The following is a 54,393-nucleotide window of genomic DNA, read 5'->3' on the forward strand; positions in this document are numbered from 1 at the left end:
CAAATGCCTCCTCTAGGAGCCTCTTGGGTGGGGTGGGAGGTTTTCAACTGTCAGCAATCTTTTAGTTAAAAAAAAAAGAAAAAAGAAAAAAAGAGCAAACTTTCCAGTCCTGTTCTACCTGGAACACATTTTCTCCTCTGGGGCCCCTCCCCAGGCCTCTCAGTTCTCTGTCAACACCGCGAAAGCCACCCCCTCCCTAGCCGCAGGCAGTTGAATGGAGCAGTTCTTTGCTCCACCGAAGGAAATATTTCCATGGAGTTGGGCCAAGAAAACCCCTTGCTTGAATCTGGGGCTGGCCCACACCCAAAGCCAGGGGGCCCCGGGTGGGGGTGGGGTGGGGCAATGTGGCTATCTTTTCCTAGTGTCAAGATGTGACTTCTAAAATCCCAACCCATGGCAGTGGTCTGCTTTACCAAGACCCCGTTCTTGGCCTGCTTTGTCTTCTCGTAAATGGATTTCTCTAGGTCACTCCAGTAGGAATGAAATCATTGAGGTGCACTTTTTTTGCTTTTACCAGCTTGGAATTTGTTCACCTCTGTGACAGGTTCAGGAGAGTCCTTCCAAAAATTGGGCACAGCTAGGTGACTGCCACTGGCACCCACCTCTGTGCCCACCCCACAGCTACCACCCATGCATGAATGCCTCTATTCAGGAACTGGGCCTTATGCTATGCAGGACATGAATCCTGGGTCTCTTGAGTTTTATTTACTTAATAAAAAAAGATTTTTTAATTGAGGTCAATAAAGAAGAGGCTAAAATGGTCACTTTTCTTGTACTGTTACATTAAAATGATTTTTTAAAAACAGTTATGTCACCCAGGCTGGCCTTGAACTCCTAGGCTCAAATGATCCTCCCCACTTCAGCCTCCTGAGTAGCTAGGACTATAGGCACATGCCACTATGCCTGGCTTTGAACTGCAGCATTAAAACATACACATACTCTCTCTCTCTCTCTCTCTTTCTCTCTCTCTCTCCGAGGAACACATGCCAGTAAAGGAATTCGTAAAAGCAGAAAGGAAGAAGAAAAATCACTCAGAATCTATTCATCCAGCACAACTAATGGTACCATCTGGGGGCATTGCCTTCCAGCTCTTTTTCATTGGCACTAGTTATACAAAGTAGTCCCAAAGAGCAACGTCCCCTGCTTGTCCACATACCACGCTCCTCCAGAGGCTGATGAGGAAAAGGGCAACTCTGTTGTTGAACATTTACTCTTGGGTTACTGTTGGTCAATGGGGAACGGCTGGAAGTCTAGCTAGCTCAAACACACAGATGTGCTGCCTTGAAACCCAGCAGTCTACCTGGAATTAAACTTCATCCTTGGCCTTCTGTGAGAGGCGTTGAACTTTATTTGTCTTTTAGTATCTACGATTTGGCAAACTGTTCTATGCAAGGTTGGGGCTGAGCCCAGAACTCTGGTTTTAAGGGGAGCAGAGTGTTCCCGGCACTGGGAGCTGGGGTCGGTGTGTTTTCTAGAAGAGCCGCTGTCAATTTCAAGGTCCCAGAAGATAGGCCTGGTGTGTTTGATCATTTCCTCCAAATCCTTGACTACTTGATGTCAAGCCTCACCTCTTATGAGAGGCAGAAGTTGTACTTGACAATGACAGGCTTCCCCTTGTCCCACAGGAAGGAAAAACTCAGCCCTATGGAAGACTGCCCAAGTGCTCAACTGCTTCTCTGACTTGCGCTGAGGTCAATGGCAGAGTGGGAGGGGGTTCAGCAATGTTCAGGGGTTTTGAATGACCAGTGGCTGGCACTAGAACTGGGGATTGGGACTGCAGTTGTAGCTTACAAGCAGCCTCCCTATCCCTGCAGCCCCCTGGGGGGAGTGCGGAAGAGGGGCTCAAGAGATCTCTGGTGCATGCTAAATTTCAGGGGTACGCAGAAAACTGGGACATTGACTTAGAGGGGGAGGCACTTGGGGTTTGCTGTTTGTAAACGTTCGGAGTATGCTTTTTGAGAAGAGAGTGCATTTAACCATGCCTGGGAGATGGGTATAGGAGGACCTTGTCTTCATTTCCTGGCCGGCTCTTAGGAGGTTTGTCCCCTTGCCCATAAGTATGTACATGTGGATAGGAGGCTGCTCACACGGCTTTTGAGGGTTCTCAAGTATGAATTAAAAAAAGAAGAAAAATGTGTGCTTTGAATTAGATCTATGTGAAAAAGAAAAAAAAAGGCAGCAAGCTAAGCCATGCGTCTGGGACACTGGCTGGCCTCCAGGATTTCAGGAGAGTTGGGTTTCAGCATGCACAGAGAGAAAGTGCTCCATTTCTCAAACCTGGATTTCCTTGTCTGTTTTCCCCTATAGATACAAATCTGAGCCCTTGAATGGCCTTTCTGAGCGAGGAAAGCATGTATAGCATTGCTCAGATTGAGAAATAGTTCAGATCCAAATATTACCATAGGTTTGGCTCCTTCAAGAATTCTTCCATTGCTTTGGACCAATAAATATTTAAAAAGTTAGGTTCTGAGCTCCAGAAAAGCCAACAAAAACATTTAAACATATGGATGTTTTTTAAAAATTGTGGTGAAACCACGTTCAGAGGAGATTAGTTTGCAGCAGTCTTTTCTTTCTTTGTCTCCCATTCCCGCCCCCCACCCCCCCATCATTTTCTTTCTTTTAGGAAGCCAGAAGGGTAAACATGTTGCCATGGAGTTCTGTTTAAAATAAAATACAATGGAAAGAAAAGCAGCATGATGAAGTAACCACATGGACTGCAGGATACACCTGATACTAATTACTGTCATGCAGAATGTTCTGGAAGACATTTGACTCGCCTGATGTATACATTCAAATCAAGCAAAGTAGGACTGGAAGACTCCTTGGGGACCATCTTGTCCAAGTCTTTCCTTTTTCCAGATGAGGAAGTAGGGGCCCAGCGAGAGGGAGGGCCTGGACCTCAGCCTTCCAGCGCGGAAGGAGAAGAGCCGGGATTCAAACCCGTGGTGCTTTGTAGGAAACCCATAATTTCCACGGTCTTTTTCCTTCAGCTGTCAGTAAGGCCCTGAAATAGAAGAGAGGGGTTTACTGTGAACCTCGAAGGAGCAGGCTCAAGAGCCAGAGGGCCCAGAATAGGGCAGGGCTGGCTTCTCACTGGGAGGCTCAACATCCCGCAGGGGCGCCAGGCCTCGAGGGGAGAGACTGGATATTGGGCGTCTGGAAGTTTCTCCTTCTAGGGGCTCCAGGAGCAATCCAACAGAGGCCTGGGGCTCCCACCAGAACGTCAACTCATGTCCTTTTGGGGCTGCAGGGCTGACGCAGGCTGGCACTGTGTCTACGACAGCCCTCCGGGCCCCCGGGTGCGTGACTGCGGATGCTCTCTGGCGGCCACCACAGTTCCCACGCGCGGAGGGTGAATGCGAGCCCCTTGTCAATACGCGCCCCTCGCCTCTGCCCCCGAGAGGCTAGCAACCGGGCCTGCCGGCGTTTGATTGGCCGTGGGGGCTTGACGACAGGGGCTCCTGGCTGCTGATTGGCCCCGGCCAGCTCTGGCTGTTTCCTAGCTATTAATACTGTGGCTAATAAACGTTCTCCTGTTGACGCGGGTGCTCGGAGCCATGATTTTTTGAAGCGTTCTTGACGTCTGTGGCTGATGCGGGCGTTTCTGCTGTGCAAGGCCTGCTTCCGGCGCTCTAGTCCCTGGGGTTCCTGGCAAGCTCCACAGGCTGAAAAGGGGGTGTTTTCTTTCTCCCTCTTGTTACCTGACATATTAAAGCAGCGCCCCACGAGGACCCCAACGTCCCACGTCTCTATCTCCCCAACAGTGCGCCTGTTTGTGCAAAAACGAACCCCCTGATCGCCCTCCCAAGGCTCAGCGTCTCTAGTGACCTGATGGTCAATGTTCACTTCCCTAGTCATTAACTGTGGACGTAGAAATAGCCTTTCTCCCTTCTGTTCAGCCCCGGAAGCTCCCGTCTGATTTACAGTCACCTCGTGGGATCGTTGGGCATGGGGGGCTCCCTCTGACGCCACTTGAGCCCCCCAAAGAAGTGCGGGGGAGCGGTTCTGACTTGATGCCCTCTGTGGGGCCTCTCTGCTGTCCTCTTTGGGGCCCCTTGCTCATCCTCACCCGCTTTCTGTCACCGGGCACTCCATCCTTGTCCTCCCGGCTGCCACCCACCTGTCACCCTAAGATAGATCCTCGGTCCTTTTCAACAGCATTTTGACCTTTGCTAGAGGACATTTGATTGACGGCCCTGCACGCTCTGCCACTCAGAGCCGGGCAGAGCTGCCGAGGGCTCCCACCTGTTAGAGATTAACTCTCATGTGCCAGCCCCGGAGCCGAGGCCGCGGCGGGGCTCGGCGCAACATGTGTCGCTGCCTGTTTTTCGGGGCGGTGGTGGCGGTGGGGCTCTTCCAAAGGGCATGTGTGTGGGGATCACCCCAACTTTGAGGAGTAGCCCAGGCATCTCCACATGGGACACAGTCCGCCCTCTAAAAGTACTTTCCTTAGAGGGCACGACTCCTGTCTGGATTCTCATTACAACCCTGGTGTGTGTGTAGGGGGGTACCCCTCGTCAAGGTGGAGGAAACGGACCCCGTGGAAGAGGAAGGGGCATAGCGGGTTCCGTGAACATGAGTTGTAAGCGGCAGAGCCGGGGACTCACAGCCAGGTTTTTCTGACTCGGAGACGCGGAGCTCTGTCTCCGGTGTCAAAGAGAACCAGTCAGAAACGCACGGGTGGGCTGGGAGGGGGTGACAGCCTCCGGCTTACATCTGGAAACCAGTTATGTCGCCCGGGCGTTTTATTTTCCTGAACAATAAGAGAAAGCATAATTTTCTTTCGCTAAGCCCGCATCCTCCGATGGATGTTCCGAAACCGCCAGGTGTGGAATCTGCGCCCCGACAGCCCCACCTTGGCCCTCGGCCGCCTGAGGACGGCCAGCTCTCGGGACCATTCCCCCCACACTTTGTGCCCGAATTCACCCTGCCTGGCGAGTCGAGCTCACGCAGGGAAAAAGCACCCGTGACCACAGGGTGTTGGTCATGGCGGCCAGGGGCACTGCGGCAGAATTTTTTCCTCCCTTCTTTGCTGCAATCTGGGTGCGGCTAGAGCAATTTGTCATAGAATCTGGGGGGCTCATTTTTCCGGCCAATCACTTTTAGAGAAATGAGCGCATTGCAGCAGAATGCGCTGACGTCAGAGACCACCCCTTCTGCGCCTCCATATAAACCCCACCCAGCCAGCCCCTAGCGCAGACGGCGGAGAGCGGACAGGGAGCGCGCCTTGGCTTGCTGGCCTTGGCTGCGGCTCCTCGGGAGAGCTGGGGCGCCCACGAGAGGATCCCTCACCTGGTGAGTGGTTGGCCATCCTTGCCGCAAAGGATGTGCCAAAGGAAGACGGCATCCCCTTCTGGGATGGGCTCTGTCCTCCTGGACACGCCGAGAGCCTGATCCCGGGTCTTACTGCTGGAGGCGGCCACTTCGCCTGGTCCCCGAGTGTCCGCAACAAAATTTTCAGAAGGAAAATCTTGAGGCACATTTCCCTGGGGGGAAGTCAGGGCTCCTCTCTGGGGGGTCTAGTCCTTGAGGGTGGGCTGGGTGGCAGGGACTTCAGAGGAGCGGGAGGAATCAGACGGAACCCCTCTTGGATTCGGGTGTGTGGCAGTCACTGGGGGGCGAACCCCGGATTTCCTGTATTGGAAGCCGCCTCTAGAATCGCGTTAATAGTGGGAGATATGGCGGCGATGCCTTCTGCATGCCCCATGAATTAGGGGGGGCAGCACCCGAATAGAAGGGTCTCCCGGGCATATTTGCCTTGCCAGCTGTTGGCCAGGTTTTTGGTGGATCGTGGGCGGGAGGAGTGGAGGTTCCTCTTCACGAGATTTTCCGAATCCAAATACACAGGTTTAGTGCAGTGTGGACCCCAGGCAAAATGTAGAGTAAAATTTCCACCCGATATCATCTGGTTCTGTCCTGATCAGCCACTTTCACAGTGGAGAGAGATGGCGCCCAAGTGCAAACCTGCCAGTAGCCCCCTAGGATCAGTCCCTGCGGAAGGGGGTCGTGGGATTGGGGACAGAGGCAGAATAGATGCAGGGGGTGGGTTGGGGCAGAGAGACGGCCGTATCCTTGGGTCTGGGAAGAGGGAGGAGAGAAATGAAGAAAAGAGGTGTGTTGCTGGGGTCTGGATGCTGGGAGCTGGGGATGGGGGGCCGCGGGGGTCTTCAGAGCGTTGCATGGTGGTCACTCGAAAATCCTGACATGTTGCAGGCTTGGACTTTTGGTCAAGTTGCCTTTTGCCATTTCCTTTGTCCGAGTCGAGCCCCCCCAGGCCGCCCCCTCCCACCCTGGGCCGGCGGGCCTGGTGGGGGCGCAGGCGGGTGGCTACGTGGCAGGTTTCTGGAAGGTTTCCTGGCTGGCCGCGAGAGGGCGCTGGCGGCACTGCGGAATTTTGGGGGGCGGGGTGGGGAGGGGAGGTGGCCTTTGTTCTCCTGATGGAGGGGGTCGGGCGCGGGATCCACTGGAGGATCCTGGATTCATTTACCCAAGAGGGAACAGTTTCGAGACCCCTGGATTCACTGCGGAGCGGCCGCAGAGGCTGGGGTCGGCCTTGGCGCCGTGGCTTCGGGTGTCGTGGAGGCGCACAGAGGCACGTTAGTTGATTTCCAGTGGTTTTTTATTTCGGGGGTCTTAGGAAAGTGTGGCTTATTTGAGCAGGATGGAGAGAGAGGCAGTGACAAGGTCAGTGAGGCGCCATCAGCGGGGTCTGGAAATTGTTGCTGTGGCGAAGGAGGGAGGCACGACTTTTAGGGGCGCGATGTCGACGCCTGGGGGCGAAGGCGGGGAGCGGCAGGGTGGCCCCCTTTGCGTTACTTTCCAGCGATGTCACAGGTTCTGTCTCTCGTTCCGAGACCACCCACATGCGTGACAGCGGTGTCTGGAGGACTGGGTCTTTCTGACTTTAGTGAACGTGTGTTTAATTAATTGGATTGCCGAAGGTGGGAGTTGGGATTTCTGCGTTTCCCTGTAGCAGGCGGAGCGGCGCTCCAGAGGGGCCTGGCGCGGGTCTGCTGGGTGGCCCACGTTCCTCCGGGGCTGGGGCCGGGTGACTGGGGGCGCAGGAGGCTCCTGGTGCGGGCGGGAGGCGCTGCGCCGCGGCCACAGGTGGGCTCTGGCTGGTGGTGACTGGAGAGGTGTCGAGGGGGCGTAGCGACCTGGCGTGGTGGCCTGGGGTGGGCTGTGGAGCCTTTCCTAGCCTGAGACCTGCTGGGCACCCACTGTCCATCCAGGCCCGCTGGCGCGGGCGGGGGCGCCGCAGGTGGCTGCGCTCCTGGGTTACTGGTGCGGGCCGCGCGCCCCCTAGCGGTGTGTGCCTGCCACGCTAACTTGGGTTTTGAGTTGCGCACGCGCACACAGCTAACACTTGTGACTTGTCAATCAAATCATCCTTACCCCCTCCCACTCCTCTCCTCCACCTCCCATTTCTCCTCTACCTCCACCCTTTCTCATTTCCTCATCCCTCCTCCCCCTCCTATTTTTCCTCTCCCTCCTCCCTCTTTCATCGTTCCTCTTCCCTCCTCCCCCTTCCCCCCTCATTTTCCTTATCTCTCATTTCCCCTCCCCTTCCCTCCTCCCCTCTCCCTGACCCCCCTGCTTCCTCCCTCCATACCCCTCCCTCTTCCCTCCCAGCCCCTCCGTAAGCCTTTCTCACTCCTCCCCTTTGCCACTCCTCCCTGCCTTTCCCTCCGCCTGCCCCCTTTGGCTCTCTGCTGTTCCGGTGCTGGCCATTAGAGGTCACGAAGATGGTTTCTAACCTGCCGCCCTCCCATGCCATAGGGTCTCTCCTCAGGGATGACATCATACGTCCACCTCCTTGTCTTCAAGGACCACCTCCTCTTCCTGCCGAGCTGCTACCAAGGGGCCTGCTGCCCATCTACGCCTTACGGTACCTCAACCCTCCTGCTATCGTTTCATATTCAACATGCCGGGTAGAATCTCCCAACCCCACCACTGTCCTTGCACCACCCCCAGACCCACTAGCAATTAAAAGACAATTTTAAATTTTTAACTAATCAGCTTTAATTGTAATTAATTAACTTAAACTGTAATTATGATCGAGGCTTGGGCTTTTAAGCAGGTTCTCTAACCTTTGATCAATTGCAGAGGGCACTAGGAGCACGCATTCCTGGATCCCACCAGCATACAAAGCAGCCACTGACTGACCCCCAGGACCAGGATGGCAAAGGATGAAGAGGACCGGAACTGACCAGCCAGCTGTCCCTCTTGCCTAAAGACTTAAACCAATGCCCTAGTGAGGGGGCATTGGGCATTAAGCCTTGACCTTTGCTATGCTCATGCTGTGACTCTATGAGTACTTTCTTATAAGTCTTTGTGTTCACCTGCTAGCAAACTGGAGTGTTTCCCTCCCCAAGGGGGTGTCAGTCTTTGTTGACTGACTCTGTCATCACCCTTACGATGTCTTGAATGGAAGGATCCCTTTGGGAACTTCTCAGGAGGGGGACCTGGGCCAAGGGCTTGACCAGCATCCTGCTGGCAACTCCAAGGCCCTGGGTGGGCTTCTGGAATGAGCATGCTACTGAATCACCAAAGGCATGTCCCACCTCTCTGGAGATCTTTCTGTCCTTTTCTGGGGGAATGGGGTCGATGGGAGCAACCTCCTAGGGTTGTTGTGAGAATTAAATGAGATAAAAGAGGCCTCAGGCAGGATCTGGCATAGAGGAGGTGATCAGCAAATGTTTGTTGAAAAGGTTTGGCAGGTCAGTCCCTTCCCACCCCTCTTGCTTGTCTTACTCGTCTTATTTATTCTCCAACAGCACTCCAGGCAGCCCTTGTCCACGGGCTCTCCTTGCATCAGGTAGGGGCTTTGCAGAGACCATCGACGGGCTGACTTGAGTAAGAACACGAATTATGCATGTGGCCATTTCCAGAGCACTTTCTGTGTGACATGAACATGTGATTTTTATGTAATATGTGTATGTAAATGAGGCAGCCTCATTTCCAGGTGAGGATGAATTTGTTAGTGTTGATTTGTGTAATTTAAAAAAGCTGAAAGGAAGAGAGGACCCGTGAGGACTGAACTCCCTGTCCCGTGGGGCAGGACTTACATTTACATTAAAGAAACTGAAACTTGGGGGGAGGTGTAAGTATTTGGTCACATAGCTGGCAAGAGAAGGGGTTGGAGTTGGACCCAGGGTGCCACGCTAGCTGCCCTCACCCCTGTTTCCCCTCTGGCCCAGCATTATACTAAGAGTCCTTTTATTTCAAACCAAATGTTTGACAATGGGACAGACTGTTTGAAATCCCAGCTGCCTGGGGTGGTCTTGGGGGTCGGGGTGGCCCCAGTGCTGGTACCATGTGCTGACTTCACCTTTTAATAATGATGTGACCTTAAACAAGTCGCTTAACTTCTCTGAGTTTCAGTTTCTTTCATGGTCTAAATGGAGATTAAAACACACACACACACTCACACACACACACACACACACACACACACACACCCCCTCGTGTATCTACCCCACAGGGCGCTTTTGAAGACCAAATGCTGTAACTACTATGAAAGTGCTTTGTAAATTGCTGTGGAAATTGCAAGCTACTTAACCACCCGAGGCTGTCCCTCCTCACTCACATGTCCAGCCCTATTCTCCCTTAGTGAGAACAGCACTGAGTAGGTGCTGTGTGTGTTTGTGTTCAATTAAGAAATTCCAGAATAAATAAAAATGAATTAATTCAACAAACATTTTCTGGAGCACCGACAATCTGCCCAGTGCACCAGGCTAGGTATCTGGTACAAAGATAATGAAAACAGTCTCTTGGAACCTAATTGGGGTCCTCATTTGATCAGGACCTTCTTTCGTCCCCTTTTAAGCCAACCAGTTTTGTCCGGACAAGACAAAACCAACTTGGGCTGCTTTAGAGAAGCCCAGCTCTGTGTAGACAATAGCTGCCCAGCCTCTGAAAGGGACTGATTGGATTATGTGGCAAATGGAGGTGCAAGGATGACTTGGACGGTGACAAACGAAGTGGGCGGAGACCTGCTTTGAGTTAATCCAGGCTATTAGGAGGGGACCTTTTGTCTTCCAGAGACTGGCAGCTTTTACCAGTGGTTTTTACATCCTTAATGTTCAGGACGAATAATTTATGGTCAGTGAAAATCCGGGCCCCAGTGAGATTCGAGTGGGCTGTAAAATCGGGAGTCCTGCTCCCAGTGAGTAATGGTAGTGAATGTTTCTGTCACTTTTTGCAACCGTCCATTCATTTGATCCTCACAACTCCCTGTCCTGAGTCAGGGCCGGCCACTGCCACTCCCAGGGAAACAGAGGCTGTCAAGAGGCTCTGTAGTTTGGGCCCCACTGGATCATTGAACTCCTGTTCCCTGAGTTCTAGAGGAAGAATTGTACCTGTCTCAGTCCCGGCCTCCTTCAGAAGGCCTCCCTCTGCATTTCTGACTTTGCTCTGCCTGCAGCCTGGAGCCTCCCAGGTCCCTGCTGTCATCTTTTCTAGCCACTACAGCCTCTGTCTTTCCTTTCACAGCCAAGCTTCTTGAAAGGCCTGTCTACACTTGCTGTCTTCCTTCCTCACCTCCAATTTCCTCTTCAACCCACTGCTTCCTGACTCGCTCTACTCCGTGGAAGGGCTCTCACAAAGGTAAAGATTTTTCTGTAGCTTAATCCTTGTCATGTTTTCAGCTCATGGACACGACGACACATTTTCATGCCTTCTCTCACAGGGCTCTGCGGCCCCGGTTCACTTCTGTGTCCTTACACTCCCCTTCACAGAGACACCTCCTCCCCCTTCTCTCGTTCTTAGCGTCCCCTAGGAACTTGCATACCCAGGTCTCTCGACTTCTGGACCTGCTTCTTACCACGCTGTCTTAAGCAGTCAGGAGTCGCTGACCTGGGTTTGAGTCCTAGTTAAATTACTTAGTGCTGAGACCTTGGGGTAGGTAAACTTTTCCAAGCCAGGTTTATCTCAGTTTCAAAATAGGGTTAATCATCTTTATCTGGCAGGTCAGGTGGGATGTCTCACAGGTAAGCACCAGATGCTACTTGAAGGGCTTGAAGCAAAGTCAATAAAGCATTCATGAGAAAAATACAACTGGAGGCACCACTAGATTTTCGTATACATTAGGTTCCCATGGGGAGGACTAAAGAGAAGAAAGAAGTGGAAAAGGGAGGGGCGTGGAGGAGAGACAGGAGAAGAGAATAACTAAACAAAGGCATTAAAGACAAAAAACAAGTAGGAAAGGGAGACTTGGAAAATATTAAAAGCCAAAAACACATCCAAAGACGGTTTCCCCTTACGTTAGGTTGGGCTAAAAGAAAGCAAACGGGAAGAAGGTTTTAAATTGATTATCCCAATGACAAATCCCAGGAAGCTTTCACATCAAATCACCCTAGTTTGGGTTTTTAACTCCTTCCACTGAGTTTAACCTCTTTACCTCCCACATCCTGGTAAAACCTGCCCCCTCCCCACCGCCCCCTTCGCTGGTGATTAAATCCTGAAGGTACACGAAGTATTTCAGTGAATGAATGGCTAACAGAAGAGGGCCTCCCCTCCCCCTTACCCCGGCGGTGTTTTTCAGTTTTATTCCACTTTCCGTCCTTTTCCCTTAATGAACACAGGGCTAATCTTGGGCCTTGTCGAAGGAAGAGGCTGCAGACGTTAATGAGGTTAGCTGCTGGATTCCAATATTCGTCGCATAAGGAGCCTTCTTTGTCTGCGAAGGAAAAACACACTGATTATCATAATGAGGTGAACTGGCCACTGCCGGGCCGGGGCGATGTGGCTTCTTAAGCCACACTTCTAATTTTTGGTGATGGAGTCGACGTTTCTTTTGCTCCTCATTTAAGTCTTTGCCTCTGTCCCAGCGCGAAGTCCATTCAGTGGGGTTGAAAGTTGCAGGCAGCTTTGAGAAGGGGGGCTTTGGACAGGGTTGCGTTGTAGAAAATGGCTTTGTTCGATCCTTTGCGCAGATGGAACTGGCCAGAGCATTCATTCCCTCTCTCCAAGAGCTGAGGACCAGGGGGACCACTGGTGATCAGTTCCCTACTCTAGCTCTCCTCTGACTTGTCTCAGGACCCACTGAGGACATCCAAAACTCACTCAAGATTAACAAGTGATAGGGAAGTAGTGACTCCTAGGCGTGGCCCTAGGGGAGTGACTGCAAAGTGAGTACCCGTGGAATGCCTAGCCAGGTGAAGAAGTGAATGTATGTTGGCATCCCAGAGGGCCCCCCATAAGAGGGCATAGTTTGGGGTTCAGATTTGACTCCAGCAGACTGTTGAAACTGGGGCACAGTGGCTATTGATTAGTCAGGATCAATCAGTGGAGAGGAGATTAAAACTCACATCTGGGAATGTAGCATCAGAACTTGTAGTTCTTTTTTTTTTTTTTTTTTGAAACGGAGTCTCTGTCGCCCAGGCTGGAGTGCAGTGGCGTGATCTCAGCTCACTGCAACCTCTGCCTCCCAGGTTCAACCAATTCTCCCACCTCAGCCTCCTGAGTAGCTGGGATTACAGGCACCCACCACCACAGCTGGCTACTGTTTGTATTTTTAGTAGAGACGGGGCTTCACCATGTTGGTCAGGCTGGTCTCGAACTCCTGACCTCGTGATCTACCTGCCTCGGCCTCCCAAAGTGCTGGGATTACAGGTGTGAACCACCGCGCCCGGCCTGTAGTAGTTCTTTTGCCCCTTAATATCCTCACCCTCATGTCCTGTACCCTAACTGAGCCCTCATCCTCTTTTCTGATCTTTGAGCTCCCTAGAGCCCATAATTCTTTAGAGCAGGTATGTCCTGAGTCTGAAACATGCCCTTATTTGTCCCAAGCTCTGGACATTTCTCACCCCAAGGCAGATCATTCATGATTAGATCACTCCAATTAACCTTAGGCTCCAGTTGGACCTTTAGCCAAATGGGAAAAAACTAGGGGATAAGGGGGGTAGTTGGAGCAAGAAAATGTTATTAGTTGAAACCTTATGGGGCCTTCCTTCCTTGATGAGTCTGTTGGCTAACGGTTCTCTGACATCGTGAATTAGAATTGGATACTGTTTCCAAATTAGCAAAACCAACTCTACCCCAGTGCCCCATGAGAAAGAACGTGGAAGGATCTTCCATTGGCAGGTTGGGGCAAAAGCCTGAGGCAATCTTTCATCCCCTTTTGCCAAGGTGAGACTTTCCCAGTGATGTAGTTGGCCACTCTGTCTAGGGGAGTGTTGAGACTACGGGTGGACTGGGGTATAGACCTCTGAAGCTGAGATCACACGAAAACCTGGCCTCCCTGCCATGTAGCTGTTGGCGAGTAGAAAAATAGAGCACGCCTGATTCTAAATGAGAAGACTTTCTTCGATAGTAACGAAGAATCGATGGCACCCTCCTCACCCTCAGATACATGGCGATCATTAACACACAGGCCCCAAAGCCACTGTTAGTACTACAGTAGCTCCTGTGGACAGTCAAAAGCCTGGAGAGGGCATGGAAGAAATCAGTTAGCCCCGGGCAGGTTCTCTGGGGTTTTGTGCCCAAAGCTCCTGTAGCCTTAACAAACTTTTAAAAGTTAACTCCCCACGTCCCCATCCTGCTTGGGTTTCTGGACTTTTCTGAGGCGCTGGCAGAGGGATCTCATTGCTTCCTTGAGTGTAGGGGCAGCCCCTTTAACCTGGCTCCTTGAGTCACTGCTTTTTTCTGCTTCTGTTGCCTTCTTCCTCGCCTGTCCTCTCTCTCAATGTCTCCCTCTTTTTGTCCCTCCCCAATCCCTGACCTGGCCCTCCTGTGGTGCCCTTGGCCAGCCCCGTGCTTCCTCAGGGTGTCCCAGCACCAGCCTGGCACAGAGTGGGGCTCTGTTAGAGTATGTGGGATGTAGGGTTTTGCCAGGTGAGTGGATGGAAGGACTCGACCACCACAGCTGAGCCACCAGGTGGGCCACGCGAAGAGTTCTAGGTGCAAAGGCTGGAGGGTGGAATTCATTTTTGAGAAGGGTGTGAGCAGTTTCTGACCCTGGCCCCACTTGAACGGGGGCCTTGCTGGTTGCGTCCTTGCATTCACCTGCGCGGCCATCCATCATCCAACAGTTGATCCTAACTGAGCACATCCACAGCCCTGGCTCTGGCCTGGGCACCTGCCACCGTAGCCCATCCCTTGATGGCCTCTGTGTCCCCAGGAGGGCGGGCCGGGGGGTTGCCCCAGGGGCTGGAGCAGTGGACTCCGGCTCCATAGAGGTCAGGCTGGAGGGTGTGAGGGCAGATTCAAGCTATCCCCAGGGCTCTGCTCTGGTCGGAGCCAGCACCTTCTCCCTCTCTGCCTTCCCTGCCCCATCCCTGATGCTGAGCTGTTCTGGACCCCTGGCCCTGAGTCTCTCAGGACCAAAGTGGGCATGGGAACAGCTGTAGTGTGTGCCCCCGGGCTTTGGCCACAGGTCTCCCTCTTGAGGTGTGGTTGTGACTGCGACCCTTCCCTTGCCACGATGCCTTCCTCCCCCGGGGCTTGGTCCAGCTCCTTAACCCTCTAGCAGCTGCTGGGGCCCGTGTCCCATGCAGAGGACCAGCAGGGGAAACCTCCAGGGAGCATCTGCAGGCTCTGCCTCTGCCCAGCTGCTGACTTGGCTCTCCCTGGTGGCTCTCCAACGGCCAGGTTCCTCACCCACCCGGCGCTCCGCTTGCTCTGTCTCCTGAGGTGGGCCTGACCCACCTCCCCTTCTCTGCCTCAATCCCTGGGCTCCGGGGCTCAGCTCCACAGTCCTCTGCCTAGCAGTCTGGTTCTCCCTGCCAACCCCATACCCGTGGTCACCTGGCCCTCCTGAGGTCTGAGTATCACTGCCCTGACCCAGGAGCCACTCCCACTCCAGCTGCCTGTTTCCAGCAGGTTCCCAGTGCCCCCGACAAGCCCCGGCTGGTGTCTCCATCTCCTGCCAAGCGTCCTCCAATGCCTCCTCCTGTGGGCCTGGCCTCAGGGCTATCAGACGCCTCTCCCTTCCCAGAGACCCCTCGTGATCGTGCCCTGGTGGGTGTTGCCCCTGCCTGCCCTTGTCTTCGCCATGGCCCTGAGAGTCCTGGGCTCTGCCCTGCCTGGTCCCTTGCTCCCCACTTGGTTCTGGGTTTGGGGCTGCCTCTAACCCAGCCCGTTGCTTCTTTGCACCTTTTCCTATCATTGGGCATCCCCCACTAGTCACCCCACTCCACTGAAAAGCAAAAAACTGCAGGTGAGGCCAAGCCCCGTGTCTTTCTTGGGCGTGTTTGGCTTTTCCAGGATGCTTGCCTTGCCGTGATTCTAACTCTCTGCCCTTCCCCAAGGCACGTGGGCCGTGGCCTGGCTGGGTCAGCTGAAGAACTGCTGATGGACGCCGCGGAAGAGGCCCCGATGGGGCCCATCACCCTGGACCCAAGTCTTCTTCCTGGCGGGCCTCTCATCTCCTTCGTGGTTTGGGGTGAGTTTCTTGCTTTCTTGAGACACCAGGATTTTATTAGCTCAGCTCATGTCTCTCCTCTCTGATCAAGAGTGTCAGCATTTAATCTGGGGAGGAGGCACACTCTTCACATCAGCCCGAGGGGTCTAGGGGCCGGAGAGCTGCCCGGAGTGGAGACCCTTGCTATATCCAGCAAGCAGGTGTGGGGGTCCAGCCTGGCTGATGGATGCTGTGGGCCGGCGATGGTAAGTGGGGAGTGTCCACCTCCATTCTAGACCCCCGAGAACGGCTCGGGCCAGACACACAGGAACCCTCAGTACGGTTTTGCTGAACACACTGTCAGAAGGGTTCCAGGGGGCACTTGCCCTGCCCACACCCGGCCCAAGGACCCATTGAGAGAGGAGGAAATGGGAATGCTTGCCTGCGCCTCAGCCAGGAAGACACTTCTTTCCACCAGCCGTGGTAGCGTCCCGCTCTGTGAGAACCGTGGTTTCTCACACATGAGGCTTTGATAATGTCCTTTAATCAAATAGTGGTTTTTGAGCAAGTTCTTCTCTTTCCTCCTTTCCTCACCCCTGACGTTGCAATGAGATGGGAATGTTTTGTTTGTTTAAATAAAATCAGCAATGGTAGAGAAGAAGAAAGCAGGGGATTGGAGCCACACAATTCTCGAGGACTCATCATTTGTTTATTTGTGTTTTACTAATTCAAGATGCATCCGGGAGCCGCCCAGGGCTCGGGCTTGGGGTTATTCTGGGGTGCCTAAGGTTGGGCTTTGCACTAAGGACCAGAGGGTCTAGTTGGGTGCCCTGGGAGCATCCATGCAGCAAGGTGGCTTGCACGGCAACCAAGCAAGGTGTCGTGGAGGGCAGGGGGCTCAGGGTTGCGTGTTGGACGGCCACGCCAGGGGGAAGGCTGGGCTGGCAGGAGGAGAGGAGGCTCAGCTCAGCTCAGGCCACTTTCCTTTCTGCTTCCCAGGGACTGATCCTGTGGCTCACTCAGGGCGACGGGGTGTTTTTAGAGCCAGCCGCCCTGGGAGGCAGTGTCAGGATCCTGGCATCCCTCATATCTGACGCCCCTGGGGTGGCCATTGGGGTGAATGAGTGCAGTTAGACTTCCAGAGAATCTGGGTGGGCGCTGAGAAAGTTCTGAACCATGGGGTGAGGCTGGCTCCATTCCCCTAGACATTTATGGAGCCTTGAGGGGGCTCTAGCACTGTCCTTGGCCCAGGTGACAATACTCCTCACTGGAGACCCACACATGGGGTCTCTGAGAAGGAAGTGGATGAACAGAGCTGCACACCGAGTGGGGCCCAGCCTCTAGTCCTCAGCCGTGTGTGTGCATTAGCCCGTGTGCAGTTCCCCGCCCCCCGTCCCCCGCCCTCCACCCCCCCACCCCCACCGCCACCCCCACCCCCAGAGTATCTCTGGTTTCCAGCGCAGCCTCCGTAATGCTCTTTAATCAAACAGAGGATTTGGAGACAGCTCTTCTGCAGCCCTGCCCTTCTCCCCTGAAATTGAAATGGGATGGGGATATTATTTTTAAACAAAATCTGGCAGCGTAGGCAGAGGGGGCAGAGGCGCTCTAACCTGGGGCTGTTGCCTTTGTCTGCTTGTTTCTGCTCTCTGGAGAGCCCCACAGCCTGGAGAGATGGGGGGAGTGTGTGCCCAGGGCTAAACCCAGGGAGGGGGCCCAGGAAGGCTCTGCCCTGTGACATTTACTCCAAGGCTAGCATTTGCTGAGCCACCTGCAAACACAGTGATGTGGAGAAGAGGCCTGGGAGGGGAGGTTTGCACAGGGGCAGGATGCTGGGGTCCTGGGGGCATCGTGTCCCAAGCTTACTAGAATGCATTTGAGTAGCTGGTCTGAGCCACATGCCATCAGCTCCTGGACTGGTTTCTCAGGGACATCTCAGGACTTTCCCAAGGTGGACTAAGCCCAGGGGCAAAGTCAAAGTGAAGGCCAGGGGCACACAGGTGAGGCCCAGACAGGATCAAGCTTTGGCAGCCCCTGGCTCTCAGGGGTTGAAATGGAACCCTCTTTGCACTGAGTTCTGTTTCAGGTGCTCATGAGTATTTCGGTCTCAGGCAAACATGTATTTGGGGTTTTGTGTGTCACTAGGTAGAAAATAGGTAAAAATATACCATGTTCTCAATTCAAGAAGTTGAAACGTGACTTACTACGTCAGCCTTGCTGATGATCTTCTCGGGAACTGTTGAAAGGCCATTATTATTTTTTTTTGAGACGGAGTCTTGCTCTGTCGCCCAGGCTGGAGTGCAGTGGCGCGATCTCGGCTCACTGCAAGCTCCGCCTCCTGGGTTCACGCCATTCTCCTGCCTCAGCCTCCCGAGTAGCTGGGACTACAGGCGCCCGCCACCACGCCCGGCTAATTTTTGTATTTTTTTTTTAGTAGAGACAAGGTTTCACCGTGTTAGCCAGGATGGTCTCTATCTCCTGACCTCGTGATCCGCCCGTCTTGGCCTCCCAAAGTGCTGGGATTACAGGCTTGAGCCACCGCGCCCGGCCTGAAAGGCCATTATTAAGTGCTGAAAGATATGATCATTTTCAGGAAAATTCTATTTTGATGGATTGGCCAATGCCTGAGCCATAGTGAGTGGAGATGAGACCCCGTCTGACCAGGCAGTGAGCCATAGAGGACCCTGTCACATCGGCGGAGGGCGGTGAGGGGTCTCTGGCCATTTGTCATCGTGCTGAGTGGTTCCTGGGTCCGCCTCTAGTAGGACTCTTCTGGGTGGGTGCAAGTGTCTGGGTAAAGATGGTGGTCTGGTCTGGAAACTGGCTCTCCTCTCGCACCTGCCCACTCTGGGTGGCTGGGAAAGGACACCAAGAGGGTAGCTCAGGCCTGAGCTCGTGGAAAGGAAGAAAACGCCCCCACATTCTGTCACCTGCGAGTTGCTCATTGCTGCTTCCAGGCCCCTGACCTCATGCCTCCTGCGTTGTGATTCAAACCCCAAATGTATTTCCAAGTACGTTTCTCCAAATAATGTCAAAACCTGGCAAGACTTAAGGGCAACAGGATGCATGTGTTTCTTATTCTTTCATTTACATGAAATAACTTAAATGTGTTTTTTATGAGCAATCTGACTTCCAGAAAGAATGAAAAGGAATATCTACCCATCTTTAATGAGCTTGCTAATGAATTATTCCTTGCAAAGAAGAAGGGAGCTTTCCACAGAAGGGGGTGTGGAAGGAGACAGATTCAGGTCCCAAAGGGTTAAAGGGCAGTGGACAATGTGGAAGCCAGCATTGTGAGCTGCAGTGGAAAAGCCCTGGGTTGCTGGGAGCGGCTTCTTTTTAGGAGACTGGAGTTAATAAGTTGTGAATTGTCCCCTAGGACTGGTTCCCCCTCCCGGCTGTTTCTCTGAGCCCTGTCCCCTCTTCCCAAGGAGGAATAAGGAAGTCTAGCCTGGTCTCCCATCCCCGATTTGAGCGGATGGAAACGTCTAGAAAAGAGGTGTACCTTTCGAAACGAGGCCTCTCAAGTGTGGGGTTCCTGGTCTGGAAAGGAGAAGGATGAGTCTGCGGTAGGAGAGGGTCTTGTATGGAGCCCATTCAGAAAGGGTGGTCCCACACCTGGGCTGCCCACAGCTTCTTGGGGGAGGCTAAGGAAAGAGGAGCCACAGAACAGGCTTCCCTCCTTGGCATGGATGGGTCAGTGTTTCAGAGCCAGGAACGGTGGGAGTGCAGAGGGCCCCTCCCCTCCCACCTTCCCTCCCAGGAGCCCTGCAGGCACCGCAGCAGGACGGCACATTGGCAGAACAGGGGTCCCAGCTCCAGCCAGATCCAGTGGACATGGAGAGACCCCTTATCTGTGCCAAGACGAGCTCTGCGGTGCCTGAGAGGCCCGTAGATCTGGAATTCCTAGGGCCTTCTGGGTTTAAGTCAGGTCCTGAGGCCAGGGGCTGGGCCCCAATCCTCACCGTGGAAAACTGTGGTCACTTTACTCAGGACAAACTGTGATGAGGACTTGGGACATATCTCTGTCTGTCCTCTCAGCTCCTGTCACCCCCGAGCCCCTGGCGATCGTGGGCGGCCCGTGTACAGAGCAGGTGCTGGGTTGCTGGGGCCACCGTGGGCCTCCCGACATGAGGGACTGTGTGTGAGAGAGGAGTTCATTAAGGGAGAGGATGGTGGTGGAGGGTGTAGCCATGACTTTCTTAATTGCTCTCCAATTTCTTTGAGCTTAAAAATAAATCCAGATGGAGAGTTCTTAAGTCCCCTGCCCTGGGAGAAAGGAAGGCTGCCCACCACCTTCGGCTTGCCTCTACTCTGAGCAGTGAATAGGGTCTTTGGCAGGGGCTTAAGGAGGAGACTCTTAGCCTGGGAGCTCCCAGGGCCGTTTCAGATGGAAACAAAGGCTCGGGCCGAGAGGAATGTGGGGGAGCCCCCCGTGGGGAACAGCCACCTGGGGATCCTTGGGAGGGCTGAGCGTAGATGAGTTTTCCCAGGTCCTGTGAATGCGCCTTTTCAATGGAAGGTGCCTTTTCTTCAGATGAAAAGAAGAAAACGTCAATTACCTTCCCCTGAAACGGAGTGTGTGTGTGTTCCCTCCCAGGGCTTGCGTGGGGCCCCTTGCCCTTGTGTGTGTGTCAGGAGCTCCAAGGCTGCACAATGATGCACTTAACCAGCCACCGGGTTCGCGCGACCCTGGGATGCTCACGCGCTCAGATTCTAGGGATTGCTTTTGAAAGTTTCTTAGCAAAGGGGAATCAGAGTGGTTGTGCCTGTAAACAAAAATTTGATCAACTGGGGCCTGATGCCCGACATATAGCCAAAGAGACAGAATGGGGCTGCGGGGAGAGAGGTCCGGGATGGAAAGTTGGGGAAGGAGGACAGTTGGGGGCCAAAGGTTGACCGCGTGTCTGCTCCAGCCTCCTCGCTCACAGCTGGGCTGTTCCTTCTGCCACTCCAGCCCTTACTCTGGACCCTCCTGGGAGTGGACACAGAATGATTCTGTACTCAGGAAGTTGGGGGTAGGGGGCTCAGAAATCCACAGGGCTGCTGTTTCATGGTTAGGGAGGAGAGGAGGGTGTCATCACGGCCCGGAGGGTTGGTGGGCAGCTGCGAGAGAGGGGACCCTTTGGGTTACAGTGAAACTGTTTGCACCACCACTGCCCCAGACTGCCGTAAGGGTGAGGCCACTCCGGAGGCACCAGGGGCAAAGTCCCTGCCATGACAGGAGTGGGGCCCGGTCTCGGTCTTGGCTGGTCACAGACTTTGCTGCTGCTGGCTTCCGAGCCTCATTTGTTAAACTGGGTACTAGCCTGTCAGTTCTCCATATTCTCCAAGTCAGAAGGAGCCTGGGAGGTCAGTGCTGGAAAGCAAGGCCCCTGTTTCACCAGAGTGGGTCTCCACTCACCTCCTGGCTGGTCACACTGTCGCTACTCGGGACTTGCCAGGTGGACAGAGGAGAGAGTTCTCAGCTCTCTCCCGCAACTCGGGAGCAGTCTTCCAGACACCTGGTTACAGCCTGTGCTCAGCCCTGACTGTGGGTGTGACCTTGGCCTCTGTCTCCAGTCCCCTAGGCCTCAGTTTTCCCATCTACAAAATGGGCGAGTACAGACCCGTGGTCATCCAAGTGGCCTTGGCGCTCCTGCAGTCTCGGGGTTTCTTCGGGCCTTCCTGGAGGTCATTTGTGGTTTGTTTGCTGGGTCTTTGGAGTTGTTGGGACTTTGGGCGTCACTGGTCCACTGCCCCCTCTGCTTTAGAGATGGGGAAACCAGAGATCCCAGAGGCCCAGAGCCTTGCCCAAGGTTGCACAGTGAGCTGGCAGCAGGCCCTGGAGGTGAAACTCCTGCCAGTTGCCAGCTCCTGTGTGACCTGTGTGGTCAGGGGGTCACAGTCACCGGTCATTAGTGTGAGTCAGAGCCTGAAGAAGGTTCCCAGGGGCTGCCGCATGAGCTGGGGTGCAGGGATCCTGTTTTATGGGGTATTATTCCAAACAGGAAGGCTACTGGGCTGGTCTGGAACACCTTTTTGGTCTGTAGAGTGACTCTTGTGTAATGAGACTGGACTTGTGGCTTCAGAAGCAGGAGATGTTTGTTCCCCCCACCCCCGTGGCTCACCTTGTGCCTTTTGGGTCCTGAGACCCTCGCCAACGCCTCTGTTGGCACTATGGCCCAGTCAGCTGAGAACTTCCTGAAAAAGCCTACAGGATGACAACTTCTGGAAAAGTGATCATCACCCGCCTGCACTGGCTGCCCATCTTAGACTCAGCTTTGCAAACATTTCCAGCTATCTCTTTGTGCTGCAGTGTGTGGTAATGAACAGCTCACAAAACCTCGGGTCGGGCCTGCACCTGGTTATTACCATGGTGGGCTGCAGCTTTTGTTTTGTGACCTTGGTTGCTACAATACCTGCGAGCTGAAATGAGGAATCGAAAAATTGCCAGCTTCAATTAGACGGGCAGACTGCTTTCCCAAGGCTGCCTCCGCCACTCCAGCCATTAACGGTAAACAGGCACCAAAGAGGCCCTAATTCTCTCTAATTGCCCACTCCTGAAGCAAAGAGGTGAAATTCCAGGAAGAGGCATATGTAAACATCCTCTGTAACCTGACCAAGTAAAATTAGAGGGCTGATGGGGGCCTGCAAGAGAGAGAGGGGACATGATTTCAAAAGATGTCCCAATTACCTCTCCTGTTTTTATAAATGGGTCCGTAATGTCCGGGGCCCCAGCCTCACAAAGGTACAGGAAATTAGCTCTGCGAAGAGCTTGCATTTGTCCGGGGAAGTTGTAAGGAGGTGGTATTTACTCAACAGGTAGGAATTATGAGATCTGAGGCAAGACTGATTATTTGTTAACGACAGGCTCTATTTCTTGAGATCAACATTTTAATAAAAATCATCCTTTTAGGTCTTTTTCTGTTTGAAACAGCCATAAGTTATTTATAACAAAGACATGCCAGATCAATTAGGTGCTGTTTGCCTTCAGAAAAGAGTAACTTTTAAAATCCTAAGATGCAGAACTGGAGTTTTCTAATCCCGTTAAGCTGTGGAGGATGGTTTTGGAGTGTTCACCAACGCTTTCTGCGTGGGTCATGAGCTCACTGCACGCACTTATGAGGTCTTTGATCAAATGCTTGTGGCAATTACTCCTCTGGACTCTATAAGGAGGCCTCGTGTTTTTCTTTGGTTCCAGACAGTGACTCATCTCTGCAGCTTTTCTGACATTTGTTAAGATTCTAGCCCAGCACTGCGTTATTAACACATCATGGCAAGCCCAGAGCTGGCACACGCAGCTTTTAAACCAAGGCACGAATTTGTCGGGACTTCACTGTAGCAGAGAAGCCCGGGGTCTGCACACAGAGTTAATTAAGGACAGTCAGGGACTCTGAGGGTTCATGGGGTCCCTGGAGCAGAAGCTGGAAAAAACCCAGATGCTCCTTCCTGCTTCTGATTTCCCCGCTCCTATTAAAAACACAAAAAAGAACAAAGCAAGAACAGCGAAACAAAGCGCTGGGCTCCGATTCCTGCGGGAAATGGCAGTGCCTTTGGTCTCGCTGTGTGTTCTTGGCCTGAGTCTCGTTGCCACCTTAAGACGTGGTGATGGTGAGAGGCCACCCCAGCCACGCGCAGTCTCAGAAGGAGGGTGGGAAACGGTCTCGAGTGGTGGTCAGTAGATAATGGGTGGTCTGGCAGCCTTTAGGTAACCGAAGCCTGCCCCTCAGTCACCCATGCACTGATCGCTGCTTCCCTAACACTTATTTTAAGACTTCTTGTTTCTTGGTTATCAAATTAACCAGTTATGGCAAAACAGGGTTTATGAAGGGCAAGGCCAGGGAAGTAGAGTTTAGGAGGATTTGGAGGCAAGAAGTGTCCCCATTGCCCTGGCTGGGTCTTGGACATCCTGGCTGGAGACATGACTGACTGGGAATAGAGAGGCAGAGGCAGCAGGGGTGGCCCAGATGGCAGGGGTGGGTTGGAAAGATCGCTGAGAGGCCTGGGGACAGGTGGTCTTGGGAGTCCCTAAAGACCTGCAGTGGGGCAGGCAGCTGGGGTCAGGTATCTCCCGAAACCGTTTATTTGTTTGTTTGTTTGTTTTGAGACAGAGTCGTGCTCTGTCATCTAGGCTAGAGGGTAGTGGCGCAATCTTGCCTCACTGTAACCTCCGCCTCCTGCGTTCAAGTGATTCTCCTGTCTCAGCCTCCCGAGTAGCTGAGACTACGGGCACGCACCACCACGCCCAGCTAGTTTTTAGTAGAGATGGGGTTTCACCATGTTGGTCAGGCTGATCTCGAACTCCTGACTTCAGGTGATCCACCCGCCTTGGCCTCCCAAAGCCCTGGGATGACAGGCATGAGCCACCCCCCTGGGGCCGGGACCTGTGGTCTGTGGTTTCTGCCTTCCCCAGTTTCCCCACATCCCTCTCATGGCCTTTCTGTTTCCTGGGTGGCTTTGTGGTGGCATCCCATGGTCTCCCCCTGGCTTCCTATCTCCACCTGTGCCTAACCCAGGAAACAGTCCCTATAGAGGGTGTTTTCAAACAGACCTTGGCCCTGTCCTCCTCCTGGTTCAACCCCTGGCTGCCCCATCACCCAGCTTGCCGCGCTGGTGGGATCTCAGCCATGTCAGGCTACCTTTCTATGACACCTCCTCACCTTAAGTAGACTCTGTGAACAGATTTTAAAAGCTATTCATTCAACACATTTTTTAAATGAATAAACTTTTTTTTTTTCTGTGTAGTTTTCAGTTTACAGAAACATTGGTGGGAAAGTACAGAGAATTCGTAGACCCTGTCCCCACCATCTCGCCTCTCACTCACGCGTTGCCTCCGTGTGGTGCGGTCTGTTTGTTCCAATCGATGGAACAACTCTGATACATGATTAACTAAAGGCCTTGGTTCGCATCATTAGGGCTCACTCTGGCACACATCCTGTGGGTCTGGACAAATGTGTCATGATACGTGTCTGACATTGCTGAAGTCAGCTTTTCTTGAAGCTTAAAAGTTTGGGAGTATTCTGAACCACGTTTGGCCCAGCCTGCTGCCGGATTAAAAAAGAAAAAACAAACAAACAAAAAAAACAAGTTAAAACGTAAGGCAAATCTTGACACTGAAGACTCAATGTGCCTGGCCATGGTGTTTCCCAGTACCTACCGCAATGTGAACAAAATTGCCGCAGTGGAGTTGTCTGTCCAAGCATAAGACGTGTGTGCCATGATTTTGGGAAACCCTGCCCGTTAATAGCCCTGCAGCCCTCTGTGGGTTGCCCTCCCGGCTATACCCCGCTTCTCTGGTCTCCTCCAGGGCCTGCCATCCTGCTAACCAACCTGGGCACCTTGCTTCTTCCAGAGCACAGGTTCATGCCGTGTCTTCAGGGCCTGGGTCACTCCCCTTTCTCATCTATGCAGTGCCCTGAGCCTTTGGGTCCCACAGAACACAACTTAGGTCCATGGATGGCACCAACCCAAGTCTGTTCCATACTTCCACTCCTGCCCCTTCTGCTCCACAGGCAGCTGGTGGGCAAGGGGAGTGAGGAGAGAAATGCATGGCCTCTCCAATTCCACACTTGCTGGAGGTTGGGGAGTCCCTGCTCCAGGCCACCCCTGCCCCCCCCACCCCGAGCTGTTATCCTTATCCACCCTCTTCCTCCTCGCCAGCCTGAGTGAGGTTCCACTCTGTGACCTAATGCCTTCTCCTTACAGCCGAAGCCATCACCTGGATTCCTACGTGGGAACGGACCTCGGACGTGGGACCCCAGCCCCCCTCCAGCTCGAAATCGTAAGTGGCTGGAGCGTAAAGAGCACACACACGTGGCCTTGCTGCTGAGGGTGGGGCCTGCCTTCTGGAGCACACTGCTAGGCGGACCGCGTGGAGGGGCTGGTGGGCGCTGGCCGGGGGGTCTGTGCACGGGGAGGTGGGTGCCCATCGAGTCAAGCCAAGTGCAGACCTGGGGGCTCCTGTTTTCTAAGACAGGAACCCCCAGCCTCCTTGTGTTGTCTCTGTGGCAAAGGAATTCTATAGGCGGCTTCAAATGTTGGACCCCAAAAGAATTTCTTCTTTTTCACTCTTCTAAATGAATGGCTCTTTCATTATTGAGTCTCCCTTTGGCTCTTGTGCCGCAGGGCAGACTAGGATGGAAGTGCCCTGTGAGCTGGGGGGCCTTCAAAGGGCCAAGGAGAAAACGCAGGCCGAGGGACCAGCCTTCCAAATGGGCTTCGAGCTCCAATGACCTCCGCTCACCCCCTCGAAATGTCTGGAAAACATAATGGGCAGATTTTCTGTCTTCAAAGTTTCCGGCTAAACCTCTTCAAGTTCTTTATTGTTCGGGACTGAGACACTCAGCCATGGTAATGGGTAGTTTCTTTTGTATTTGCCTTGAAAGGCCAAAATATTTTTATATTGCCACAGACAAAGCCACCTATTTAAAAATGAACTCCATGTCCGTCGTTTCCCACCAGGAGACTATGTACCATGTGTGTGTCTCTATGTATTCTGGGGTCTTGAAACAGGTTTCTCATGGGGATGGTCATTCACCATGGTCCAGAGGGGCAGAATGGGGGGTGCTTGCCCTGCCCAGGGGGCCTGGGGAATGTGGGCCCTCATCTCAGATCTGCCCCCAGTATGTCTAGGACGTGAGCCCCAGAAGGATCTGGGAGTAAACTTAACATTCACTGTGTCTCTGCTCTGCATCCGCCATTGGTGTGTGTTTCCGGACTGTGGGCTGTGTGTACCTTGGTGGGTGACTCAGTGAGAAGAAGCAGGAATGCCAAAGAGACTGTGAATGTTCTGGGTTTTGTTGTTGTTGTCGAGAGGTTGTTTCACTGGTATCTATTCCATTACATAGTAAATGACTGGATGAATGAATGAGTGAAGAAGAGGGAATGGATAAACAAGTAAATAGGTAAAGAAGTAAGCAAGCCAGGAGGAGAGTGTGTGTACCCAAGACCATGGTTCATCCACTTTGATGCCTGGGCAATCAATATATAAATAGAAAAAACCCACTGAATCACTAAGTGATAGGGCAACACACAAAGCAATATCAGGTGATTACGGACTAAGGGATATGTGTAATTCAAATATATGCCTCTGACATTTGACAATGAAAAAAGAACCTAAATAAAAGAAAGAATGGATGCTTGAGTAGTGAAGTGCAGAATGACACATAGATTTGGAGGCCTGTCAAAATGAAAGGATGCAAGTTGGGGAACAAGTGATCAAAAGGGAGAAGGGAAGGATTTTTAAAACAAACCAAAACAACAAATAAAAGATAGAAAGTTAAAAAAAAAAAAAAAACCAAAACAAAACTAGAGGATGAGTAACTCTATAAGGAGGACCATGTCAGGCTATTGTGAGCTAAACATTAGGACTAATACAAATAGTATATGCTCCTGGCGTAGAAAAATAAAGAAACCACAGAGAAAGAGTTCAAAGAATAGCAAAGAAAGAAAGAGGATCCAGTGGGCGAAATATGAGAGTGTACTTTTACCAAAAGTTATCTAAGCCTGAGCACTTGAAGTCTGCACAGAAATAAATCAATGACAAAAGAAAGAAAAAAGCCAAAAAGTCTATATTGCATGTGTGGATGAACGAATGAGCAGTGAGAATGCAGTGCCAGGCGACACGGTGTCGTGAGGGGTTTTGAGTCATCCAGTCCTGGGCACTGAGGTCTGTTAGATGAAAGGATATGAGAAAGATAGTGTTGATAAATAAAGAAATAGGAAAAAATGTAACAAATGTTAAGTACAGAAATACATTAATGGGTGATAAATAAAGATGTAAAAGAAGGCAGTGTGATAGGTGGTGGCAAAAGATCATCACAATTAAGGGCTATGGCTGGTCCACTTCTAGAAAACCACAGGCTATCCATTAAATAATAAACATCTAAGTGAACAAGTCAGTGAGTATCTAAACAGACAAGGATGAGGCAAATGAGAAGACGTGGCCCCATGGGTCCTCCTGATGAGGGTGTTGGGGTCCCCCCTGGGCACCCCAGCTGCATGAGAATGAAGGACAGGAGGTATGGAAAGCTGTGACAGAAGAGAGAAAGGAACAGTAAAAAGAAATAACAGCCAAACAGAAAAATGGGTAAATCCACGAGAAGAGTTAGGCTAGGACTTGTCATAAGGGCACCTGATTCTACTAATAGAGGAATAAATGTCAAACAGAAAGAGAGAAAGCAGGAAAGAAGGATGCTATGAATGCAGGAAGGAAGGAATGAGTGAGACATGGAACCGCACGGCCAAGGATGGGCATTTGCGGGTGGCTTTATGATGTGTACAGCCACTCCATGGCACTGAGCTCTGAAGACAGAGTGCAAGAGAGAACGAGTGAGAGAGTGAGAGAGAGAGAGACACAATAAAAAACGGGAAGAAATGTGAAAAGGGAGAAAGGAAGAGAGAGGTAACATATTAAGAAATAAATACATGCATGCAAATTTAAGACAGAGCCATGCCAGAACAGGAATGAAAGGCAGTGTGAACCAAGCAGGCCACTTAATTGGCATTGTTGCTGCTGGTATAGTCTGCCACCTACTCAGCTAAGGAACGGCTCAAAGCATACACATGGGAGGGAGGAGTGGGGCCACAGAGAGAGGGCCCATTAGTTGCAGATTATGATGTATCCAGTTAGATGCACCTGCCATCTAGAAGTGTAAAAATAAGTATTTACATAGAAAGAAAGACTGAATGGATGCATGGCGAATGCATGAATGAATGAATGACAGAAAAGATTCGCATTGACCGATGAGGAGGGCGTTGTAGACAAGGGTGGGGGTCATTGATCCTGGGTGCAGCTCTCCAAAAGAATGACAGAAAGAAAGAGGGAGTGGTGGAAAGAAACAATAGGATGGGAAAAAATGAAAATGGAATAAAAGGAAGTGAAAGAGATAATAAATAAGTAGATGGAACAAGTTGATCAAAGGGGGCTGGTTTAGCACAAGCCATCCACATTAATTCAGATCTGTGGCTCTGAAGTTTGTTTTAAAAATTACCACAAGTGAAAGACTGAATGAAAGAATAGATGCATGCATTCCATAGGAATGCAAGAAAAGGAGCAGGGAATGGAAAAATTGGAAGAATGAGAGAGGGAGAGATGTAAGAAAAGAAAAAACTGAAGGAGGCATATGAACGAAAAGGCACTTCCTGGACAAGCACTGAAATATAATGAGACAATTTTATCCATTAAATATAATAAATAGTAAACATTGAGGTTAATCAATAAAAGCACAAATACCTGAATAGAGGAGTGACTGTCTGAATGAATGAGAATGGATGATTTTCCCTATCCTCTGCACTCAAGGCCCAAAAGAATGAAAAGAGAAACCAAGAGAGGAGAGAATATGTAAACGTATGACAGGATGTGTATAAGCAATACAAACACATTGAATGAATAAATGAAGACATAAATATGTGGGAGAGTGGACCGTGCAAGGACAAAAACAGGAGAGAAGGCAGCAAGAATTATGACTAATTCAAAACTGGGTTCCTAAGATAGTTAAATAAATCCTGCACCAAATCCTCAGGGAGAGGAATTAACGAACAAAAGACAGCCCCACGCGGACCGGTGTGCAGAAGGCTCCGGGAACCGCAGATTATGGTTAATCCAATTCTGTGCACCTGAGGTCCATAAATAAAAGAACAAATATTGAAATGAAAGAATGACAGAAAGAATGAATGGACACATGAACGACTGAATTAGAAATGGAAATGCCTGGCACAGCCAGGAAGGAGCTGCCCATGGGATTCTCATTCATCTCACTCTGGGCACCTGGGGTCCATAAGCGTGAAAAGAGGCAAGAAGAGAAGTGTCAGGGAGTCAAAGATAGAGATAAGGAAAGGCAAAAATGAAACTAAATGAAAGCGAAAGGGAAAATAAAGAAAAACCAATAAAAAAGAGAACGAATATGTGGGTGTATCTGTAAGAGCAGGATCTGTTAGGATTAGTCATAAGGCTGTCGGTAATCCTGAAGATGGATGAGATAATCCAGGCCCAGGTTCCCGGGGGAGGGAAACTGGAGAAAATATAAAAAGAAGTGAAAAAGGAAAAAGGAAAGGTAATAAACAAACAACCAAAGTGATAAATGGATAGTTAAGGGAGGTTGTCTGAACAGGGATTATAATTAGTTTACATACGTACTCCTTAGATAGATAAATACATTACACCTTTCAAAGAATAAATGAAAAATAGAGAGACATACCTGGCTCCAAAACAAGGCTGTATCTTCTGCCACTGTAATAAAATAGATGCAGTTGAGGTTCATAAATAAGAGAATAAATACTTAAACATAAAAGGTGACTAAATGCGGGGAAGAAAGATTGCAAATAAATACATGGGCCAAAGATGTTTGTTTTGCCCGTGGGGTTTTAATGAACACAATTAATAAGGAAAACAAATACCCAAAATAAGAAAGACGGACAAATGAGTGAGTGGATGACAGAGTGAATGGTGCTTAATGAAGGAGCAGTAGTGCTTCAGAGACCAGCGTGAAGATGATGACCAGGAGCCCTGATTCATTTGATTCTGTGCTCCTGACTTTATAAGAACCAGAGGATGGCTGGGAATGGTGGCTCATGCCTGTAATCCCAGCACTCTGGGAGGCCGAGGTGGGTGGATCATGAGGTCAGGAGTTTGAGACCAGCCAGTTTAAGATCAGCCTGGTCAACGTGGTGAAATTCCGTCTCTACTAAAAAAATACAAAAATTACAGGCGTGGTGGCACGCGCCTGTAATCCCAGCTACTCGGGAGGCTGAGGGAGGAGAATTGCTTGAACCCGGGAACCCGGGAGGTGGAGGTTGTGGTGAGCCAAGATTGCACCACTGCACTCCAGCCTGGGCTACAGAGCAAGACTCTCAGATTTAAAAAAAAGAGAAGAAGAAGAAAGAACCAGAGAAATATAAGGAAGGTGAGAGAAAGAAAGAAAGAAAGATACAATTTGGGAAGCAATGAATAAAGAATAAAACAACAGTCAATAAATAGGACTTGTGAATGGAGGCCTTTAGGCCAAAGGTTCTGATTAATTTCAAGCTATGTTACTGATGTCCATAATCAAAGGACTCAGGTCTAAATGAATGAATGAATGATTGGAAGAAAGGGTGGTAGGAAGGTAGGAAGAAAGGAAGGAGGGAAAAAGGGAAGAGAGGAAGGAACATTCTTTCCAGTTCTGTGTTCTAGACAGTGGAATGAAGTGGTCCCCAGGGAGGGTGGCTGTTGGCATGTCATGTGCTTGTCACACGCACTTGCCCTGGCTTAGGAAGACCCTGGTCTTGGGGTGCTGTTGCCCTATCTTGGCTGTGTGGGACATTTCACTGCATCTGTCTCTTCCTCAGTTTCCCCATCTGTAAACTGGGAGTGGCACCAGCTGCCTACTTGGGTCGACCTTACGTGTCCCTGTTGACGGTACCCCATCTATGGCCTGGATAGGCAGGAAGGGCTTGGACCCTGGGCCCCGCAGAAGGTTGCATGAACAAGTGGTGTGAAGCCTGGTGGGTAGCTTGGCCCTTCCCTGGGCATGGGTCACCTGTGCAGGAGGTTTTGCCCGCCAGGGGGCAGCAGAGGGTCAGGGAGCAATAGGCCCTGGGTGGAGCATGGGCCCCGCCTGCTGTGTGCCCCCCTGGGTGTGGCGCCTACTCACATCCAGGGGTTGGTGCAGGAAAAGGCCAGAAGGTGGCCAGGGGCACCTGAGAAGGGGGGACCCAGAAGCCCCAGGACCCAGGAGCCCTGGGCAAACCACCAGAAACCTTGTTCTTGCAACTCTCTGCAGTGTGCCCAGGCCACCCTCTGGCCTGGTCTTCCATGGGACAGGGCATCCAAGCTTCTCACCTCAGGGTTTCCTGGGCAGCAGGTGCACCTCAGCACCCCTGGGGTTGCAGAAGTGGCCTGGGGACCCTGGCTCCCTTGACATGCCATCCTTAGAGCCTGATTCAAGGCCTGTCTGTCTTCTCAGCTGTTTCACGATGTGTTTTGTAACTTGGCGGGATCGCGTTTCACTGTGTTGAGGTTGTCTCTTCTCTGACTCACCCTCCAGGGGACTGCAGGGGCAAATCTGGAGAGTTGCTCATGCTGAAAGTCGTCCCCCAGGGCCTCCCAGGTTCTGTTGAGTCTCCTTTCTCTGTAGTGGAGGAAATGTGCGTAGTTCTGTGTTGTGTGCATGTGTTTGTCTGTAAAAGCAAGGACCAAAGTCTCCCTTGTGACCTCTCAATTCCTATTTGGGACATTTAAAAACACTGGATTCTTAACAAGTGCCTGGAGCAGTAGGAGCACAGCTTGGATGGACTCAGGACGATGGCAGGGAGCACGTGGGAGGCAGGGGAGTGGGGTGGGGCCAGGCGGTCTGGAGCGGTGGGGGTGGCGTCATGCTCAGGGTGACTCTGTAGACACTGGGTGGGATGGGGGGGTGTGGGTGCAGGCATGGATAGGGCTGTTACTCTAGCATGATGCTTGAGGTCTGAGCTGATGGCGGCAAAGTGGGGTGCTCAGGAATCAAAGCTATGGGGTTATAGACAGAATATGAAGAAGGGAGGGAAGCAAGAAGAAGGAGGTGGTTCTCACGCTTCTAGCTCCGGCCGAGTGGATGGCAACAGCATTTAGAAGGCGGAGGACATGGAATTCATGTGCCAGGAGCCACCTTCCGAGCCTCCAGTACCACGTGTCAGGGCCACATGAGCTGGGCCTCGTGGGCCTGATGTGGTGCTGGGGCCTCAGGGGTCTGCTCTTCTCCTCTTTCAGAATCTGGGGCTCCAGGCTCTGCCTTGGCTGGACTGAGGTCTGGGGGTGCACTTATTATCCCTGGGGACACCTGCTGAAGCTTCTCCCTGACAAGCCAAGTGTCGCTGTTGGATGAGGATGGGGCGGGAGGGGCTCAGGGCAGAAGACGACCAGGAGGGTCTTTCAAAAGAACTCATGTACAGCTGTTAAAAAAAGTCAGCAGAAGCTCAGGAAGACTTAAAGTGTGCAGAAGGTGGGGAAGGGAGGGCCCATTGCATGCACCAAGAGCAACTGGAGGGAACAGGTGACTTTGGCTGCTGGGAGAGCCTTATCCCAACATCTAGGGGCTGTCCTGATGGGTCACAGTGGGTCGAACTGAGCCAATGGGAGAAGCTCTGGGGGTAGGTGGGTTTGGGTTGCATGAATTCTCTGTGTCCTTTTGGAAACGCAGAGACCATGAGGGGTCATCAGATCAGGGCTCTTAGGGTCTTTGACCCTTAAGAGTTTTGCATCTGGAATTCAAAGGGTCTTTAGTTCTGGGATGCTGAGATTCGGGATAGGGTTCCTAACGGCACAAAAGCCAGGGATAAAATGTCTTTCACGTGCTCCCCACCTGGTTCTTTCTGAACCAGACCCACAAGGTCCGAGTTGTAATCCTAGCGCTCCTGTCTGGTCAGGGCCTATCTTTATGTGTTCGTTCAACTTTTAAAAATGAGAACAAATTCTGTCTCTTGACATTGTCGTTTTCATGCGCCCCACACACAAATCCTTTCCTGGTGACACCAGGAGCTACAACTTTCCTTGGCCTCCTCCTGTGACTCCCAACTCCCTCCTTGGGAAGCTTGGCCTCAGGGCCTCTGGGACAGACAGGTCCTAATGTAAATGGTATGGATGACATTTGACCTAGAGCAGTGGGAAACGCATCTACCACTCAACATTCTGACATGTCACCCATTTTACATTCTTACGGGCATTTTTTTTAAAAAAAAAGTGTCTATTTTTTAATGAGCATCCCTTCTTTAAAAAAACCTAATTGCCATTATTCACCACATACACTTTTTTTTTTTTCTGCATCCTGCCCCTTCTGTTTAATATTCTGTCATCAACATTTTCCCTTGTTCCATTCATCTTCATAACCTCACTGGCTGCGTTGTGGCTTGTTGAGTGGCTATGGCGTCATTCACAGAACCTTTCAGTTATTCTTATGTATAACCACCTTTTAAAAATATTATGAATAATGCCACAACTAACTGCTTAGAACACCCTTTTTTTCATTCTTAAGAATTATGTTCTTCCACCCAGAAATTATCATTGCTTCATTACAGATCAGTTTCCCCTGCTAGACTGTGAGCCCCATATGGGCAAGGAGCTTATTGAATTGGCCTTTGTATCTCTGATGCCCAACATGTCGTAGACTCTAAGTAAATGATGGAAGATTGGATGGAAGAATGGAGGAAGGAGCGAGTGAGTGAGCGTTTGGCTGATGGATAAGAGGGGGAAGGATGGGTGAATACATGGATTGGTGAATGAATGAATGAATGAATTTCCTTTGGTTAAGTCCCTTGAAGGAAAGGCTATGGATCTTTGTATGGATATTGATTAATTTCAGAAGGCTTACAGCATTTTACAATGTTCAGCTATGTATGACTATTTAATTAAGATCTGGCTAGTTCGTGTCTGTTCTAAAGCACTTTTGCATTACTTTAACTTGCATTGCCTTAATTACTAATGACGGGCGAACACTTTCACCTATGTTTGTTAACAAATTGTATTTTCTCTTCTGTGAACTGTTTGTCCAAGCCCCTTGGGTCATGGCTTTCGGAAGAGACTGGTCCCAGGTGTCCTTGGGATGTAGGGAGCCCTTACCTCACTGGAGGCATTCAAGGAACCAGCTAGGTAGCCCTCAGGGAAGATAGTGTTTAGGAGATTCCCATGGTGCGGGGTTGGCCTAGGTGGCCTTTCAGGTTCTTTACAGATCAGTTTTCCCTGCTAGACTGCGAGCCCCATGTGGGGCTTTGCTTATTAGGATTTGCTTATCCCTGGGAAGTGGGTGATGGGGACAAGGACACCTTCCATTGGCAGGTGGAGACACTGCAGGCTGGACCTCCTGGGGGTGCTCATGAACTCCGATCTTGCCCTCCATAAAACCCCTGTGGGACAGGAATAGCTCTCTGAACCTCCAAGGTCCAGACAACCACATCCTAGCACCCTGTACGATCAGTTGGTGGCCTTTCCACCAGCCCAGTCTTTGGGGTTTAACTGGTGAATGGAACATTCTGGATCAGGACTGATGGGAGAATCCCCTTTTGTTTTTCTTCACCTGGGGCAATTACATTCCAAGGAGCAGAATAAGGGGCATGTTCTGCCCAAAGCATCAGGGCTCACAGGTCAGTCACAGCCATTTGGGGAGGGCACATCACCCAAGGAGGGCTCGCCCTTCTTTCCAGAGCATCCTCCGCTCTCAGCAGAGCTGCTTCTGCCCACCCATCCCTCTACTATAGCACTGAGCACTGTTTTCCTGTGTCAGAATCGCTCACCCACATGTTTAGCTTGGTATCCAAGCTTGGGAGGCCGACGATGACTTTCAACATGAATTGCTCCATCTACCCATCCATGCACTCGGCCTACTTATCTTGACCCCGTGCTTTTGGCTTTTTCTTCTCCTGAAAGCAAACCCTTTCATTTTGGGTGGGCTGTGTAGCACCATGGGCTGTGGTTATGAAGCAAACACCTTTTCTTGTAGCCCCTCCTCCGGGGTTACTGCTCTGAGCACATCCCAGCTGGATCTCATCTGCCACTGTCACCCATGGCTTCTTCCCCATGGTGCTTTCCATGTGTCATACACCACGACTATGACCCAGGGTCGGGGTCCCAGAGTAGCCCTGGGCCAAGCCCTCCACCCATGAGCGGAGAGGTCCTGCCCAGGCCTCGCCTTGCTTGGTGCATGGTCCCTGCCATGAGCTTTGCATTCAGCCTTTCAGCTTCCTCCACCAGATGGCAGTGGTTGTAACTCATCCATTCATTCCTTCATTCCTTCCTTCCTTCACTCACAGCCAATAAACATTAAAAAAAAATTAGCCAGTGCTATACTAGAGCTGGCTCCCAAGGACCCACTGCCACATTGCCTTTTGAAAGGAAACAATGAACATTTTGGTAAAGGGGCTTTGCTTGTGTGTCGGTGACAAGGTGAGATCCCTGAGTCAGCTCAGGCTCGTAGATTCGAGTTCTGTTGCAAGTTTCACTGCCCCTCTGACTTTGTCCCCTGTACAAGTAGGTTGATTAGGAATCAGCCAACTGTGTTCCCTGGGTGCTCAGAAATCACAGCCCATATCCTCGAGAGGCCAAAATGAGAGCCAGGGGTTCCGAGATGAGTGGCTGCTTCTGGCTGTGAGCAGGCTTTCAAGTCATTAGAACACTCTGGCCTTTCCTGGAGGTGATCTTGGAGCCATTCCTGCCCCTTTCAAGAGGAGTTAATGCCCAGCTCTATTTAGAGAAAATTGGGGGAGATGATTGCTCATGTGGGTGATAAGAATCACCTCCTGTGCAGGGGTCTGCGTGGAACACTCCATTGGCAACCCTGGGTGTCCAAGGCACGTGGCATTTTGCAAACTAAGGGCACAGCTCTGAGCTGTCCTGCAGGTCCCAGACCAGGTGAGAACTCCCTAAGTTCCTGCTGCCTCAGTAGGGGGTGAGGCATGGGTCTTGGGGCTTCCACCTGGAATTCTGAATGTTATTCATTGCATTGGAGAGGAACGAGAGTAGGCAAAGCCAAGACCCGGGAGCTGGACAAACCTGTGTGGTTTAAAGTCACTGTGAGAGCTGGAGTTGAGCCTGCCCTCCGGGGAGGACTGCGGCACCTACCTCGCAGGGCTGTTGTGAGGAGCGATGTAACCGCCATTTTGAACTGTGATTCTGGAAGGGCGGTGTGCGTGTCCCCGGGGGTGTGCCAGGGGAGTGAGGATAAAAGGCCAGGGAGGCAGCCTGTCTCAGGCGGCTGAGTGGGAAAGTGTTTCTCTCTAAACATGGAGGGGTGTATGGTGGGACAGGAGGAATTTTGGCAGGAACTTTCGTGCTAGGGGTTTGGGGGACTCTTTGGGCAATGCCCCTGGACCCCCCGGGGGTACGGTTCACGCTCACCTCTGAGAGGCTGGAAACGCCTGGCTGTGCTTTCTGAATGCTGTGTGCTTCCTGCCTCTGTGCCTGGCCTGTGGGCAGCACCTACTTGTGTCCGCCTTCAAAAGGCCCCTCTGGGTGGTGTCCTTTTCCCCAAAATATTAGGCACCAGCCATCAAAGACACTGCATTGTCCCCTCCTCCACCCCTCCCATAACTGACAACTTTTGGGCTCAAGTGCCGGCAGGCTGGGTGCCCAACACAGTGCCTGGCGAGTGGTAGCGCTTGCCTTTCTTTTCTGTTGAATGAATGGATAGCTAATGAAATTGTAACCAATGACAAGCCTTGATGTTTATAACCTTTACTAAGAGATTATTATTTTGCTCTTCATGAACCTGTTAACAACTGCCATATTGTATCTTACGGATGTTTGTATGCCATATTTGAAGAGCAGGAGCCTTGTTTCGGCATCATGTGATGGAACCTGAGCTGTCTGATGAGAATCTGTGTTTTGTGTTAGAAAGAGCCTGGGCCTTAGGATCTGGCAGACCCAGGGGCCACTTAATTAACCTTTTGCCTCTTTGACCCTTGATCTCCTTTTCTCTAAGCCATAGGTCACCAGAAAGCCTACCTCACAGGGCTGTTGTGAGGGCTGAGGGTGGGTGCGCTGTAACAGTGCTGTGCAGATGCTGGCTTTCCCTGGGAATGGGCATATGGTGGGATTTGTCTTGAAAGCATGAGTGATGGCTTTACTAGTCCTAAGTGAATAAAAAGTCAGCCCTGACCTTACGCTGGGATTGCATTTCCCACAGTCAGTGGCATGTGCAAACCAGTGGTGGAGCAGCCTGCAGGTGCTTAGCTATGTGGGCTCAGAGTAAATATTTGTTTGATTGATAAGTGATGGCTTTTTCCTTCCTCAGAGGTTACCCCGCCCCCCGTTCCACCATGGGCTGCTGCCTCTCCCCAGCAGGTTGTAGCTGGCAGGGTTTGCTGTACCTGTCGGTGCCATGAGGGGACGGTCTGTCTGCTTGGAGGGGCTTCTGCAAACATTCATGTATGCCCCTGGTTTCGTTTGTTAGGGAGGAGGAGTTGGGGTGGCCTAGGGAGAGGATGAGGAAGGGGTTCTGGGTGGCATCCTTGGGGTACTAACCCTCCCTTCACCCTGTGCTCTGAATCATGGCCCTTTTCTTTCCCTGGTAGAAGGTGCAGAAGGTAGGCTTTGCCACCTTCCCTGGGTCTGGCACCAAGCTTGGGGGTCTTGTACACTTTCCCTTCTCTAACTGGGATGTGGGCCCATTTCCTAGATGAGCTTGCTGAGACTCAGGACAGCTGGTATCAGAGCCGGGACTTCCCAGTCTTGCACAAACAACCTGTGCTTTTTTGAGTCCACCAACTAAGGCCTCCTACCTGGTCCGGTTCATCCCTGCCAGCGCCCAGCAGATGCAGCCTGGTGCGTCCCCACCCCTGCCGAGTGCCCAGGAGTGCTCTGGAAGAGGAGTGCAGGGATGAGGAAGGAGGCTGTGCCCTCCAGGGGACTCAGCTGCGTTAGAGAAGGTGCTGCTGCGCTGGCGGGGGTCTCCGGACATCCCAGGCAGGGGTCGTTTCTGATCAGGGATCTCTTCACCAGACCACCGTATTCCGTTTCCAGCCCTCGTCTCTTGCATGTGGGGGTGCAGTATTTGGCTCTCACATCCCCACATTCCAGCTGGTGGGGGTTTGAGCTGGATATTCCTTCTGCTCCCCACTCCCCACTCCTGGTCCCCACCCCATGCAAGGCTCCCTTGCCCCCACTCTTTGTCTCCAGCTTTCACAGCCTCAGTGGGCAGGCACCTGGGCCCCTTGCCGCCCCGGGTCTCATCCACCCGCCTCTTCTTTCTCAGCCTGAGCTTTACTGTGAGGTCTGGGAGTCACACCTTGGTCCCTGCCATGCCTGTCCCCAGGAGCACCCACATGGGTCCCCTGATTCTCCCCTCCCCTGGGCTTTGCTGAGGAGCCCTTGCAGTGTGGCCTTGGTGTCTGCCCCATGCCCATCCCCTGTTCTTGAGAACCTGGAAGCAGAGGGGGCCCCTCCTATTGCTCCCAAGGGGCTCCACAGTAGGAGATTCTGAGTCTGTGTTTAGGTATCTATTCCTGGATGGGGCTTGGGGTCCCCTCAGGCCAGGCCTGTGTGTGACCTAAGGCTGGGGGGGCTCTATTAGGCACCTAGTGTCCCTTGGAGTTGGGCGGGGCTGGGTCCCGGACTCCTGAGGGCGAGTGGGGAGACAGGCTCAGGGAGATTTCCATGAAGCTGCCCTTGAACCCCTGCTCTGAGGCCTGCACTGCCCTGACCCTTTACACCCTGCCTCCTGCACTAGTAGGCGCCTAATAGATGCTCGCCACCTGTGGAGGGCGGGGTTTAAATGGCTGGAAAGAGCTGAGTGGGCTGGTTGGCTAGTGTATGTGCATTTGTTTAAGAGGAAAGGGTGTGTTTCTTGGCAAAGACTCTTCGGAGGAAACTCTGAACTGGGGAAGGGTCTCTACCTGTTCTGGAGCCTCACTGCCCTTCCTACCAGTCTGGGGACAAACTCACTGGTGGGTTTCCCCCAGTGGAAACACAGTGTTTTGGAAATATTTAGATCTAGGATAAAACTTCATCTGGACCAACATGTGTGTGTTGGTGTTGTGGCCCAGGTGATTTTGAGAATGTAGAATACATTTGGCAATTTCCAAATGGAGGGATGACCTGCTCCTCCGCCCCCCATGCCCTCCCTGAGGCTGGAGATCTCAGAAGCCCATGCCTTGGGAGGAGCCTGTTCCACCTGAGAAGGCTTTGTCCCCACCATTGGTGATAATCAGCGTTGACCTGTGAGGCACCTGCCAGGTTTGAGATGCAGCCTTAGATATTCAGAAAACTGGGGGTTGAGGAGTGGGGGGATCAGACCCCAGAGCTTGAGTCCTTTTGTCTGTCTCAGTCCCGAAGAATGGTGCATGGGTACCAGGTAGGTCACCTGAACCACCCTGAGCCTCGATTTTCCCACCTATTAGAAACGGGGTAATTCATGACAGTGTCTGCTCGGGAGATGGCCGTGACCCCGAGAATCCTGGCTGCATGCCTTAGGCTGGCTCGTGAGACTCAAGGTCTGGGTTCAAGGCCCCCCCAACCCCTTCTGACTGTGTGGCCTGGGCAAGTTTGCTGTTTTTAACCTGGAAAGCATCACACTTGCCTGGCACGGTTATTGTGGGATTCAATGAGATTGTTTGTGTGAAATAAATGCTTTGTGACCTGGCACACAGGCGCTCTCACCCCGGCTCTCCTGGTGGGCCTGGACCGCTGGGTACTGGCTGCAGAGGCCCCTGTGCTCCTGGAACTGTCTGCGCTGGTCCCAGGGACTCTCGGGCAGAGTGGAGGGCAAGGGGGGAAGCACCAGCCCGCTCTGGGGAGACAGTGGCAGAGGGAAGGGTTTGCTTTTAAATACAGACACTCAGCAGGTTCAGATGGGAGATGATCAGAGGGAAATGTTTACAACCCTCAGGAGGAGGAAGAGTCCGAGTTTTAAGAAAAACACCAAAGCTGGATAGGTTGGGCAGAAGAGCTGGGGATAGCGTTTAGAAAGGATGAGATTCCTGGGTTCTGAGTTATCAAGGTGAGAGAAATCAGGGGTTGCCAGCTGTAGGTGGGCATCAGGACCAGAGTGATGCTTCCAGAAGTTTCTACAAGTGGGCAGAGTCCAAGGTACGGCAGGGTACACCAGAAGTTGAGGGGCACTAGGTAGACGGGCTGAGCTGGTGGCTGGGTGCTCCCCTCACCCTCCATGCTGCTAGGAGCCCCTGAGCACGGACTCACTCTCTTCTCCCTCCTGGGGCCTGCCTGTCTGTCTGTGAACTCTTGTCGGCCAGCGAGGCCGGGAGCAGGTGGCCTTCATCTGCAACTGTGTCTCTCTCAGCCTCCACAGCCACGGGGACGCCCTGCACCTATTCCCACGGGACAGGCTGGACCCAGAGACTCTGGACCCGGGGCCTCCCCTTGAGTAGAGACCCGCCCTCTGACTGATGGACGCCGCTGACCTGGGGTCAGACCCGCGGGCTGGACCCCTGCCCACCCCACAGGAACCCCGAGGCCTAGGGGAGCTGTTGAGCCTTCGGTGTCTGCATGTGGGAAGTGGGCTTGTTCACCTACCTCACAGGGCTGTTGTGAGGGGCGCTGTGATACGGTTCCAAAGCATGGGCTTGGCGCACCCCACTGTGCTCTCAATAAATGTGTTTCCTGTCTTAACAAAAACAGTGATGGGTGTGCTACTAATATAAGGAGGGATGAGTGTTGGGCGTCCTGTCTCACTGGGCAGTGTGATGGGTGGGAGGGTGGGGAACCAGCTTGAACCCCACACAGCTGCCAGCACCCGACCCTGCCCACTGGGCTCTCAAAGGGGAGGGTGGCTCTTGGAGGTCCGGAGGTTGACACGTGCTTGGATGAACTAACGTCTGTCTGGTCGCCTCCTTCTCCTGATCGTGGGATGCCAGGCTTCTTTCCAGAAGGGACTGGACAGGAGGAGGTGGGACAAGTCTGGTTTTGGTGGTGGAGAGGGGTTCTGAGTTGAGCTCACTGTGTGAGTCCCTGGAGCCCCAGAGAGGAAGCTCCCCTGGGGCTTCGAGTCTTCCTCCTCCTCTTCTCACATTCCCCAGGGCTGGGCTGAGTGGTCATCATGCTTGACCTGATGTTGAGCGATGGCCAAGATGGCCCAGCCAGGCTGGGGCTAAACTCATTCCTCAAAATGGCTCCTGAGCAGGGCTCTGTGTATAGGCTCCTAAGCAGGGCTACAGAGGTAGAGCCTCAGACCCATCCCTGCCCGCGGCAGGAGTGCTGGCTGAGCCGGGGAGGTGAGCCTTCCTCCCTGCAGAGTGCTTTCTGTGAGCAGCCTGCGGCTGGGCTGAGTGGAGGCACTGAGGGCAAGGGGCTGAAGGGTGCTAGACCTGAGTCAAGATGGATCCTGAGTCTGCATACCTGGCTTTGCTGCAGCAGATGATAAGGACATGCTCCCTGTTGGGAAGGAGAGACCGACTGCTTTTGCTGCCACAGCCACCATGGCCATCACAGCTACCACGGCCACCACGGCCACCACCACTACCACCACCATCACAGCCATGGCCGCCACCGCCACTGCCGCCTCCTCCTCCTTCTCCTTCCTCTCCTCCTCCTTCTCTTCTTCTTCCTCCTCTTCCTCCCTCTTTTCCTTCCTTCTCCTCCTCCCTTCTCTTCTTCCTCCTCCTCTTCCACTTTCTCTTCTTCTTCCTCCTCCTCCTTTCTCCTCCTCCCTCTTCTTTTTTCTCCTTCCTCCTTCTCCCTCCTCCTCTTTCTCCCTCTTCTCCTTCCTTTCCTGCCTTCTTCTCCTCTTTCTTTTCCTCGTTCCTTTTTCCTTTCCTTCTCCCTCCTTCTCTTTTCCGTCTTCTTCCTTTTTCTCCTCCTCCTTCCTTCCCTTCATTTGTTTCTCCCTCTTCCCCCTCCTCCTCTCTCTTTTTCTTCTCCTTCTTCCTCCTCCTCCTCCTGCTTCTCCTCCTCCTCTCCCTCACAGGGAGGTATCTCAAGAGAACTGCAGGCAAGTCCAGCCATAAGTGCACAGGACTGAGCATGGCCCCTTTGCTGAGAGAAACAACTGCCTTGAGGATCATGGCCATGACTTCACAAAGGAGACCTGACCCAGCCCCTGATGGAGATGGTGACATGGATGGCACTGAGTGATGACCCAGGCAGCAGTGAGAAGAGGAGGAGATGGCCTTCAGCGTGCACCCCACCTAGACGAGTCAGTCTGTGCTCAGCCAAGACCAGGCTGGGAGTCCAGGAGAGTCCTGTGTGGTGAGCAGAGTGTCAGCCTTTGATGAAACTCAGGTGTCCAGAGCAAGCCACCCACTGGTGTTCCAGAGCCAAGATCCCAGCTTCAGCCTCTGTTGAACCTTGGGCATTCAGAATGAGCTGCCCGACTTTTGATGTCCCAGAGCTAAGACTCAGTTCCAGCCTCTGATGATGAAGCTCAGATGTCCAGAAAGAGGGACCTCCATGATGTTCTAGAGCCAGGACTCCAGATCCAGCATCTGATGATGCTCAGATGTCTAGAAAGAGGAACCTCCTTGATGTTCTAGAGCCAAGACTAAAGATCCAGCGTCTGATGCTCAGATATCCAGAAAGAGGGACCTCCTTGATGTTCTAGAGTGGGGACTCCAGATCCAGCGTCTGATGTTCAGATATCCAGAAAGAGGGACCCTCTTGATGTTCAAGAGCCGGGACTCCAGATCCAGCATCCGATGATGCTCAGATGTCTAGAAAGAGGAACCTCCTTGATGTTCTAGAGCCAAGACTAAAGATCCAGCGTCTGATGCTCAGATGTCTAGAAAGAGGAACCTCCTTGATGTTCTAGAGCCAAGACTAAAGATCCAGCATCTGATGCTCAGATATCCAGAAAGAGGGACCTCCTTGATGTTCTAGAGCCAGGACTCCAGATCCAGCATCCAATGATGCTCAGACGTCCAGAAAGAGGGACTTCTTGATGTTCTAGAGCCAGGACTCCAGGTCCAGCCTCCAGTGAAGCTCAGATGTCCAGAAAGAGGTACCTCCTTGATGTTCTAGAGCCAGGACTCCAGGTCCAGCCTCCAGTGAAGCTCAGATGTCCAGAAAGAGGGACCTCCTTGATCTTCTAGAGCCAGGACTCCAGTTCCAGCCTCCAGCGAAGCTCAGAGGTCCAGAAAGAGGGACCTCCTTGATCTTCTAGAGCCAGGACTCCAGGTCCAGCCTCCAGTGAAGCTAAGATGTCCAGAAAGAGTTACTACCTTGATGTTTTAGAGCCAGGACTCCAGCTCCAGCCTCCGATAAAGCTCAGATGTTTAGAATGAGGGTCCTCCTTGATGTTCTAGAGCCGAGACCCAGCTATAGTGCTTAATGAAGATGAAGTGTCCAGAAAGAAGTGCCTCCTTCATGTTCCAAAGCCAGGATTCCAAGTCTATCATTTGATAAAGATCAAGTGTACAGGAAGAGAGACCTCCTTGATGTTCCAAAGCCAGGACTTCAACTCAAACTTTCGAAGAAGGGCAGATGTCCAGAAAGAGGGACCTCTTTGATGTTCTAGGGTTGGGACCCAGCTCCAACATCTGACAAAGCCCAGATTTCCAGAAAGTGGGAACTCCTTGATGTTCCAGAGCTGAGGGACCTCCTTGATGTTCCAAAGCTAGGACTTTAGCTCTAGCTTTCGATGAAGCTCAGATGTGCAGAAAGAGAGACCTCCTTGATGTTCTAGGGCTGGAACCCAGCTCCAACCTCTGACAAAGCTCAGATGTCCAAAAAGAAGAGTCTCCTTGATGTTCTAGAGCCTGGACTCTAGCCCTAGCCTCTAATGAAACTCAGATATCCAGAAAGAAGGACTTTCTTGACATTCTAGAGCCAGAACTCCATCTCCAGCCTCTGATGAAGCTCAGACGTTCAGAAAGGGGGACTTCCTTTATGTTCCAGAGCCATGACCCGCTCCAACCTCTGACAAAGCCCAGATGTCCAGAAAGAGGGACCCCCTTGATGTTCTAGAGCTGGAACCCAGATCCAGCCTCTGAGGAAACTCAGGTGTCCAGAACTGGTGAGAAAGCCTCAAGGCTGTGGGCTTCCCTGGGCAGGGATAGGTGTGACCAAGTTTGAATTGAGACTGGAGAGGGCAGACAACACTCTTCTGTGCAAGGGTGGCCTACAGCATTTCTCAATAGTGACACTAGCATAAAGACGGGTCCCAGTTGCAGAAGGAGAGATGTGGAGAGGGGACTCCCTGTGGGAGGAAGAGTATTAGGAAGAACATGGCAGCAGAAATCATGGATTGCAGATGGGGTGCCTTCGATGAAGCCTGCCTGAGGGCGTGTAACACTGCAGCAAAGCACCGTTTTATGCCTTTTAGTTGTGCTGGACTCATGGCTGGCCACACACCAACCTTGACCCACAGGGCTGCCAAATTGGCTGGACCCTGGAATGTAACCCAAGCTAGTTTCTGCGGCTTAGCTCCTCTCCCAGTGGAAGGTGCTAAACCCCCACTTGCCAGCCCAGTGTAAAGCTGCAACCTTGGGGCGAGTCAGATCTGGTTGCCTCCTTCTAGCAACAGAAGTTCACCTAGGTTAGGACTGGGACAGGGTCAGGCTATCACAATGGGTGTGAAGACAGCATGAATGGCAAAGGAGGCCCCCAAATACCTAGGGACATGGATGCTAATGTCTCAGGTGAAGCTGGTTTGGGGCTGGAGCCCTGCCCTGAGCACCTTGACTCTACCACTTGCCCTCCAGGAGCTCCATTGACACCAGACTGTCCATTAAGCTGAAGAGAGATAGTGAGTAAAGAAATAGGGCAGGAATACTGGCTTGCTCAGAAGCCATAAGAGCATTATAGGTAGACAGAGTCCAAGTGATGAAAAATGTAGACTTGGGGAGGAGAGAGTGTTGAATGCTATTCAGGGTGTTTGAGCTCTGCAATATCCAGATTGGGAGAGAATCTGATCTCACCAGTTTTGCCATTCAGACACAGCTATGAGAATGGATCCTAGAAGATGATTTACTTCATTCAGCTGGAGTCTGGAGGAAAAGGGAGCAGCTAGCAAGAATTCTTGAAAAACATACCCTAATGATGCCACATCATTCTGGTGATATTTCCTAGAAACTCATTAGAACTTGGAACTATGCAAACAAGAACTTCTTTGATGAGTAACTGGAACTTGAGACTTGGGATTGAATGAAGGAGAAATGTCATATTAGAGGATGGCGCCCCCGCTCCCCACCCTCATTTGGCCAAGTTATTTTAGGAAATTTCCAAGAACAAGCAATTGGAATCACTCGTTGCTGATTTCCTAGAAGTCTCCACAACAGATTCTGAAGCCAAATGCAAAATGGGCGGGCCCAGCTTGTGAGGCTTGTGAAGAAAATGTGACTCCTACTCTATAAATTCATTGACCTCAGGGAGCAAGACTCAGAAGTACAGCTGCGTTAGGGAAAATGAGGACAGAACAGAAGGTCTAGATGGCCAGGCAGAGCCCCATTGCAAGGGCGAGCCTTGAGATGACTGTGGGCCCTCCCCTGCTGGCAGCCACAGCTTACCTCAGACTCACCCCTCAGAGCCTGCTTCTCCGTCACTCCCTTTGTCTTTCTCCTGCCCATCAGAGGGATGTTCTCCAGCCTCCTGTGTTGCTACCTGGCTTCCATGGGCCATGGCCTGAGCTAGGCTGTGGGCTCCGGGTGACTGTCCCTGAGGTATGGTGAGCTTCCTGAGTGGTGGCCACGTGGCAAAGTGGATCCATCGCAGGGAAGTGGGCGATCACTGGGGGAGAGGAAAATCATGGCTTTCTTCCTTCCCAGGAGGGGCTGAACTGGGCTCCCAATTTCCCTGACACTCCCAGCTCAGCTTGTAGAGGAATCAGGGAATGGAGACGCCTTGGGCTGCAATTTTCTTTCAGATGACTGTAATTTCCCCCTCTTATCCTCACGGGTAGCTGCCGTGGGACAGGGGCAGGCGGGCGCTCTGAAAGCGTTTCCTCAAGCTCCCCTTCAACGCAGGGCTGTTCTCACATGCCCACCAGCCAGCAGGAGGTTGTGCTTCTAATTGTGACCCCCTACTTCTCAGAAGACACTTCGGACTCCACCGCCGCCTCCATACCCAACAATGGCGTGCAGCATTTCGTGTGACTGAAATGGAAATCCAGCCTGGCCCTCCAGGGCCTCAGTGAAGCCAGTCCCAACCACAGCACATGATACCCTCTGCAGAGGCCGGGCTCATGAACGGCCTGGGTGGGTGGAGGTGGGTTGAGGGGACAGGGTGGGTAGGGCAGGGGAGGGTAGGAGGACAGTGACCAGCCAGTCCAGAGAGTCCTGCCAAATTCAATCCAGATGTTACTGGATTAATCAGCCAAGGAGGGGGAGCCCCGCCCCCACCCCATGGAGACATTGATGAGCCCCATGGGATAGCTGTGGCTTTCCAGGCAGCCCACAGACCTACAGCTGCCTGTCGGCAGCCAGGGCCTTCTGGGCAGAGCGCCTCGAACCCCAAATTGCCCTGGGAGGGTGGGTTTTTGGTGTCAGCTTAGTTCAGCTCAGCCGGCTTTTATAGAGCACCCACTGGCTGGCTCACTGGGGTGATGCTGTCGTGGGGTAGATGAGCAGCAAGGCAGATGCACCAGGGTTGGGTGCAGGCAGCACTCCATGGGGGCGTGCACAGGGCCCCTGCTTTTCAGGCAGAGGTGGACTGAAGGCTGGGCTTGCAAGGGGGTGGGCTGGGGTGGGCGCTGGCAGGGAGTTCTGAAACATTACCTATATACCTGCACTTTACAAAGCACTTTATATGTTTGCCTGGTGTTGGCTGATGGTGCAAGGAGTGAGTGGAGATGCCTGTCTGTGGCCTGGGTGCTAGTTAGTACCCCCATGTCAGGTACAGACCCTGGGCTCAGAGTGGGCAGAGGCTGTCCTGGGGATTCTTGAATGTCTATCGGGGGACTGGGATTCCCTTCCTGGGACCAGCGGGGGCTCTTCCTGAGATGCTATGGCCGGTGGCCTTCCTCCCCCAGAATCACAGGGCCATATGCTAGGAGGAAAGACCTTGTAAACTCCAGACCTGACCTCCTGGGACCTGAGGTTAGTTACCCAGGTGGGGATTTGCCTCTCTTGCCCTTCATTTAGAATTGGCTGTGAGCCCCTAAGGGCCAGGCCTTAGCCAAAAGCCTGCACGCAGCCTGGTGCTCCTGCCAAAGTGCTGCCTCTGGAGGGTTTCTGCAACTTGGGACTCCTGGCAGTGGGGCTAGTGTCCCCCACTCATCCCTGCTCCTGCACAGTCCCCAGCACTAGGTGGGCACCCTCTAGTGTGGCGTGAATGGGCTCCTATGCCCATTAGCCCCGGGTTAGGCTCGGATGTATGTACTGAGCTCCTGTTATGGGAGGGCTCAGAGACAGGGACCCCTGGCCTGGGAGGGGGTAGCTGTGTGCATATGTGTGGGTGCGTGTGCCTCCATGAGCCTATGTGTGCCTTTGTGAGCCTGTGAGTGTGTGAGCATGCCTGATGCACATGTATGTGGGTATGTGTGCCTCCGTGAGCCTGTGAGTGTGTGAGCATACCTGGTGTGCGTGTGTGTGGGCGCACGTGCCTGTGAGTGCATGCATGTGCAGCTCTGTGCTTGTGTGTATGTGCGTGGGTGGGAGACAGATGGTGGAGAGCGACTGGGAGTGGGCAAGAGTGGATCTGTCCCTAAGCCTAGAGCACCCTGGGTGCCGATGCCACATCCATATCCTGCCCCCAGACCTGCTTCCCAGAGTCACCCATGCCTATACCCCCTGTGGCCTTGCCCACCAGTCCATCTGTGTGTCCAGGTCTGCCTCAGTGAACAGAAGAGCAGAGTGTTGGCCCTCGAACCCCTAGTCTTCTCCATGCTTCACCTCCCCCGCTTCCTCTTCTTGGCAAAGCAGCTGGAGTGAGACCTGGGCTGAGGCCAAGGGTGGGCGTACTGTGCCCCCATGGGCTGCAGACACCATCCTCTCACCAGCTCTCCCTCCTGTATCCTAGAGTGGAACCTGCCCCCAATGCCCACTCCTTAACCCCTACTCCCTTGTCTGGGGTTCTGGCCATCCCCCCACCCCCACCTGCTAGTCTCCAGCTTCCAAGGCAGCTCCCAAGACAATGGGTTGAATAAGGGGCAGGCTGGGTCCTGTGCCTAGCCCCTCAGCTCCCCTAGCCGCTGCATGGGGCATCTGCTGCTCTGTGGCGCTGGCTGGGGAACCTCAGAACCAGATGGGACCTCCTAGGCCTCGGCTGCTGCATCACGCTCTGGACTGGGCCTTGGGCCCGGACGACACCTGTGCCCGCCATGCCCTCTGGCCAGATGCTGCACCCTCCACCCAGCCTCCAGGTGAGTTCTCGCCGTGCCTATGGTGCCCCACCCTCCTCAGCATCCAGGTGATGCACCTACCTGAGGTTCTGAATGCAGAGGGGAACTGCTTGCCTTTGTGCTGCGTATTCATGCACTGATTTCAATTGAAGGGTGCCCAAAATGACATCAGGCTTTTTCTGAAAAAGTCTGTTTTGCCCGATTGGTTTGCCAGTGAGGTTCAGAGTAGACAAATGAAAATGAGCTGATTCCACACCTCTGAGGTTTTGACAGGTGCTCCAGACGTAGCATTTGTCACATTTATATGCTGTAGTGTATGCCAGAGGCCACCTCATCGCAACTTTGTAGACTTCCTATTAAGTTTTATGGCCTATTTAAAAATGGGCTATGGGACAGGGAGATCCGTGGCTTTCCAAAATCCCTTCATGGGGTCTGCAAGCAGAAATGTCGGCTGCCCCCTGTTGCAGGGCACGCCCCGCTCCTCACTGGCAGGGCTCTCGGGCTCACTGATTGTTCTCTGAGCTTCGCACACGACCGATTTTCTGTTAATGCAACTGCGTGAGTTGGGTAGCGGGGGCGTCGAGCCGAACGCTGGGCTGGACGGGAAAGGCTCCTGCTTCATGTCCCACCTTGACCCTCAGAGGTGTCCAGGCCCAACTCTTGGGCCCTGGCTTCCTCCTCTCTCTCTCGTCTTTGGGGGGTCCATTTCATGCATGTCTGTTACCATGGACTCCATCATCACGGCTCCCATCACCTCCATCTGGCCTTTGTCATCCTGGGCACAGCATCTCATCTCTGGCCATCCCAGCCTCCATCACCCGCCTCACCTCCATCATCCTCGCTTCGGGGCTCATTCTGGCCTCCAGGGCTTTGTACATGGTAGGCTTTCATTCATTCGTTTGCACATTCGGTGAAGGTCTACTGTGTGCCAGGCCCTGTGCCAGGCATCGTGTAGATGGACGTTGCCCTTGTGAGTGCACGCCTCGGGGAGACACACGCCAGCCGGTGGATGGCAGGAGAGCCTGGGCCAGGGCTGGGGTTGGGGTGTGGGTGTGGGCATGGGCGCAGAAGAGGGCGAGCTGCTTTCCAGAGGGGTGGGGTCAGCTGGGGTGGTGGGCAGGGGGTGGGGACGCGGGCTCAGCTGAGGTCCCGCTGTGTGGAGCCTGGGGGGAGAGATAGCATGTCCCCTCTCTATTCCCCACGGGTCATCTCAGTAATGGCTGCAGGAGTTCAGGGGTCCCTAGATTGTTCCCAAGGTCCTCACTTCCAAGTCCTTGGCAAGATTCCTGCACCCTAGGAGCCTTCTGGCACCTGAACTCTGCCACCTGGTCTGTTGGTCAGCCTCTGCGCTGCCCACCTTGGTGGGTGTCATTGGATTGTTAACAATGTGCGTTTTGCTCTAAAATGATGGTGATTGAGGATGGGAATTATTTTGTCTATTGATTTTAATGTTTTCTTTTTTGTGTGTGAAGTGTTTGTTGTGAAATATCTATTTTGGAAGATTTTAGGTGTTGGAAAGCACCCTGTGATGCCCTGGGGTGAAGGGATATGGACTCCCTGGGACAAAACAGTGGACTCTGAGGTCCTCAGGGGCACCTGCCTTTAAGGACTGGAGAACACTCAGTGTTCGGGGGCCTCTGTGGTCTTTATAGATGTCCCATGTTTGTTAAGGAAATGTTACTTTTGCTGGATGAACTTCTGAAAAACGTTTAGAATTGTTTATCTGCATGTTTTACTTCATTCAGAATTAGAATCGGTGGCATGTAGATATGCTTCTGGGTCTACTGAGATGAGGCAGGCTGCCTGGGTCTCCACCTTCAGCTCAGGACACCCGTGATTCCCTTGGGAGGGGCTTGCTTCATTAGATGTTCACAAGGTTGAAAAGTGTCCCAGCCTCAAGTGTCACGTGGAGCCTCTCACACATGCATCACCAGGAGCGCCTCCTCCCCCATCACTCTGACCCTGCCCCACACTAGGGGGGACGTGTCACACTAGGCTCCTCCTCAAGTCATGTGTCACATGAGACCCCCCCATGTGTCACTTCCAGCCCTGACTGCTCAGTGTCACTTGGAGCCTTTTGCCCCTCCAATGTACCACTTGAACTGTCCCCAATCCATGTGACACACCGAATCTCTGTGTCCCACTGAGTTCCATCTGCACTCATGTGTCACACAGTTCCACCCTCATGTCTCAAGCTGAGTCACTCCTACATCACATGTCACAGAGAGGTCCTGTCGCCTCCCTTGAGCCATCCTGAGAACCTTCTTTCTCCGCTTTGTCCCATGGAATCCTCTTTTACCCAGGGTTCCTCCTCAGCACCTTACCCACCTGTGTGTCCCATGGAGCTCTCTTCCTCCACCTGGGGTTCATCCTCAGCTCCTCCTCCTCCCATGTGTCATCTTCAGAGCTCCTCCTCCCTTGTGAATGTCCCATGGGGCTCCTCCCCCCATGTGTCATCCTCAGACACTCCTTCACCTGTGTGCCCCATGGAACCCCCTTCTTATCTCATGTGTCATATTCAGCACCTTCTCCATCCTTGTGTCCCATGGAGCTCCTCCTCCTCCCATGTGTCATCCTCAGCTCCTCCTCCTACCTGTGTGTCCCATGGAGCCCCCATCTCTTCCCATGTGTCATCCTCAGCTTCTTCTCCCTTCCATGTGTCCTCTGGAGCCCCTCTTCTTCCCATGTGTCATCCTCAGCTGCTTCTCCCTTCCGTGTGTCCCATGGAGCCCTTTCTCCTCCCATGTGTCATCCTCCGCTCCTCCCTCTCAGGTGTCCCATGGAGCCCCTCCTCCTCCATCCTTGTGTCATCTTCAACACCTCCTCCACTCATATGTCACATGGAGCCTCCACCCATGTGACACAAACAATTTCTCATCTACTTGTATCACACTGAACTTATCTTTCTTAAGGGTGTCACAGCAAGCCCCACTAATGTCGCAGGATGCCCCTCTCCCACTCTTGTTGCACACTGACTTCCTTCCACCACTTAGGTGTCACTCTGAGCCTGTCCTCTGCGTGTGTGTCACTACGAGCCCCACCCATTCAGCTGCTCTCTGAGTTCCTCCTCTAATCATGTGTCACACATGGAGTCTCTCCCCACACTCATATGTCGCACAGAGTGCCTCTCCCCATCCATGTGTCACACTCTCTCCAACATGTGTTACTCAGAGCCCTTCCCTGACTCCTGTGTCACCTGGAGCCCGTGTCCCTATTAATGTGTTACACCGAGTTCTTTCCTGCTCATATGTCACATGAAGCTCCTCCTCGACTCACAAGGCACACAGAACCCCTGCCCATTTGTCGAATGGAGCCCCTCACCCCATGCATGTATAGCACTGAGCCATTCTCCCACCCAGGTGTCGTACTGAGCTCCTTCTCCACTGATGTGTTGCATGGACTCCTTGTGACTGTTGTCACACGGAGCCCCTCCCTTCACCCTTGTGTCTCACTGGGCATCTCTTCCCAACCATGTGTCCCATGAGATCCTCCCCCACCCACGTGTCACACGAAGTCCCCTTTCTTGTGTTACTCCGAGTCCCTTCCCTCATATGTCACACAGAGACTCTTCCCACCCACGTGTCACACCGAGCCCCTTTTCTGTTTCACATTCCACCTCTCCTTCACTCATGCGTCATGAGGAGCCCTTTCCCTACTAATGTGTCACCTGAGCTTCTCTCACATGTCACTCAAAGTCTCCCCCTTTCCATGCATCACCCAGAGACCTTCCCCTCACCCAGGCATTGCCCTGAGCCCCTCCCTTACTTATGTGACATGGAGCCCCTGTCCACACCATGTGTCGCACAGAGCTTCTCACCCTCTCATGTCATAATTAGCTCCTCTCCATTGGTGTTTCACAGTGGACCCCTCTCACATGTCAGAATGAGCCCCACCCCCCACCCATGTGGGACACCAAGGGTCATATGTCACATGGAGCCCTCCTCTACTTACGTGCCATATCGACTCTACCTCTGTGGGTCACACGAGTCCTTTTTTTCCTTCATTTGTCTCACAGAGCCCTTCTCTTCACCCATGTGTCACACTGAACACCCTCTCACATAACATGGAAACTCTCCTCACTCACGTGACACACGGAGGCCTCTTCCATCCATGCGTCACAATGAGCCCTTCTCGTGTTTCAGAGGGAGCTCCCCTTCCTATCAATGGGCATCTCCCGCACATAGATGTCACCCATGTGTCATGACAAGTCTCCCTTCATGTGTCACACCCAGCCCCTCCTCCACCCATGTGTCACACCCAGCCCTTCCCACCTGTGTCACACCCAGCCCCTCCCCCACCCATGTGTTACAGAGTCTTTCTTTTTTTTTTTTTTTGAGACGGAGTCTTGCTCTGTCACCCAGGCTGGAGTGCAGTGGCCGGATCTCGGCTCACTGCAAGCTCCGCCTCCCGGGTTCACGCCATTCTCCTGCCTCAGCCTCCCGAGTAGCTGGGACTACAGGCACCCACCACCTCGCCCGGCTAGTTTTTTGTAATTTTTAGTAGAGACGGGGTTTCACCGTGTTAGCCAGGATGGTCTCGATCTCCTGACCTCGTGATCCGCCCGTCTCGGCCTCCCAAAGTGCTGGGATTACAGGCTTGAGCCACCGCGCCCGGCTACAGAGTCTTTCATATGTGTCATGCAGAGCTCCTCCCCTACCCATATGTCAGATGGAGCCTGTCCCCACATCCAGGTGTCTTGTTAAGTCTTTTCCCCACTCATGTGTCACACCAACCTCCCTCCACCCATGTGTCACATGGAGTTCCTACCCCACCCATGTTTCACACCAACCCCCTCTCCACCCATGTGTCACACCAGCCCCCTCCTCCACCTGTGTGTCACACCAACTCCCTCCTCCCCCCATCTCCCCCCATGTGTTACAGGGAGACCCTCCTCCCTCCATGTGTCTGTCAATCTGAGCCCCTCCTCTACTCATGTGTCACTCTGAGCCTCTTTCCCACCTCCATACCCTCCCCTGACCTCTACCTCTTAATCCTTAAACCCATTCCCTAAAGGTTTCCCTCCATGGGCTCTTTCAGAGAATTTTATATTGTCAGGTCATTTATTCACAGATAGGTTTTGACCACCTGCCATGCGCCTGGCTGTGTGTCCCTGTGAATGTGTGTTGGTGGTGTGGGTGGCTGGGGAGTGTAGGACAGGGCAGGCAGTATGGTGGTTGAGAAAGATGTCAAGGAATAAAGGAAGGTGTTTTGGGGATCTGCATACACACAATCCACCCATTAAAACTCATAGCAAAGTGTGTCTTAGTTATTCAGATATCTGCAACTATCGCCATAATCAATTTAAGATCATTTTCATCACCCCCAAAAGAACTCCAGAGCCTTCAACTGTCACCCTCATCCTACATGCACACCCCCCAGGCCTCAGCAACCAAAAATCTACTTTCTGTCTCTGGGAAATTATTTAAGTCCCTCTGGACTTCATGAGTCCTCATTGGGTCCCCAGAGGTGCCTGTTGCAACCCATTTCACAGATGTAGAAGGCAAGGCTGGAGAAGTTCCAGGGAGTCAAAGCAGTGGATGGGTGGGGTCTAGCCCCTGATTCAGGCCTGGGCCAGAATCAGACCTGCCTCGCCTTTCACTTCTCCACCCTCCATCCCCTGGCCTGGCTCCACAGTCATCTGGGGGCTCTGTGGGGCTAAGGGAGGCCCAGGTCCTGGCCATACGAGGAGGTAGGGCAAGGCTGGGCAGGGGGGGCAGGTACCCCAGTGCTGCAGGTGCCCAGCAGTGGGTGGCACTGCCTGGGCTGGCTGTCCCTTGCTGTCACTGCTCTAACCACTAGCAGCAGGCGTCCCCTCTGCCATCCGAGCGCTTGCACTGCGCTTCCGGGAGGAGGGTTGCGGCCCGTAGTCAGTAGTTGGGGGGTGGGAACGGCTTCATACAGGAGTTGATGCACAGTTATCCAGCTCCTATATGATGCCTTTCTTCATCCCCTTCAACCACGCGCAGCCCCCGGACCCTCCTCTGCACCCTTGGCTGCACGGGGACGCGTCCTCAAGTCTGCTGCTCTCCTACCAGCCTCTTCCCGGCATGCTCCTTGGGCTCTTCTCTCTCTCTTCCGCAGCTCTCTGAGTTCCTGGAGGGGAGGGCCTGGGGCTGGGCCATCTCTGAGGCCCCTCCTTGGCAGGGAACTCTGCTCCTGGTGGGCCACCCCCCTGGGCTGACTCTACAGCCAAGGGCAGATAGGCCAGAGTGGGAGTTGGGTAGCCCTGGGGCTTCTCCCACTGAGGAGCTGGGGCTGTGCTCCCACATGGAGCCCTCCAAAGGGACCTGGCTCACAGGATAGACGGACAGACGTTGGAGAGATGGTGCCCCTTTGTGCCCAGGGTGGAGGAGGTGGGGCTTTGACAAAGCAGGGCTGGCCCTTTCTGTGCCCCAAGAGGAG

General features: G+C 52.7%; 1 protein-coding gene and 1 pseudogene across 12 annotated transcripts; both read left to right on the top strand.

The window, feature by feature from the left end:
* The first annotated feature begins 4,713 nt into the window (after window positions 1-4,713).
* On the top strand, window positions 4,714-40,397 carry LOC112629294. Of its 11 annotated transcripts, none has more exons than XR_003120566.1 (8): window positions 4,714-5,295; window positions 7,780-7,888; window positions 8,107-8,818; window positions 10,090-10,168; window positions 14,821-14,961; window positions 15,252-15,385; window positions 25,028-25,103; window positions 40,063-40,397. XR_003120566.1 is itself a non-coding variant. In XM_025392844.1 (8 exons), the coding sequence occupies exons 5-8, from the start codon at window positions 11,711-11,713 to the stop codon at window positions 40,148-40,150; spliced, it is 303 nt and encodes a 100-aa protein (XP_025248629.1). In that variant the 5' UTR covers window positions 4,714-5,295; window positions 7,780-7,888; window positions 8,107-8,856; window positions 10,495-10,608; window positions 11,586-11,710; the 3' UTR covers window positions 40,151-40,397. The 11 variants fall into 11 exon arrangements, 7 of the variants coding, with proteins under 7 accessions (XP_025248629.1, XP_025248628.1, XP_025248624.1 ...); XR_003120565.1 differs by lacking the exon at window positions 10,090-10,168 and adding an exon at window positions 10,495-10,608 and having other exon boundaries at window positions 14,824-14,961; XM_025392844.1 differs by lacking the exons at window positions 10,090-10,168; window positions 14,821-14,961 and adding exons at window positions 10,495-10,608; window positions 11,586-11,715 and having other exon boundaries at window positions 8,107-8,856.
* LOC112629296 lies at window positions 34,420-38,183 on the top strand (annotated as a pseudogene). The gene has a single exon (XR_003120569.1). The product of XR_003120569.1 is annotated as an uncharacterized LOC112629296 (transcript).
* Window positions 40,398-54,393: the final 13,996 nt, after the last annotated feature.

Source organism: Theropithecus gelada, chromosome 7b, assembly GCF_003255815.1.
Source record: "Theropithecus gelada isolate Dixy chromosome 7b, Tgel_1.0, whole genome shotgun sequence".
Taxonomy (NCBI): domain Eukaryota; kingdom Metazoa; phylum Chordata; class Mammalia; order Primates; family Cercopithecidae; genus Theropithecus; species Theropithecus gelada.

What these genes read in the sequence shown, in the direction of transcription:
- LOC112629294 (XM_025392838.1), top strand. Translation starts at nt 8,697, where the DNA reads ATGTTTGTTGAAAAGGTTTGGCAGGTCAGTCCCTTCCCACCCCTCTTG. An exon ending in ACGGGCTCTCCTTGCATCAG is followed by an intron (nt 8,819 to 14,820) that starts GTAGGGGCTTTG and finishes GCCTGTTTCCAG; the next exon opens with CAGGTTCCCAGTGCCCCCGA. An exon ending in CCCCCCTCCAGCTCGAAATC is followed by an intron (nt 25,104 to 40,062) that starts GTAAGTGGCTGG and finishes TGTCTCTCTCAG; the next exon opens with CCTCCACAGCCACGGGGACG.